General features: G+C 53.1%; 5 protein-coding genes across 16 annotated transcripts; 4 read left to right on the top strand and 1 right to left on the bottom strand.

Moving 5' to 3' along the window:
• The first annotated feature begins 5080 nt into the window (after positions 1–5080).
• On the top strand, positions 5081–13820 carry FXYD3 (FXYD domain containing ion transport regulator 3). 4 transcript variants are annotated; one of them, XM_030820193.1, is made up of 9 exons: positions 5081–5413; positions 5718–5813; positions 8873–8926; positions 10557–10589; positions 10704–10727; positions 12269–12343; positions 12422–12458; positions 12772–12809; positions 12938–13820. In XM_030820193.1, exons 3-9 carry the CDS (start codon positions 8887–8889, stop codon positions 12952–12954), a joined length of 264 nt encoding a protein of 87 aa, XP_030676053.1. In that variant the 5' UTR covers positions 5081–5413; positions 5718–5813; positions 8873–8886; the 3' UTR covers positions 12955–13820. The 4 variants fall into 4 exon arrangements, with proteins under 4 accessions (XP_030676053.1, XP_030676051.1, XP_030676052.1 ...); XM_030820190.1 differs by lacking the exons at positions 5081–5413; positions 5718–5813 and adding exons at positions 6762–6834; positions 8678–8761; XM_030820191.1 differs by having other exon boundaries at positions 12269–12458.
• A 184-nt stretch (positions 13821–14004) lies between these two features.
• LGI4 (leucine rich repeat LGI family member 4) lies at positions 14005–24769 on the bottom strand. 2 transcript variants are annotated; one of them, XM_030820189.1, is made up of 9 exons: positions 24008–24769; positions 23530–23601; positions 23189–23260; positions 21458–21529; positions 21276–21347; positions 20875–21044; positions 16350–16514; positions 15767–16272; positions 14005–15684 (listed from the first exon to the last, which is right to left on the bottom strand). In XM_030820189.1, exons 1-9 carry the CDS (start codon positions 24175–24177, stop codon positions 15628–15630), a joined length of 1356 nt encoding a protein of 451 aa, XP_030676049.1. In that variant the 5' UTR covers positions 24178–24769; the 3' UTR covers positions 14005–15627. The 2 variants fall into 2 exon arrangements, with proteins under 2 accessions (XP_030676049.1, XP_030676048.1); XM_030820188.1 differs by having other exon boundaries at positions 14005–15005; positions 24008–24763.
• A 3613-nt stretch (positions 24770–28382) lies between these two features.
• On the top strand, positions 28383–32578 carry FXYD1 (FXYD domain containing ion transport regulator 1). Of its 3 annotated transcripts, none has more exons than XM_030820186.1 (8): positions 28383–28465; positions 29660–29724; positions 30181–30213; positions 30717–30791; positions 31063–31099; positions 31997–32046; positions 32249–32296; positions 32442–32577. In XM_030820186.1, the coding sequence occupies exons 2-7, from the start codon at positions 29664–29666 to the stop codon at positions 32269–32271; spliced, it is 279 nt and encodes a 92-aa protein (XP_030676046.1). In that variant the 5' UTR covers positions 28383–28465; positions 29660–29663; the 3' UTR covers positions 32272–32296; positions 32442–32577. The 3 variants fall into 3 exon arrangements, with proteins under 3 accessions (XP_030676046.1, XP_030676047.1, XP_030676045.1); XM_030820187.1 differs by lacking the exon at positions 28383–28465 and adding an exon at positions 28564–28804 and having other exon boundaries at positions 32442–32578; XM_030820185.1 differs by lacking the exon at positions 28383–28465 and adding an exon at positions 29198–29352.
• A 7-nt stretch (positions 32579–32585) lies between these two features.
• On the top strand, positions 32586–43758 carry FXYD7 (FXYD domain containing ion transport regulator 7). 2 transcript variants are annotated; one of them, XM_030820183.1, is made up of 6 exons: positions 32586–32890; positions 38172–38201; positions 40719–40793; positions 40905–40947; positions 41099–41139; positions 43351–43758. In XM_030820183.1, the coding sequence occupies exons 1-6, from the start codon at positions 32860–32862 to the stop codon at positions 43371–43373; spliced, it is 243 nt and encodes an 80-aa protein (XP_030676043.1). In that variant the 5' UTR covers positions 32586–32859; the 3' UTR covers positions 43374–43758. The 2 variants fall into 2 exon arrangements, with proteins under 2 accessions (XP_030676043.1, XP_030676042.1); XM_030820182.1 differs by having other exon boundaries at positions 32667–32890; positions 40719–40947.
• A 241-nt stretch (positions 43759–43999) lies between these two features.
• Positions 44000–59336, top strand: FXYD5 (FXYD domain containing ion transport regulator 5). Of its 5 annotated transcripts, none has more exons than XM_030820178.1 (9): positions 44034–44265; positions 45004–45064; positions 46888–46968; positions 47812–47865; positions 50159–50251; positions 53601–53690; positions 55594–55623; positions 55703–55777; positions 59019–59336. In XM_030820178.1, the coding sequence occupies exons 1-9, from the start codon at positions 44140–44142 to the stop codon at positions 59066–59068; spliced, it is 660 nt and encodes a 219-aa protein (XP_030676038.1). In that variant the 5' UTR covers positions 44034–44139; the 3' UTR covers positions 59069–59336. The 5 variants fall into 5 exon arrangements, with proteins under 5 accessions (XP_030676037.1, XP_030676041.1, XP_030676038.1 ...); XM_030820180.1 differs by lacking the exon at positions 59019–59336 and adding an exon at positions 44802–44815 and having other exon boundaries at positions 44194–44265; positions 55703–55891; XM_030820179.1 differs by lacking the exon at positions 59019–59336 and adding an exon at positions 44727–44815 and having other exon boundaries at positions 44199–44265; positions 55703–55891.
• The last annotated feature ends 1612 nt before the right edge of the window (positions 59337–60948 follow it).

The following is a 60948-nucleotide window of genomic DNA, read 5'->3' as shown; positions in this document are numbered from 1 at the left end:
ACTAAAAAATTACAAAAAATTAGCCGGGTGTGGTGGCGGGCACCTGTAATCCCAGCTACTCAGATGCTGAGACAGGAGAATTGCTTGAACCCGGGAGACGGAGGTTGCACAGTGAGCCAAGATCTCACCACTGCACTCCAGCCTGGGTGACAGAGCAAGACACAGTCTTGAAAAAATATATTGTTTAATTGATTTTTTCCCCAACTTTTGAGATTTTCGACTATAGAAAAGTCATGTAACCCGTACACTCCACTCAAATACTCTTCACATAGCTTCCTCAATTCTTAATATTTTGCCTGATTCGTTTTATCTCTATATATCTGTGTAATTTTCTTCTGAGTTTCTGTGTCTCAGAAATCTTTTCCTGTCCCTGTTTACCTATCCAGGCGTTTTCCAAAGACTCAGGCTTCTCTGTTGTTGGTTGACCAATAAATAAATAGCCTTTTTCTGGAGGGAGATCACAAAACAGGACAGAGCTCTTCCTGAATCCTTTAGGCGGATGTGCCCTCTCTTCCTGGTCTGGGGAGGACAGTTCTGGGTAAACCACGCCCCGAGACACCCTAGAAGCTGCATCTGTAGAGTCTGTGCTGTAATCATGGCCTTGAAGGTGGAAGGCAGATCTGACATGGGAGGTGACCGGAGCAGGTCTGGGCCGGAGCAACCGCAAGCCCCCCTCTCCTTCTCTCCCTCCCTCCCTCCGTCAAACCAGGCAGAGCTAGGGCCTGGGTCACCCCAGGGAGACAGACCTGCCACCTCAGCAATGGCTTCCAGGTGGGAATGGGGGTCCTTTTAGTCCAGACCTTTCCAGAGATGCTGGAAACACAGCTTGTTATGTTGAAATGTCCTGCTGTTGAAATGTTCGCAATTATGAATTTTTGCAGTGCTTTGTAAACTAAAGGAAAGGTACAATAGTTGGGTTCCGCCCTGGGACCGTCAGTTTGCATTCCTTCTCTTAGGGACTGAGTCAGGCTGGGAGGGGGCTGCAGGGCTCCCACTTGAACCAGAAGTCCCTGTCCCAGATGTCTAGCGCCAAATGTGTTCCCTGCCCTCTCCTGCTTCCCTGTAGTTCCTGCCCACACCCAGGACCCCCAGCCATCCGCCCAAGCCCTCCCTACCCCCATCACACCGCCCCCACTCCCCACATGATGGGGAAGCTGGCCAATAAATTCATTCCTCCACACCCCCTGCCCCCATCAGCAGCTCCACCCTCAGCACCCCCACCTCAGCTCTTGCAAGGCCTCCGTGGATGGAGTGTGGTGGCGGAGAAAGCATTTCTTTTATAATTGTTTTAAACGTACTTTTATTTTTATTTTTTTAGAGACAAGATCTCTCTATTTTGCCCAGGCTGGTCTTGAACTCCTGGACTCAAAGGATCCTCCAGCCTCAGCCCCCCAAAGTACTGGGATTACAGGCATGAGCCACAGTGCCCAGCCTGGTAATTAACAGATACTTCGTGACCACCCACTATGCACCAGGCCCTGTTCTATAATTCAGATGAAAATCCCTGAGAGGAGCTGACATGCTAGCAGGGGAGTCAGATAGCACCACAAAAAAAAAAAAAGCAAACAGAAGTTTCCTAGAATATGCTTTGAAGAGAGCTAAGTCACAAGGTCATAGAGAGATCAGGGGGTAGGTGCGATGGTGGGTGGGGAAGGCCACTTGAGCCTCATGGCTTTGAGCTGTCCAGATGTGGGAGAAAAGAGAGCCAGGCAAGGGAATAGGCATTGCAACGGCTCTTGGCCAGAAACATGCCTGGAGTGATCCAGGAACGGCAAGGAGGCCCAGGTGGCCGGAGCAGAGTGAGTGACAACAGGCGTTGGGGGGGACCCTGAACCTCCTCTGAGTTTGCCTAGTCTGTAAGATGGGGGGCTCCAACTGGTGGCCCCAGGGCCTTATCCAACCACTGGATATTTTTCATTCTGTCTACAAAGTGTTAAGAAAATGAAGTTACCAACATTTAAAAATCAGGGCCAGGTGCAATGGCTTGCACCTGTAATCCCTGCACTTTGGGAAGCCAAGGTGGGAGTGTCTCTTGAGACCAGGAGTTCAAGACCAGGTTGGGCAACATAGCGAGACCCCTGTCTCTAAAAAAATTTAAAAATTAGCCAGGTATGGTGGTGTGCATTTGTAGTCCCATCTACAGGAGAGGCTGAGGTGGGAGGATCATTTAAGCCCAGGAGTTGGAGGCTGCAGTGAGCCATGACTGGACCACTATACTCCAGCTTGGGCAACAGAGCAAGAACTCACCTCTTAAAAAAAAAAAAAATCAGGAAGGCCGGGCTCGGTGGCTCGTGCCTGTAATCCCAGCATTTTGGGAGGATGAGGCAGGTGGATCACTTGAGGTCAGGAGTTGGAGACCAGCCTGGCCAACGTGGTGAAACCCCGTCTGTATTAAATGTACAAAAATTAGCCGGGTGTGGTGGCACACACCTGTAATCCCACCTACTCGGGAGGCTGAGGCACGAGAATTGCTTGAACCTGGAAGGCGGAGGTTGCAGTGAGCTGAGATCATGCCACTGCTCTCTAGCCTGGGCGACAAGAGCAAAATTCCATCTCAAAAAAAAAAAAAAAAAAAAAATCAGGAGATTTCATCATAAAAATCTCCATTTCTAGCTTCTGTGGGTAAGTGATGACATCAGAGCAGCACAGAGGCAGGTGTCAGGGAGCCTGTGGACTCTTGGCCACCGTGTCACCTCACGTGGCTCCTGGAAGCCAGGCGGACAGCGATACATCCACAGCCACACCATCCCCATGGTGGCAGGACAGGGCTGCCTGCCAGTGCCCACTCTTCTCCCACAGGTACTGAGACCACAACACTGTTCCACAAAGCCCCAGGAAGCCACATCACCCTGCCCACTGGCCTCTCTAGCCCCATCTTGCCCAAGATGTGGGACCTTGGCGTATCGCTGTGACCATACCTCCCAGCCGGTCAGCCTGGCTGCTCAGGCTCTACCTGCAAAGGCACAGCCCCACCCAACCAGCACCCCTGTCATGGCTGGGGGTGCCTCCAGGCTGTCCTCTCTAGGGCCAGGAGCCTGCAGAAACACTCCCAGCCTTAAATAAAGAGCAATGAAATTATTGAAACAAAATCAATAAAAGTTTGAATCAGGGATGGTATAACATGCTCTGGCTTTGATTCTGTGCTTTAATTCAGCATTCCTGAAAACCTTGTGATGTCAGAAACTATCGGTAGGTTTGGTTTTTTTAATTTTGCAAGAATTCCCAGGATACGGAAAAATCACAGCCACTCACAGCCTTAACAGGTTCTTTAGGCCCAAATGATTCCAAAAGCAAAACGAGAGAAACTTTTTCAAATATGTTTGTTATGCATATTATATACAATATATTAATAAAACATATTACCTATGTGCATTTAAAATATAACTGAAGTCAAATCGGCCTGGAAGACTCACTCCAAAGGAGACCTAATCCCCGATAGGGTGCAAGTGACTGCACAAACTCTGCTCCTCACAGCCCTTCCTAAGGGTCTCAGTGTGCTCATCACACTGGGGTCTCAGAGTCCTCCTGACCATAAACCCAAGCCCCAGCCCCAGCCCCAGCCCAGCACACACTTGGATGCAGCACGTTCACGTCCAGCCTAGGAAGAATTTGTGGTTGACCTGGGTTGGGTAAAAACCGTAAGCATCTGTACATCAGAATGTAAGATCATAGTGTTTAAAACTACAGAACATTCAGAGGCTGTCAGAAGCCTCTAATTGCTGGTCCCCCAGATTGAAATCAGCCCTTAGATGTGTTTTGTTTGACCTGCACATTTTTTTTTTAATCTGAATCAAATTTTTAAAATTAAACCTCTTTAAGGTAGTACATTTTCAGGATGCAAAATTCAAAAATATAAGAGGGCACGTGATGATGGGTGAGTCTCACTTACACCCCATCCTCCAGCCTCCCAGTTTTCCTCCCCAGCAGCACCCATGGATGCCAGTCTCCAAAAATATTTTATTCATTACAAGTATATGCATATGCATTATTTTACCGCTCACAAATGGTAGCACGCTCCACGGTTTCCCTACACCTTGTTTTTTTTCCCCTTAGCAAGCTGTCTGGGAAATACTTCTGTATCTATCCACGGGCAGGGGTGTTCCTGCAGGATTTTTAGACAACAGTTCTCCAGTTCACCCTGTTCCGGTGAAGGGCAGAGCGCCCCCCGCCCTTCCCAGCCTCCCCGCACACACCCCGACTAGCTCTCGGATGCCTGCAGTTCCCTGCCTCTCCAGCAGAGGGAGACACCATGCCACTCCCAAGACCACCAAGGGGTCGTCCCAGACACAAGCTTCAAGGGTCTGGGGAAGAGACGCAATCCGCCCAGACACAAAGACCCCCTTAGCTAGACTGAGTTGGCCTCCGGGCCTCCCCTTTCTGTTTCTATCTCCTCCTGGACGTCTTGCTTAGAGCCCTACCCCGAGGTCCCCCCGCCTTCCTTATGGGAACTGGCACCGCCTTAACGGTGGTAGGAGGGAGCCTTGTCCTTGTCTAGGGCCTGGGATTGACAGCTTGCCCCAGGGAACCACATAGAGAAAGGGTGTAGCGCTGGGTGAGCATTCCCCGCCCCCATCCCTCAGCGATGACAAATGGGGGGGTCCTTCTCTCTGCCCCCAGCATGCCAGTTTCCCGAACAGCCTTGACCCAAACCTCCTTTTCCTGTCTTGTGCTCCACACTCCCAGCAGCTGCTTCTCCCTGGCCTGGCCCTGCAGCCCTCCTCCCCGCCCCCACGATGGTGTTGGGGTCGCCTGGAGTCCAGCTGGTGTCCAGGGCAGAGCTACCCCTTTCCTGGCCCTACCCCTCCCCGTGACCCCAATCCTCCGCCAACCGCTCAAAGGATCCTTGTTCTCCATCCAGCCCCCAGACAAAAGTCCCTCTGTCTAAGAAGGCGGAATTGAGGGGAGGGGGCACCCCCAACTGGGACCATGGGGGAGCCTGCACAGACCCCATCCGGAAGGAATGCCTGGAGGAGGAGGAGCAGGAGACAGGGAGGAAAGGGGGAGGGAGCCTTGTACAGTGCAGGGGGCCTTATCTGGACTGGGAGGCAGCCGCCCCCACCAGTGCCCACTCTGTAGACCCAGGCATCTGGCTCCCAGCACCCACGGAAAGAGCCTGGCTAGGAAACTCCAGCTTGGTGCCTGGGAGCCAGTTCTCATTCTCCCCAGGGCAGGGAGCAGGTTATGACCAGGACTAAGGTCCCAGAGTCCCCACCCTTACCCCTCCCTGCTGTTCCAGCCGCTCCCTCATATCCACCCCTGCCCCATCTCCTGACTTTGGTCATGCTAGCATCTTCTGCTGGTCCTGAGATTGTAGCAGCAGCAAGATGTGGCCTGGAAGGGGACTTTAAGTTCCCCAAAACTACCAGCAATCCTTCCACCAGGAAAAACACATCGTCTAAGGAAAAGAAGTGAGGTCGGAACACCAACGCATCATCTCACTGCATGGCCCTGGAGGCTCTGCTGTTTAAAGACCCCAGAACCTTCCCCATTCAAGGTCCTCTCCTGCGCACAGGAGATTGGAGAAAGCTCCTCCCTTAATTCCAGGGACCTCGTTCCAGCCCATCCAATTATCCATCTCACCTGAGGCTGCTGTGGCCCTGGTGACCCCAGGGAGCAACCTGCTGCCCATGGCTGGGGAGGGGGTGAAGCTGTCTCTTTAAGAGCAGGAATGGAGCCCCTGGGCCTTAGGGCATCTGACTTGTTTTCTACCTGCCCAGGTTTGCTTAAGGCGTGGCAGCTTCGGATAAAGGCAGGACTCCGCCTGGCAGCCCGATTTCTCCCGGAACCTCTGCTCAGCCTGGTGAACCACACAGGTGAGCAGCTGGGGCCCCCTTCCTCCAAGCCCTCCTTGGCTCTGCCCCTAAATTAGGGAGTATCTACCTGCCCACTGACCCCGCCACATAGAAGCTCTGCTGTTAAAGAGCCTAAAATCTTATGAAATGCTTTTCTGGAGCCAGGAGATAGGAGAAAGTCCTTTCCCCTAATGTCCCTTTCCCCACCATTCTCCTCTCAGGGACTGGTTGAACCAGCTGGGGTGAGGGCAGGACCGATAAGTGTGGCTGGGGTGTCTGGGAAGACTGATGTCTGCATAGATTAGGGATATCTGGGTTGGGGATATCTGGGTGGAGGAGAGGGCGTGCCTGGGTAGGTGGGGGTATCTAAGTGGACCAGGGGTGCGTAGATGGACTGGGGACATCTGGGTGGATGAGGAGTGCTGGGTGGACTCAGGGTGTCCAGACATTGAGGGATCTGGGTGGATAAGGAGTGCTTGGTGGACTCGGGGTGTCCAGACATTGAGGGATCTGGATTCTGGAGACCTCTAGGAAAAACGGATGGAGCTGCTGGGGGAAGCTGTAAATGGGGAGTTGCTTGGGAGATTTCAGGAGCACAGAGCGGGCAGGATCTTTCTACCCACCCCTGAACATGAGACCATTCTCCCCTGGTATGGAGGAATAGAGGGGATAGCAGAGGGCTGGTGGGGGAAACAGTCCTCAGGCCGGCCTTGGGACCTCATGGCCAGGAAGGATCAGAGCAGGTAGATAGAGCATCAGCTGCAGGGCTGCCTTCCTCTCTAACCTGCCCACCAACCACATCAGTTCGGAAGCAGCCCATAGCCTCTTCAGACAACAGCCTGAATGGGGAATGTGAGGGCAGACCCAGCTCCCGGCTCCCTGCAGCCTCCGGAAGCGTGGGACTGGACATTGTTTTGCAGAGGCTGGGGCGAGGAGGATACCATCTGTCAGTCTGGGCTGGATGACATCATGGGAAGGGGGTGTAGTGGGGCCTTGCAGGCCAGAGGTGGCTTGGAGGAGCCCCTGGAAAGAGGCTTAAGAGGTGAGACTCAACAGCCACGGCGACAGAGCATAGGGCTTGAAGATGAATTTGCAGGGGTTACAGGATTACAACTGCAATGTGGGCTAATAATAGTGCCCCCCTGCATTAAGCTGCAGAGATTGAGTGAGTAAGTGGGAAGCTGAGAAAATGCCCCCGTGGGGTAGACACTCAATAAGCATGTGCTGTTATTACCAGGACTCGTATGGTCGTGGGTGACAGCTTCAGACCACAGGCAGTCCACCTACAACCTGTGCCCCTATCCACCATGCCATCCTGCCCACCCACCCACGCCAGCTCCCCCCAACCCCCAACACTTTTGGGGATCCTAAACACTTCCTGGGCCTCAGTAATGCTCCCCAAAGCCTCAGGCTTTCTTCCCACAAAAAAAAAAAAAAAAAAAAAAAGGAAAAGAAATGGATGCTCCAACTAAAATTGTGAGTTCAGCATGTGGAATTAACTGGGAAGCTGAGAGGATTCCCAGGCCCTGGGGTATGCAGGCAGAGGGAGGAGTCTGTGCCAACCTGCAGGGACCACCCACACCATTGGTTGCGGGCACCACCCTCTCTCAGCATTTTTGCTGTTCGTGAAATGAGGACATAGTGGACGACCTCGGGGATTGCTGGGGGGTTAAGTGAGTGAGAACACGGCAAGGTCAATGTGCACTCCAGGGCAAGGTGGAGGAAGTGCCAGCTCTTGCTATCAAAATTATAACTAGGCCAGGCGTGGTGGCTCACACCTGTAATCCCAGCACTTGGGGAGGCCAGGGTGGGTGGATCACCTGAGGTCAGGAGTTGGAGACCAGCCTGGCCAACACGGTGAAACCCTGTCTCTACCAAAAATACAAAAATTAGCCGAGCATGGTGGCACACGCCTGTAGTCTCAGCTACTCAGGAGGCTGAGGCAGGAGAATCGCTTGAACCCAGGAGGCAGAGGTTGCAGTGAGCTGAGGTTACACCATTGCACTCCAGCCTGGACGACAGAGGGAAACTCCGCCTCAAAAAAACAAAACAAAACAAAACAAAAAAACCAATTATGATAACTATGCACTCAGCATTTGGGCAGGGACAGGGCAGGGGAGGGCATGCTCGGAGGCTAGGGCTTGGCTGGTGAGAGGGCAGGACTGATGCTAGGTCAGGAAGGAGGGAGAAACGAGTTCCTTATGCTGAGCAGGTCTACCTGAGAAAGAGAAAGTGTTTGCTGTCACCAGGAGCTCTGCGGGGCCTAGGGTAGGGTCAGGGGCTGGGCTGGGGACCCAGGTTAGGCAGGGCCAGGGCTGGGACCGGGAAGGGCATGGGTGTGGGATGAGGGGCAGGAGGTTCGGGGGAACAGAGATGGAGCTGGGGCTGCAGCCAGGAGGTAGAGTCCCCCTCTATCCCCTGTCCCAGCCTCAAGTCAATTCCTCCACACACGGCCCCACCCCAAGCAGCTTGAAGAACCTGCTCAGTCCGCAGCCTGAAGTCTGCAATGTCCTGGCAGGGCCAGGCACCTGCTCAGTCCGCAGCCTGAAGTCTGCAATGTCCTGGCAGGGCCAGGCAGGCTCTGAGCTGTCTACGGAGAAACTCCCGGGAAGCGGGCCTCCTGCCACCTGGCCCCCAATGCCCTGCTTCCCCAAACACCCCAAGGCCCTGACAGTCCCTAGTTAGGAGCAGCAGCTGGGGAGCCAGGCCTGGCTTAAATCCTACTTCCTGGCTAGAGCACCTAGTTTCGCCTCTCAGAGCCTCAGTTTCCCCATCTGTCCAGTGAGGACAACAGCGGGCAGTGGCGCCCTCGTTTGGTTGCGGGGCGATTCACAGAAAGCCTGAAGTCCATGTCCAGTGAGTTATTATGGCTCCTCCCGCCTCAGGCCCGAGTTTCACCCAGTCCCCACTCCACGGTGCGGCTGTGGCTTATCTCTCAGCCCAGCGAGATGCCAGCCTTCCTGCCCCGGGTGAGCTGCGCACCCTGCCTGGGGAGCAGGGGAGTAGGGTTGCGCAGCCATAGGCACAGGGCCAGCCTCCTGGTGGCTCTGCTAAGGCCGGACCTCCCGCCACCCCTCTAGGCCAGCGCTCTGACATGCAGAAGGTGACCCTGGGCCTGCTTGTGTTCCTGGCAGGTGAGTACCCATCCCCCGACTGCCTTTTCCTCTGGATCCCCTGGATGCGGGGATCCAGCCTCTGTCGCTCTCCTGTGCTTTTCTACCTCCCTGGGAAGGTGGTAAATGTTAGAACAGCATCTCCCTGAGGGTAAGAAAAGTCAAACTAGTGATTGCCAGGGATACACAAGACGAGCTGGCTCACACAGCTGCAAAGTCACCGTCTTCCCCATTCTCTCACTCTCTTCTTTTTTTTGTTTTTGTTTTCGTTTTTGAAAGGGAGTCTCTGTTGCTCAGGCTGGAGTGCAATGGCGCAATCACAGTTCACTATAGCCTTGAACTCCTGGGGTCAAGCGATCCTACTCTCTTAGCCTCCTACACAGCTAGAACTCCAGGTACAGCCACCATGCCCAGCGCATTTTTAAGTTTTTTGCAGAGACGAGGTCTCACTGTGTTGCCCAAGCTGGTCTCAAACTCCTGGCTGAGTTTGATCCTCCCACCTCAGCCTTCCAAAGTGCTGGGATTACAGGCATGAGCCACACTGCACTGGCCTTGATTGACTATTAAACAGAAATAAGGGAAGCTAGAAGATGATGAAATGACACCTTCAAAGCACTGAAAGAAGTTAACTGCCCGCCAGTTCTCTAAAAACTTCGAGTAGAAGGCTCGGCTCAGTGCGACTGCATCTTTAACTTCCAAACACTTTTCCCTTTTCTTTTCTTTTCTTTCTTTCTTTTTTTTTTTTTTCTTTTTGAGACACAGTCTTGCTCTGCTGCCCAGGCTGGAGTGCAGTGGCATGATCTCGGCTCACTGCAACCTCCACCTCCCGGGTCAAGCGATTCTCCTGCCTCAGCCTCCCAAGTAGCTGGGATTACAGGCATGTGCTGCCATGCCTGGCTAACTTTTGTATTTTTAGAAGAGACAAGATTTCACCATATTGGCCAGGCTGGTCTCGAACTCCTGACCTCAAGTGATCCTCCTGCCTCGGCCTTCCAAAGTGTTGGGATTACAGGCCTAAGCTACTGTGCCCAGCCCCTTTTTTACTTTTTCACTGCAGCCTTGACCTCCCAGGCTCAAGGGATCCTTCCACGTCAGCCTCCCAAAGCTTTGGGATTACAGGCACATTTTTTATCCATTACATAGGGCAAGATTAGTATTCCCTGCAGGGTAGTGATCTAAAATTACATTTTCTATAAAGTCTATTTAAGTGTATAATAGTGAGTCATTTTCAATGATGTGCAAACACCAGACCAGGTGGGTGAGGACATGGTGGAAGCGGAAGGATGGGCTTTGAGCATGATCAGACTTGGGGAAACAGGAATCTGGGAACTGAAACCATCTGTCATCTTGACCAGAAAAGTCCCCCGCTGCTGCAGGAGGCATGGATTAACCATGTGTCTGGAAACACGAGACCAAACAGTGGCCAAAAACCTAGATTAGAACCAATTTCAGGTGGCAGAATGCTGGCGTGACTCGGAGGTGTGGGGCTGAGTGGGCGAGTCCACATTTCCACGCTGGGATATGAGGGGATGAGGTGGCTGCTCAGTGACAGGACCCCTGTCCCTCAGGGGACCCTTTCCCAAGGCCCCTGAAACTCCCCGGGCCAGGGCCGGAATCACCATCTCCGCTCCTTCCCCTCTTCTCCCACCAGGCTTGCCTGTCTTGGACGCCAATGACCCAGAAGGTGAGTCAGACTGGACTCTTTCACCCATCCCACCCCCAAATTCTCCCCTGGGTGTGGGGGGGCCTGCATCCTGGCTATAATCCTGGATTCATGATCTTTTTTCTTTCCTTGCAGATAAAAACAGTCCTTTCTACTATGGTGAGAGCCTGTGCCCCATTCCCCTCCCCCCAACCCCACATATTGCTTGGTGCCAAGGGTTCCCGTACAGGGTTGGGTGAGGGTCTGATGTGAGCGTCACAGGACAAAGATAGAAAGGGACTAGGATGGGGGCACTGAACAGGCCACACAGTGGATTAAAGGAACTAGAGGCAGCAACCTGGCCTTTGGGAAGGTTCTATTCCAGCAAGATAGACACACGCAAGAGGTGAAGACAGTTTGCAAGAAGCCATTGTTTGGTTCAGATCAACTGCTGGGAGAAGCGTTGACTTGAGAAAACTTCCTGGAGGTGGTGAGCTATTTGGTCAAAACCCTCATCTGGCCTCCAGGTTCCAATGACCTGCTCCCTACTCCCCGCTCTGCCCTCACCTCCTCCACGCTCCTCACTCCTTCTGCTCCAAGCCTCTCAGACACAGCAGACATAATGCCAGCCTCAGACCTCTGCACTAGCTGGTTCCTCTGCCTGGAACACTTCCTTCCATAGAACCACATGGCTCCTTCCCTTCCCTCTGCCCAAATGCAGCCCCCTGAGAGGCCTTCCCTGATAACTCCCTCTAAAAGAGCTGCCCTCTGACTTTTTTTTTGTTTTAGAGACAGGGTCTCACACTGTTGCCCAAGCTGGAGTGCTGTGGTGTAATCATAGCTCACTGCAGCCTCAAATTCCTGGGCTCAAGCGATCCTCCTGCCTCAGCCTCCTGAATAGCTGGGACTGCAGGCATACACCACCATGCCTGGCTAATTTTTGTATACTTTGTAGTGATGGGGTCTCACTATGTTGCTCAGGCTGGTCTAAAACTCCTGAACTCCTGAAGTCCCAAAGCACTGGGATTATATTAGGTTGGTTCAAAAGTAATTGTGGTTTTTGCAACTGCTTTTAATGGCAAAAATGCAATTTTTTTTTTTTTTTTTTTTTTTTTTTTTTTTTTTTTGAGGCAGAATTTTGCTCTTTCACCCAGAGTGTGACTGGCTGGAATGCAATCTTGGCTCACTGCAACCTCCACCTCCCAGGTTCAAATTATTCTCCAGTCTCAGCCTGCTGAGTAGCTGGGATTACAGGCGCCTGCCACCAGGCCTGGCTAATTTTTGTATTTTTAGTAAAGACAAGGTTTCACCATGTTGGCCAGGCTGGTCTGGAACTCCTGACCTCAGGTGATCCGCCCGCCTCAGCCTCCCAAAGTGCTGGGATATCAGGCGTGAGCCACCGTGTCTAGCCAAAAACGCAATTACTTTTGCTCCAACCTAATAGGTGTCAGCCACTATGCCCAGCTTGCCCTCTGACTTTCCATCTCCCACCTCGCTTATTTTTCTTCAGATCACTTATCTCTGCCTGACCCTGCATGACAGATCTTGTTTGCTGGTGTGTGAACCAGAATGTGAGCACCTGGGATTTTGTCTGTTTTCTTACGGCGGTGTCCCCAGCACCCTGTGCATCCTAGGTGCTCCATATGTATTTGTCAAGAGGATGGGGGGACAGATGGAGAGGACACAGCCTGGCACTGAGGTCCCCTCCACTTTCCTCCTAGACTGGCACAGCCTCCAGGTTGGCGGGCTCATCTGCGCCGGGGTTCTGTGCGCCTTGGGCATCATCATCGTCCTGAGTGAGTGGAGGAGCTGGGGGAAGCAGGTGGGCCGGGGCTGGGGCTCTCCTCCCCTGACCACTCAGCTCCCTCCAACAGGTGCAAAATGCAAATGCAAGTTCGGCCAGAAGTCCAGGTAAGATACTGTTCCGACATGCCCGCCTCAGGCTGGCTGGACGCTTTTCAGGGTGAAAGGGCTAACTCTCCCAGCAGGAGAGGCCTCCGGGCTCTGCCCTGCAGAGTTCCTGCCACTAAGATTTCCAGGTTCATTGTTTCTAGCTGGTAACCCCCAGGGGGCCCCAAATCCTGAAATGCCTTGGCCCCTGGGATTGCACAACCCCCCAAATGGAAAAGCAGCCAGGAAGACATGTCTGGGCAGGCTAAGAACCCTCTACCAGGAGGGAGAGGGCAAATGGGGGCGGACACAGATCTTACTTTTGTCTCCTTAGTCACCGTCCAGGGGAGACTCCACCTCTCATCACCCCAGGTAAGATGGGGCAGCATGGGGCTCAGGGGAACACGGAAGTGGTGTGTGTGTGTGTGTCCATGCACATGCACACCAGAAAGAAAAGAACTCAATCCACCCTCACAAATGGACCCCATCACCTCCCCCAGGCTCAGCCCAAAACTGATGAGGACAGACCAGCCGAAATTGGGTGGAGGACCGTTCACTGTCCCCAGGTCCTGTCTCTGCACAGAAACTTGAACTCCAGGACGGAATTCTTCCTCCTCTGCTGGGACTCCTTTGCAAGGCAGGGCCTCATCTCACCTCTCGCAGGAGGGTCTCTTTGTTCAATTTTTTATCTAAAATGATTGTGCCTCTGCCCAAGCAGCCTGGAGACTTCCTATGTGTGCATTGGGGTGGGGCTTGGGGCGCCATGAGAAGGTCGGCGTGCCCTGGAGGCTGACACAGAGGCTGGCGCTGAGCCTGCTTGTTGGGAAAAGCCCACAGGCCTGTTCCCTTGTGGCTTGGGACATGGCACAGGCCTGCCCTCTGCCTCCTCAGCCATGGGAACCTCATATGCAATTTGGGATTTACTAGTAGCCAAAAGGAATGAAAGAGAGCTCTAACCAGATGGAACAGTGGAACATTCCAGTAGACCCTGGACCATCCCAGGAAAACTGGGACATAGGATCGTCCTACTATGATGGAAGTGTTCAGACAGTTTATAACAGTAAGACCCCTGTGACCCTTTCACTCACCCCCGAGACCTCACTTTATTCCAAGATCTTTCCAAATACCCAAATGTCCCTGCAAGCCAGTTAAATAATTCCCTATGCTACCCTTAATAACATACAATGAGCACATAGTGTGAGAACTTCCAACAAGCCTCAAACTCCCTTGAGACTCCCCAGTACCTAATCAGGCATCCAAAATGTTCCCATGAACTACCCCACAAAATGCCTAAAACTCAAAACACCCAAAAATATCTCCTCCAATGTCCTGAGACATGAACCCAAAAAGAGACCCACAATAAACTCGTGACTTGTCCCCTCATCATGCCGTTTTATCCCTCAAACATCCCGAGTCCCTCCATAACCACGAACCCACACTCAGAGACCATGAGCTGCGGAAACGCTTCCCTGGGACCTCCGCCGCTCCGAGCACTGCTCCAGGGACACCATCCCCGCCCTGTGCCGTTCACAGGACATCCTCTCCCAAGGATTCACAACACTGGGCGGGGAGGGTGCACAGCGCATTTATTGAGCTCGGACTCTTCTTGTCCTTGCCTCCGTCGCCCATCCAGGAGGGCACCGGGCTCCCCGCGACACCTCCCGCTGTTCCTCCCTGTGCCCCGCGCACGCGCAAGAGGCGCAAGAGGTACAGCTTGCTGGGCGGCCGCACGCATGCGCACAAGCAGCAGAGGGGACCCCGCCCAGCGCTGAGTTGTCTTCGAGGTTGGCGCTTCTCTAGGAAAGCGACTGGCTGCGTGGAGTTTAGAATGGGAAAGGAATGCCATCAACCCCTCAGTGCTTTCAGAGGGACCAGCGGGGGTGGGAGCGGGTTGAGAGGGGGGCTTCCGGACCTCATGGAGCTCTGCACGTGACCTCCACCTCGACTCCATGCAGTGCACCAGCCTGCACCCCCCAGGTTGCCTTTGATGGGGAATCTGCCCCAGCCGAGATGTCCAGATGTTGCTTTAGACCTGAAGGGCAGCTCGGGAGATCCAGTAGGCTGGGACCCTCTGTGTCCCCCCGCGGGTGCAGATCCTTTAAGAAGTGAGCTTAAGGCCTAGACGTGCGGCTGATGAACGTGGCCCATGGTCAGCAGCTCACAAGCGGGCCATCACCCCAAGTGGGGCCAGGGGCTAGCCAAGGGGCCGTCCAGGGGCCCCAGCCATGCCCAGCCAGAGTCTGGTTGGTGGTCTCAGGCACTGAGGTCGATCTCGTGATGCTGGTAGATCTGTGTGGGGCCCTTAAAGCAAGCAGCAAAGAGGAAGCGTCTGCCGGCCATAGTGATGTGGGCGAAGGCACGCGGGGCCACCAGGGCCGGGGGCCCCAGCTCCTGCAGTGGCTCCAGGAGCCCCTTGTCAGGCTCAAGGCGGAGGACCTGGCTGAAGGCGAAGTCGCTGCCTAGGATGGCCAGCTGGTCCCTGGCGATGAGCAGTGGCTGGAAGACGTGGGCACCGCGCGAGGGAAGTTGCTGCAGCAGACGAAACATGGAGCCGTCCCAGCGCATGACCTGTGGGGGTGTGGCCAGTGAGGGCCTGGGGTCCCGGGAGTCTCTGGGGGCCCTGGAACAGCTTGGAAGCAGAAGCCTGTCGGTCCCCAAACTCCCATAGCTTTCTTATCTTCATAAAGGTCACCACCCACCTGTTCGTCCACACACAAGCAGTTCTGAGCCCTTCCCTTGCCCTCACGCCCCACACAGAAGCACTCAGCCATGGACTCTGTCAGTTTCACCTTCTATAGTTGTACATTTCTCCCACCACCTCTGGCTGAACTCCTTCCCCTCCCGACTGGACCATTCTGGCAGCCTCTTCCCTGGTCTCTAGGCTCCTCTCCCTGCTCCCCCAGTCTGTTCCCCACCCAGAGACCTTGTGAACACCTGAGTCAGATCAGGGCCCTTCCAGACTCAGAACCCTCCCCTGTCTGCACCTCACTCCAGAAAGAGAGTGGGCAGGGCTTAACCCCAGCATCAGCCTTGGGGGCTCAGTGTCAGGGTGGGGACAGTTGTGGCTGTGGTGAAGTCTGGAATGCATCCGAGTCACAGAGCCAGCATCTGGGGGTAGAATCAGGGTGTTGGGGCCAGCGTCAGTGTCGGGGACTGGGGAGTGGTTCAGAGTCAGCCAGCCTTGAGGGGGTCAGAGTCTTGGCATCAGTGTGGGGTGGGGTCCTGGTTCAAAGGTCGGCATGTGAGGCTAGGTCAGAGTTTAGAGGCTTAGTGTGCAAGATTGGGTCGGTGCTGAAAAGCCAGCCCCCCGCCCCCAGGCCCAGCCTCACCATGGAGTCCCCAATGTAGCGTGTGAGGCACAGGAACACGTCCCCACCAGCCTGGAAGTGGCGTGTGGCATAGACATCCTCGGCCTCAGGGATGTCTGTGCGTCTCTCGAAGCGGCCACCAGTCCAGTGGAAGAGCACTGGCCGCTGGGAAGCCGAGGCCAGCAGCAGATGGGGCCGGCCGTCCAGCTCCAGGGCCTCAGCGTCCGTGTCCCGGTGCCAGGCGTGCAGGCTCTGGTGCGGGTAAAAGCCGGGCCCGTCGCGGCACAGCAGCGTGGTGCTGCCAGCCTTGGAGGCATCGGCCACCACGAAGCAGGGTTGCCCTTCCAGCCACAGGAGCTCGGCGTCATTAGGCCGCAGCAGCCGCCGTGGGGCCAGGGTCTGCGTTGGGGCCAGGCGCAGGCCGGGACTGGGCCGGGCCCACAGCTGTGAGCCCCCCCACAGGCGGGCAGCCAGCACGAAGAGGCTCGAGCCCAGCACCAGTGGCTTGCAGGACACTACGGAGGCCGCTGTGGGGAGGTGGGGAGGCAGGTCAGGCCGGCCGGGCAGGCTGCTGGACAGGCAGAAGGACGGGGAGGGGGCTCACCGGGCAGCTCTTCCTCGGGCCGGAAGCGCTGCAGGCTGTAGTCCCAGGAGAGAATCAGGCAGCGGCCGGCGAAGGGCTGTGCCAGCACAATGTGAGGCTCCCCTTGGTAGGAGAAGGGCTCTACGCTCAGTGCCGACTCCCCCACCGTCTGGAACCAGGACAGCTCTGCGGGTGGAGAAGAGAGTCAGGCAGGCCCCAGGACCCCCAGGTCCTCATTGCAGAGCCTCAGTTTGCCTACATCTCTGAAATGGGGGCCATTCATGGTACTCCCCTCATAGGGACATATAACTGGAATCTTGATCTGTAGATGTTTGTTTGGTTTGGGTCGAGGGGTATTTTGTTTTGTTTTGAGACAGTGTCCCACTGTGTCTCCCAGGCTGAAGTGCAGTGGCACAATCATAGCTCAATGCAGCCTCCACCTTCTAGGCTCAAGCAATCCTCCTGCCTCGGCCTCTTGAGCTGCTGAGACTACAGGTGTGTGCTACCATGCCTGGCTAATTTTTTATTTTTTGCAGAGATGGAGTCTTGCTATGTTGCCCAGGTTGGTCTGGAATTCCTAGGCTCAAGAGATCCTCCTGCCTTGACCTCCCAAAGTGCTGGGTTTACAGGCATGAGCCACCTCCACCTCCTGGGTTCAAATGATTCTACTTCCTCAGCCTCCCAAGTAGCTGGAATTACAGATGCCTGCCACCATGCCCAGCTAATTTTTGTATTTTTAGTAGAGATGAGGTTTCACCATGTTGGCCAGGCTTGTCTCGATCTCCTGACCTCATGATCTGCCCGCCTTGGCCTCCCAAAGTGCTGGGATTACAGGCGTGAGCCACCGTGCCCGGCCCATAAACCTTATTTTCTAAGCTGTGTGGCATCACCAAATAATCCCTTAGAAACAGCATCTGGATTAATTCATTTAACTTCACAACATCCCTATGAGGTACATTCTGTTATGATTTCCCCTTTGCAGATGAGAAAACAAAGGCTAAATGGCACAGGCAGCCTGTTATCCAACAAAATCCATCCTTCCTACCTTCCAGGAGAGAGGACTGGAGCTGGTCACCAGGCCACCCAGCTAGAGGCTGCATTATCCCGGGGCCCCCATTCACCGCCCTCCCTGAAAGTTAGATGTGGCTGTTTTGAGACTGAGTGACCAATGGAACAAAGGCAGATGTGATGAGTGTAATGAGCCACCACACCTGGAAACAGCTTGTCCCAACTTGGTCTCCTTTCCCACCATGTGGGTGTGCCACAACCTGGTTTCAAGCATGAAAGCAAGGATGATGCCCAGGGATTGCCCCACCCACCTGGACAGCTCACTCCAGATCCCTCTGTCCTTAATTCATGGTATTTTGAGAGTTTGTGAGAGCGGGTTGGCTTTCATGGTCACTGGGGCACCAAGGCTCCTCCGCTTGTTAGTGGGGGAGCTGGGCGGTTGACTCCAGGCTGTAATATTTCACTCTGCGTGCCAGGCCCTGTTTCCAGGTCCCAGTGTTGAAGCAATGAGCCAAACTACATATAATGCCCACCTAAAGGGCGAATCTTTTTTAAATGGCTATCAAATCCCCTCTTGCTCAAAACTCTCAGCGGAGAGTGGTGGCTCACACCTGTAATCCCCACACTTTGGGAAGCCAAGGCGGATGGATCAGTAGAGTCCAAGAGTTCGACAGCAGCCTGGACAACATGGTGAAAACCCCATCTCTACAAAAAATACAAAAAATCAGCAGGGCATGGTGGTGGTGCACCTGTAGCCCCAGCTGCCAGGGAGGCTGGGGCGGGAGGATCGCCTGAGCCTGGGGAGGTCAAGGCTTCAGTGAGCTGTGATTGTACCACTGCACTCCAGCCTGGGCAACAGAGTGAGACCTTGTTTCAAATAAACAAACACACAAAAAAACTTTCCATTCTTGCCATGGCCCAGAATAAAATCTCCTCTCCTCTCTGTGGCTTCCAAAATCCATACCTGTCCCTCCACTCACTACCCCTGAGCCACACCTGCCTTCTTTTGATCTTCAAACAGGGCACACTCTATGCTGCCTCAGGGCCACCGGCCAAGCTGTTCCCTCTCTCTGAAGAGCCCTTCCCTCTGTTCCTCACTTAGCCACATCCAGACCTAACATCCCCACTTGAGAGAAGCCTTCTCTGACTCCCATAGGAACCCTCAGTCTCTCATCACTCCTTGTAGTTATCACAATGTATAGCACACGTTGATCTGTGCAGTGTTTGTTAAATGTCCGTCTCCCCCAAATTCCCAGGACTGTAAGTCCTGTAAGGCCAGGGCTCAGGCCCCAACCACAGTGACCATCACCTCTCATAGGGCTGGGCACTGAGTGGACTTCAGTGAACATTTGTTGGATAACTTGAATGAAGAGGGACTCCCTAAGTTAAATCCCTTCTTCTATGTGTCCCACGGACCAAAAACATGTCTTTCTTACACTTAGAATAATAATAATTATACACTGATAATAATTATGTATGTATATATAATTATATATATATTATATATACATGTTGTGGGGGAAAGGAAGAGAGATCAGACTGTTACTGTGTCTATGCAGAAAAAGGAAGACATAAGAAACTCCATTTTGATTTGTACTAAGAAAAATTGTTCTGCTTTGAGATGCTGTTAATTTATAAACTTAGCCCCAACCCTGTGCTCACAGAAACATGTGCTGTATTGACTCAAGGTTTGATGAATTTAGGGCTATGCAAGATGTGCTTTGTTAAAAACGTGTTTGCAGGCAGTATGCTTGGTAAAAGTCATCGCCATTCTCCATTCTCGATTACCCAGGGACACAATGCACTGTGGAAGGCCGCAGGGACCTCTGCCCAAGAAAGCTGGGGTATTGTCCAAGGTTTCCCCGCACTGAGACAGCCTAAGATGTGGCCTCGTGGGAAGGGAAAGACCTTACCGCCCCCCAGCCCGACACCTGTAAAGGGTCTGTGCCGAGGAGGATTGGTGAAAGAGGAAGGCCTCTTTGCAGTTGAGATAAGAGGAAGGCATCTGTCTCCTGCTCGTCCCTGGGAATGGAATGTCTCGGTGTAAAACCCAATCGTACATTCCGTTTACTGAGATAGGAGAAAACCGCCTTATGGCTGGAGGTGAGACATGCTGGCGGCAATACTGCTCAGCTACTCTTTACTGCACTGAGATGTTTGTGTAAAGTTAAACATAAATCTGGCCTACGTGCACATCCAAGCACAGCACCTTTCCTTAAACTTATTTATGACACAGAGTCCTTTGCTCACATGTTTTCCTGCTGACCCTCTCCCCACCATTACCCTACAGTCCTGCCACATCCCCCTCGCTGAGATAGTACAGATAGTGATCAATAAATACTGAGAGAACTCAGGGACCAGTGCCGGCGCGGGTCCTCACTTGCTGAGCGCCAGTCCCCTGGGCCCACTTTTCTTCCTCTATACTTTGTCTGTGTCTTATTTCTTTTCTCAGTCTCTCGTCTCCACCTTGCGAGAAATACCCACAGGTGTGGAGGGGCAGGCCCCCTTCATATTGTTATAGATAATAATAATTATTGCTGTTGTTATTGCATTCATAGCATCTGTGGCCGGGTGCATTGGCACATGCTTGTAATCCCAGCACTTTGGGAGGCTGATGTAGGAAGATCAATTGAAGCCAGAAGTTCAAGACCAGCCTAGGCAACGTAGCATGACCCTATCTCTACAAAAAAGTTTAAACAAAATTAGCCAGGCACAGTAGCATATGCCTGTAGTCCCAGCTATTTGTCAGGCTGAGGCAGGAGGGTCTCTTGAGCACAGGAGTTTGAGGCTACAGTGAGCTATGATGGCGCCATTGCACTCCAGCCTGGGCGAGAGAATGAGACCCCAACTCTTAGAAAAGAAAAGCATCTGTGTAAAGACCCTTCAGGCTTAAACTCCTTCAGGAAGCCCTTCCTGTCCCCCCAGCTCTGTGTGGCCCTGGCCCTGACTCTGGGCTCCCTCAGCTCCCACGGCTTCCCCTATCCCTGCCCTGACCCCTCTGGCTGGGCCTCCCCATCCTGCCCAGATCGTCCTGGGCTGTCCTGTCTGGGCCTCCATTCCTCTGGACGTTGAACTCTTTGAGGGCGAGACCCAGGGCTGGCCTCATCATTCTGTGCTCTCTGCACTGCCCAGTATCCTAAAAGGCAACAAAATCTATTTATGGAAAAGGCGAGTCAATGTAAACGAGGTGACATTGCACCTGCAGTTCTTAGCACAATACTTGGCACTTAACGAAGAATTTTTAAAGTGGTTGCTTTTATGTTAACAAGGGTGAACGTTTATAAGGACCTCCTGTCCCAGGCCCGGCGCCAAATGCCGAACACGTGAAGATGTATCATTGAATTCCCACGGCACTCCTATATCACTGTTTATTATCCCCACTTTACAGATGAGAAAACTGGGGCTCAGGAAGGCAATGCTGCTTGCTCAGGGTCTTCCCACTCCCAAATGGCAGGGCAGGGAGTGAGGCGAGCCCCTTGGCCCTGGCAGCTATTCCCCCGGATCTCCCGCCTCCCACCCCATCGGGAAAGCCCCCCACCTATGGCTCTGCACTTGAAGGTCTTGGGGTCGAGGTGGCGGAGCTGCATGTGGCTCAGGGCAGCGGGGCCCGTACAGGCGCCGGTCCCCACGCTGGCATTCACGGTGGGCATCCACTGCAGGAGCCAGAGGACGCGGCAGTCACACTGGAACGGGTTCCCGCGGAGGTCCCTGGGGCAAGAGGCCGGGGAGGGGCTGTGACCCGGCTTCCACGCCCTGGGGGCCATGCTCCTGCCCCCACCTCAGGCAAGTGTCCCCAGAGATGAGGCCCCATAGTGGTAAGAAAAATACGTAAGAATCACTGCAGCCAAATGCACGCACGCCAACCAGAAGTGGGCACGGATGCCCCCCCAACACAAACATTCCCCAACCCCCCACATTCCCAGCCCCCATGAGCCTCACACATGAGTAAGGGTGTCCAGGCCTCGGAACAGGAATCTGGGGAGGGCCTCCAGATGGTTATTGGCCAGGCTTCTGGTGCAGGAAGAGAAAGCACTGTCAGCAGCCACGAGGATGCCCTGTGTACCCCGGGGGGTGGAGCGTGGGTGCCTCTCATGGAGGGCTGGGGCGGTGGAGGCACGCACAGGTGTGTAAGGGAGCGGAGTCCTCTGAGGGCATTCTTAGAGATGGAGCCAATCTCATTGTCCTCGATGAAGCTGTGGAGGGAAGCTGGGGTCAGGGGTAGGCCCACTAAGCTTCAGGGAACACACCCCATGAAAGCCATAGGCCCACTGGAAGGTGCCGAATTCTCTTCCAATACCATGGACGATCCCAGGAAAAGCCTCTCAAAAACCTCTCCTCACCAAAGTCCCAGCCATCAATTCTAGGAGCCATGAAACTGGCCCCATAGTCATTGCCAGTTTCACTGTGAACATTGCCCTGCTGCCACCATCACAATCACCATCACAAGTGCTAACACCCAAATCACCACCAATGCCTCCAGCATCATTAGTAATGACCAACACCAATGCCAGCATCCTCAACACCCGTGTCTTTATCACCGTCATCAACCCCAGGACCAATAACTGCCATTATCCCCAACACCATACCCTGCTACCACCATCACCACCACCGGTGCTAGCACCCACACCACCACATTACCTCCAGCATCATCTGTAATGACCGACCCAATGCCAGCATCCCCAACACCCATGTCTGTGTTACCATCATCAACCCCAGGACCAATAACTGCTGTTATCCCCAACATACACCTTGCCACTGTCATCACCAACACTAGCATCATTGTCACCAATAACATCACCACCCACACCCATCAACACCAACACCAATATCATCATTACCAAACTCCACACCAACAACACTGATAATCATCACCAACAACACAACCTTCATGATCAACACCAAAAAGATTGTCACCCTCATCTCCAATGCTGCACTATCACACACATCAGCATGAGTGCCACCAACACTGCCAACACCAACAACATCTCCATTATGCCCAAAATGCACATATTCGCCCACCGCCAGTACTACCACTGCCAGAGTTTCCATAAATACCAACACCTTCACCATCATCACCAACCCAGTACCAACAACATTGCCATTCATACCAACCCCAACATCCTACCCACAGCCATCACCAACATCAACATCAATACTGTAATGACCCACCCCCACAACATTGATAATTATCACAGACACAAGCCCCAAGAACTTCATCATTGACTTCATCCATAGCATCATCACCACTGGAGCTACCATTTTTACCAACATCATCCCCACTCCATCATCATCAATAATGCCACGAACCCCATGTCAGCAGCAGCAACAGGGTAATCACCACTGCCATTATCATCAACGCCATGACCAACGCCAATGCCAGCATTGTCATGCTGTGACTGCCACTGCCCCCACCATCACCACCACTACCCAATCATCAGCACCACCCTCAACACTACCACAGTATCACCACCACTACCTAATTCAGAGTTGTTTCCTGGTCATTTGGAACGTTTCTTGTCTCTGACTTCTTTACACCCTTCCTGGGTTTCCATGAGTCAGGTAGAGCCAGAATCAGGCTCTGGTTATCTGGGCCCTTTGTAGATCTTGAAGCAGAGAAGTGAGGTGATAATCAACACTGATAAGCATCATTGACACCAGCCCGGAGAACTTTGTTAATATCACCCAAAGCATCATCACCATTGGGTTCACCATTTTTATCAACATCATCCCACCACGATATCCAAACACCTGCTCCTCAGGGCCACAGCTCCCATCTCCCCCTACTCTGGGAGCCACAGAAGGGTCCCTCCTTCTCCCAGGCCCACCTGCCTCCATCCCCTGGCCTCACTCACAGGTACTGCAGGTGGGACAGGCCCGCAAACGCATCGTCCTCAATCACGGAGAAGGAGTTGGAGGTGAAGAGGCTGGCAAGGGGGCAAGAAAGAAATTTTTCCAGAATTGCAGCCCCCATCTGACATTTTAACCCTGGCTTCCACCCTCAGCCTACACAGGCACGGGCACGCAGGTGTGAGTATGTGCATGGACACAAATCCTTTTGCACACACGCGTGCACACACCCCCCCCCCACATGCATGAACGCCCACCTGACATCTGTGTGAGCATACCCTCCCACACATGTGCATAAACGCCCACTCCCTTGAGCTGGTTGTCGGCCTAGCCAGGCCCCACTCACAGCAGGTGCAGAGACGGAATTCTCAGGAAGCTGCCAGCCTTCAGCTGGGTGACTCCAGTCCTGACGAGTGAGCTGGGGATGTGGGCAGTGGTAGGTGAGAGGGACACCACAGCAATGCTCCAGTTGCAAACCAGAGCCTTCTGCCATCTGGGAGACCCCAGCGTGCCACCCTGACCCTGGATGTGTCTCTCCTGCATGCCAGAGGAGGCAGGCATTTGCCCTCCTGGCTTGACAAGGACCCTGACAGCACTCAACCCTCCTCCTGGGCCCCAAATGCTGTCCCTTCCTTCTGGGGTTTCCCTCTGCTCCTTCCCAGATGCCAGCACCCCTCTTCAAGGCATCCCGACAGCCTTTGCTGTCCATCTCCTGAGATCCTGATGGGCCCCTGTTTCCCTGGAGACTTGGCACCACATCCCAACCTCTGGGGTCCCAGGACTTCCGTCCCCACCTTCGGGCATGCAGAAGGCTGGACACTCACAGTGACAGCAGGGTCGGAGAGAAGCTGACGGGCAGGTCCGGGGAGCCCTCACACAGGGCGCTGTCTTTGGAGCAGGAGCAGCGCAGGGGACACTTTCCCTTTGGGGGTCTCCAGGCAACCATCACCCCCGCCCCAGCCAGCAGCAGCAGCAGAATGCCTGCCCCTGCCATGCCCCCACCCCCGCGCTGAGGCACCCGCTTCTCCCGGCCCACCCAGCTCAGCCCAGGCCACTACGTCTCCTCCTCCACCAGGCCGCCCTCCATCCGCCTGCTGGCACGCTCGGCCCTGGCTTCTCTCTCCTCTTCTCCGTCTTTCTTTGAGTCGGCCTTCCTCCCTGTTCGTATGCCTTTGGTGTCTAATTTTCTGTTTCTCTTTCTCCGTGTCTTTCTGTCTGTATTTCTGACTCTGCGTGTTAGTCTGTTTCTATTTCTGTCTTTGTCTCTCTTTCTGTCTGTTTCTTTTTCTGTGTTGCTGTCAGTCTTTCAGGCTTTAGGTAGCTGTCTCTCTGTTGGCCTCTATGTGTGTGACTGTATGTGAGTGTGTGTGTGTCCCGCTGCCTGGTGTCTTGATTTCTTGTCTCCTGCCCCCCCACCCCCCCACCCCCCTTTCCAGCTCCCTGCCTGTAGTTTCTTTGCCTCCTCCCACCTCCCTTCTCCCTGAAGGTTTGGGAAAGGGGTTCGCTGGACACCCGGTGCACCCGGCAAAGTAGGATGGGAAGGAGGAGGGGGTCAGAGGCCATGAGAAGGTCGGCCTTGGGGGAAGGGACTGGACAGCCCCACGGGAGGGGGAGGGGCCACTAAGGGCTGGAGCCGCCCCACCACTCCCGCCAGCCCCCTCCCCAGATTCCCCACTCAACCCTATTGAGGGAGCAGGAGGACGATGTCACCAGGGTGGGGACCGGATGGCTCTGCAGACTGGAGCAGGGTGGGAGGAGAGGCCCCTGGGGGCTGGGGACATCCCGTCCTGGCCACTCTCTGCCAGCCCCCTCCCCTGGCTCCAGGAGGGTGTGTTGGGCGCTGTCGGTAGGGCCAGATCAGGTCCAGCTGCTCCCTCTGGTGGTCATGCTCGGCAGGACCTCTGCCTGGCCTCAAGCCCTTAGCCTCCCTCCCCTACCCTGAAATTAACCCTCGAGTGCCCAACACCCACTGGGGGGCAGCACCAACCCGAGGACATGATGATGATGACAATGATGATGATGGTGAAGAAGATGATGATAATGATGCCACCCCTTCTTCAGCGTCTACTCTGAGCCTGGCTTTGTCCTAAAAGCTCATCTATTAACTCATTCTGATCTTGCCAAAGCCCTCTGAAGTTGGTGCTGTCATCATCACCACTTTACAGCTGAAGGAAGAGGAGACAGAGGTCAGGTTCCCTGACCTCTAGGTTGCCCAGCTGAGGGCACAGCCAGGATTCAAACTCAGGCATCCGGCTCCAGGGCTGCTCCAGGTTACTTTGCATTCTTTCTTTGGAGATCAGAGTTCATGGACAGATGGATAATTGGTTGTTTTAATCTGGACTAAATTTTAGTCATTTGGATAGATTCTGTCCACTAAATAAGAAACATAAGTAAATGACACTTGTTAGCTAACATGAAATAGTGGTAACGTTTATACTCAGCCTTCATAGCCACCCTGTGAGATGGGCAGTACTGCTATCCCTGCTTTACAGATGGGGAAACTGAGGCACAGGGCAGTTATGTGATTAGTTTCCTGGCTCTAGTCAGCTCTAAACCTAACTCCTAGGCTGTACCACCTCATCGCCTGAGGACGAGACTCGCCCTGTGATTGAGGAATGCATGCAGTCTCTCTCGACACCGACGCCCACGCCCAGAAGCCTCGTTGTAGGATAAGGGGGCTTAACAGCTTGGAGGTCACACAGATCTGGGTTCCAGGCCCAGTCCTGTGTGGCCTCAGTTTTCCCATCTGTCAAATGGGGACAATCGTGGCACCCACTTCCCAGTTGTGGAGAGAACTCAGGTGATGGAGGCAACTCATCCTTTTGGGGTTCAGCACAAGGTGGGCATCCCACAGTGGTCGGCAGGCTTGGGGATGGGCTCCGGATCCAGGTCCTAGAAGAGCAGACCCCAGCAGCTTGTGGTTTGAGCCATGCCCTTCAGCTCTCAGTTTCCTCTGCTGACTATCGGTTATGATAAACAGGGTCCCTGAAAGTGAAGTTGGAGAGCTGAGTGCCAGGGACACAGAGGGATCTGAACCCACTCTCAAAGGGTGCCCAGCCCAGCAGTCCAGTTCACAAGGAGAAGGATGACAAGGACAATAATAATGGGCCAGGCATGGTGGCTCATGTCTGTAATCCCACACTTTGGCAGGCTGAAATGGGAGGATTGCTTGAGGCCAGGAGTTCAAGACCAGCCTGGGCAACATAGTGAAACCGCGACTGTACAAAAAATTAAAAAATTAGCCAGGCGTGGTATCACACGCCCATAGTCCCAGCTACTCAGGAAGCTGAGGTGGGAGAATCACTTGAGCCCATGAGGTTGAGGCTACAGTGAGCTATGATTGTGCCATTGCACTTCAGCCTGGGTGACAGAGCAAGACCAGGTCTCAAACAAACAAACAAAGAATGAAGTTAATCATAAGACAATGTCAAGTTCAGAGACCTCTGAGCACTGTCCAGGATTATACACGTGATCTTAGTGATTTTTCCATTTTGGAGCATGTGAAAATGAGGCACAGAGCTGCTCAAGTTTACACAACCAGGAGTGCAGTGCCTGGGCCTGATTCCAGGTTTCCCTGTCACCAGGACCTGTAAACCTGGCCTGCCCATGGGGACACCAGGTGTGTTGTCCCCGACAAGAGCTCAGTGGAAGGAAAGCGTGGAGTTAAATACATATCTGTGGTTTTGGAATGTGTGAACATGCAAGTGTGTCAGCCTGTGCGTCTGTCACCATGGCCAACCATGTGCCTGTTTGCCCAAGCATAGGGTTTGAACCAGTGTATGTGTTTCTGCTTTTGTGGGTATGTGTGAGAGCGGCAGGTTGTCCTTGATGGTGTTTCTGCTTGTGTATCTGTGCCCATGGAAATCTGTCTGTGTGTACACAAGCTTGTTGGCCTTCCTATCTCTGGGACTGTGTAGGAGTGCTGACTGCATGTCTGTACCTTTGGTTTTTTTTGTTTTGTTTTTGTTTTTGAGACAGAGTCTCGCTCTGTTGCCCAGGCTAGAGTGCAGTGGCATGATCTCAGCTCACTGCAACCTCTGCCTCCCGGGCTCAAGTGACTCTCCTGCCTCAGCCTCAAGAGTAGCCGTGATTACAGGCACACGCCTCCACACCCAGCTAATTTTTGTATATTTTTTAGTAGAGACGAGGTTTCGTCAGGTTGGCCAGGCTGGTGTTGAACTCCTGGCCTCAAGTGATCCTCCCGCCTTGGCCTCCCAAAGTGCTGGGAGTACAGGTGTGAGCCACCGTACCTGGCCATGTTTGGCCATGCATCTTTGAATGCATTTATGTGTGGTGTGCACATACTTGTGTGCTTCCGTATGGCCATTTGTGGGTGGGTCTTCACAGAAACATGCATTTTTGTGGCCAGTTTGTGAGTGTAGATGGTGGTGTGGCTATGTCTTTGACTGTATCTCTGTGTGGCCATCCATCTACATGAGCGTGCGTGGGTCTGTGTAGACAGAAACGTGCTTGTTTGGGTATTTTGCGACTGGCATAAGAGGTGCTGGTTTTGTGTCCGGGTCTTTGCGTTTCTCTATCAGTGTGTCATTCTGTGTGTGTCTGCTTCTATGGATGTACACACATAGGTGGTTTTGTCTGGTTTTGTACCTGTATATCTGGGTCTTTGGGATTCTGTGTGTGTGTGTGTGTGTGTGTGTGGTGCATTTCTGGGGATCTCACCGCAGCAGATAGTGCACGCACGCGCACACGCACACGCACACACACAGACCTCTCTCCCGTCCTCTAAAACAGCCATGTTAAGGACCTCACAGAGCACTGGGATCGGGGCTCAGTGGGCTCCTGAGAAGTCAGGCTGGGTGATCTTAGGCCCTGGCTGGACCCAATTCCCAGGGGGCAGCCGCCTCAGCCCAGAAGCTCTTGGAGGCGTGCGTGTGTGTGTGGGTATGTGTGTGTGTGGGTATGTGTGTGTGTGGGTATGTGTGTGTGTGGGTATGTGTGTGTGTGTTCACAACCCTGTCCTCCACAATCCTCCTGGCCTCTCCAGTCTGCCTGCTGGCTGCCTGCTGCTCCTCTCTCTGAACTGAGAGAGTTAACCTAGCGGGCCAGGGCAGTCTGGGCTGGGGGCCGCCCCCTGGCCCCCCTCCAGCCCCAGCTCCAGTTACAGCTGCTGGTTGGGGAGGGCATGGGTGGGGTGGGGCTGGGAGGGGAGCCTGCTGGGGGCGGCGCGTCCAGCTCTGGGCCAGGGGGTCCAAAGTGTTCAGCCCCCGGGGCACAGCAGGACGTTTGGGGGCCTTCTTTCAGCAGGGGACAGCCCGATTGGGGTGAGCGTCTCCCACTCCTTCCCTCCAGGCCTCACCCCTGGTCTGGCTGGGCCGCCTATTTTGGGAGCAGGAGTGGCCAGCCCGAGGCTTCCCAGGCAGGCCAACCCAAGAGGGAGGGAGTGTGGTTGAGGCAGTGGGTTCTGCAGGGTGGGATGTGGGCGACTCCTCCCTGCCCTGCTGGTGCGTGTGCACCCTGGCAGGGTGTGGAGTTCGGACATACACGTGTGTAGGGCTGGTTGCGTCACTGCGTGGGGGGCACTGGAGGCCCAGAGGAGGAGTACTGGATGCCTGACGGTGTTTACACCCCACGTCCTGCTCCAACCAGAAGTTTGGGGAGAGGTTGTTGTTCATGTCCATTCCAGCCCCACTGTGTGTGTGTGTGTGTGTGTGTGTGTGTGTGTGTGGTGTGTGTGTGTGTGTGTATCCCTGCCCCAGCATGTGTTTTCTATCTCTCAGGCCCACTGGGCTGGGCCTCATGTCACTTGCCTGACATCCGATTGTGAAAGATGTCACCCAGAGGCGGGCAGAGGGGCTGTCTTTTCCTTTTCTCGTTGCTGCCCAGGGAGGAGACGGGGTGGCCTTTCCCACAGGGGCAGCCTGTGGCTATGTGGCAGCTGGGCCTCACCCCGGCAGGGCTGTGCGTGACCCCCTGAGTGGGGGAAGGCAGGCTGTTGCCATGGTGGCCTGAGCGAGCAGAATTCCTCCAGGGTGAAGTGGGAGATATTTATACCCGGGGTCAGGCCGGGAGCGGGCGGGCGGAGAGGGCAGGGAGCTGGGATTTCGCGGGGCACAGTGAGGCCGGGCATGTAGGCAGGTGGGACTTGAGCGTGCCCTGCTGTCTCCTGCTCCGTGTTTGTGTGAGGCAGCGCCTCCTCTGCCCTGCCAGGGTAGGTCTGGGAATCGGGGGCCTGGTGTGGGAGGTGGAGGTCCAAGGGAGGCCCCCGGGGACTGTGTGTCTCACCCCTGTCCCTGCTACGTTGTGTTGTTGTGTGACCCCATTGTGGAGGTTGTTTTGGTGACACTGTGTCCCCACGAAGCTGGGGATACCCGTTTCTCTAGCTTGGAGCCACCAAGCTACAGGACGAACACTTCTGTGATTCAGTCCCCAAACTGTCTCTGACTTAATCCCTTGGGTTCAAGCCCTATGTGGGAGAGCAAGGGCACACACTGCCTAATCCGTGGTGTCCCCCCCAGGACAATGGCGTCTCTTGGCCACATCTTGGTTTTCTGTGTGGGTCTCCTCACCATGGCCAAGGCAGGTGAGTGCAGGGGAGGCTGCCTGCTACCCACCTCAGCCCCAGTGGTGGTGGCGGGGACCGAAGAACCAAGTTGGAGACCCCAACCTAGACTGAGTCGACTGGGGTACCAAGAAGTTTGGGGGTCTCCATGTGGGGTCCAGTCACAGGCTGATATTTGTGGGAGGGGAAAGGAAGCCCCAGATCAGGCAAAGATGGTGTGGGATGGGGCTGAATCCGTGTGGGATAACTGGGTCACAGACAACCTGCCGTGAGTCAGGGAGCTGGGGCAGTTAGGTGCCGCCTGCCCCGTCTGGGACAGTGCAGAGGGGGCAGCTGGGACCCAGAGAGGGTGGGCAGCCTGCCTAGATACCCTCAGACTCTCAGCCCAGCAAGGCAGAGCCCCCAGTGGTCTCCTTATGCCCCTTCCTGTCCAGGACCCCAGGAAGCATTCAACCCCTGATTTCTCTCTCTTTCCAGAAAGTCCAAAGGAACACGACCCGTTCACTTATGGTGAGCGGGGGTCTAATTTTGAGAGTCCTGGTGGAGAGCCTGGCTTTTCTGGTCCTTTGATTCCCCCTCGCCCTCCCCCAGAGTCCCAGTATTGATATCTCTGTCATTCTCCTTCCCTCTATTTTGTCCTTCCTCTCTGATTCCACCTGTCTGCATCTTTCCCTGTCTGTGTCTATCTGTGTCACTGTCTATGTGATACCTCTCTGGTTCTCTTTCTCTTGCCTGGGTCTGTCTCAGCATCTCGTGGCCCATCCTCTGCTTCTTCCCATCTTCTCTCCCCTCTGTCCTCCTCCTCCCTGCCTCCTCCCTCTCTTTCCTATACACCCCTCTCTTCTCCCTGGTCCCCCACTTTCCTCCTCTCATATCTGCTCCCCCCTAATTATCTTATTTCCCCCCTTCTCCCTGCTGGTCCTTTCTCCCTGTTCCCTCCTCCCCAATTTACCCCTGTCTTATTCTCTCTCCTCTCCTCCCTGCCCTCACCTTCCCTGCTCTGCTGCTCACAGACTACCAGTCCCTGCAGATCGGAGGCCTCGTCATCGCCGGGATCCTCTTCATCCTGGGCATCCTCATCGTGCTGAGTGAGTGCACCTAGCCCCCGCCCTCTATCCCACTTCTCCCTGGCCCCGCCTCTCCCTGGCCCGCCCTCTCCCTGGCCCCGCCTCGCCCCGCCCCAATCCCTCCCAGGCCTTGCCCCGCCTACCCTGCGTTGGCTCCCGGGCCCCGGGTCTGGCCTCTAGCCCCGCCTCGTCCCCCAAGCCCTGCCCCTCGCGAGGGCGAGCTGGAGCTACAGCGCCGCTTGGCGCCCGCTGGGAGGGAGCCTCAGCCCCTCCTGCTTCTCCACGCCCACAGGCAGAAGATGCCGGTGCAAGTTCAACCAGCAGCAGAGGTAAGACACCCCTACCCGCCTTCTTCGTCCGCTCCTGCTCTGGAGGGCGCCGCGGGTGAGGCGGGGAGTACCCCTGACCCGCAGCCCGATCCCCATCAGCGACTATGTTTAAGCACCTACTACGTGCCATGGCCCAAGCCTGGCCCTGGGACCAAGCGAGGAAAAAACCTCCCGCCCTTCCTGGCCGAGCTCCCAGCCTAGTGGAGGCGGTGGCCGTGGGTTCCAACAGCCCCACAGATAGAAAAATCACAAAGCGTGATAACACGAAGTGCAGGAAAGAAGAAACGGCGGTGAAATGAGATCATCTCGCACGCGGCCCAGTTTAGCTTAGAGTCCTGTTCCTAGCTCTTTGATTCCTCTTCGAATAAAATGTTAAAGCATGGACAATGTATGAATATGTTAGAACAATTATAGATATTATCATAAGTAGTAGCTAGCATTTATTGGGTGTGTACCACGTGTCAGATACGGTTTCACTTCCTCTGGGAGGGAGGTGCTGTTATTAACCCCATTTGACAGATGAGGAAACTGAGGCACAGGGAGGTAAAGTCACTTTGTTCAAGATCACTCAAGTGGAAGATGGGGGGTTCTGGGTTTCCAACCCAGGCCATCTCATGGCAGTCTGCCAAGTCCCCATGACTATCCCTCCCCTACCAACTTCACATCCCTGCCCCCAAATCCGCGGAGGTACTCACTGTTAACCAGTTTAGAAGCCCCCTGCTAGCACTTAAGCTGCTTCTGGGTGCTTCTCATTTCTAGCGGACCCCGAGCCTGCTCTTCGTCCATATCTGGGCCTAGTTACACCAATCTGGGAAAGGAGGCTTGTACTGGGGGGTTCCTAGAAGGGCAGCCTCTCCCTCTTTCCATCCCGAAATCCCTCTGCCTCTGTCTTCCCAGGACTGGGGAACCCGATGAAGAGGAGGGAACTTTCCGCAGCTCCATCCGCCGTAAGTCTGGGGAGACTGCGGGTATTTTGGGGAGAGGGCTGGTTCCAAGGACCACTTTTCCCGGCCCTCCCTGGCTGCATAGAGGGAGGGGCTGGATCTCCCTCCCCGCGGAGGGCGGGGAGTTGCCCCGCCGCGGGCCCCACCTGCCCAGGAGCTGGGGATGCCCCTCCTGAATGACCCCCGATCTCCGTGTTCCCCCCAGGTCTGTCCACCCGCAGGCGGTAGAAATTGCGCGATGGAATCCGGCCAGGTGCTGCAGCTCTGACACAGCGGTGGGAGGGAAGGAGGGAGGAAGGAAAGGCGGGAGAGGGAGGGGGCCAAGTGCCAGGGTTGGAGGGCGGCGAGGGGTGGGGCTGGACGTCCCCCCTCGCCTCTCACCCTTTTCACCCTCACAGGACTCCCCGGGCAACTGACGTCTCCCACGCTCCACCTGCGCGCCCACTGCCCCCTCCGCCGCCCCTTCCCCAGCCCTGCCCCCGCAGACTCCCCCTGCCGCCCAGACTTCCAATAAAACGCGCTTTCCTCTCGACAGCACTTTGTCGGTCTCGGTCCCTCAGCGCGAAAGCCCAGCGCCCCTGGGCCCCAGCAGGGGGCGCCCCACCCTAGAGGAAGGGGCGGGGACGACGGTGGTGGGCGGGGGCGGGGGCGGGGGTGGACTGCACGGGGGCGGGCTCCCCGGGCCCCCATTGGCTGCAGGCCCCCCCACGCCAGGGCTCTCCCCCAGCTCCCCCCCACATCGGTCCGTCCTGCTTCCAGCTGCTGCAGCGCGCCTTCGCCGCCAAAGCATCCAGCAGCCCCCTGCTCCGGCCCAGCATGGCGACCCCGACCCAGACCCCCACAAAGGGTGAGCGTCGTCTGGGGAAGGGGTTGCAGGGGGGCTCCGGGATCTGAGAGCCTAGGAGAGAGGGTGTCGGGAGATTCCAGCAATGGTAAGGCAGGGGAGTTGGGGGAGGGAGGTCCGCTTCTCCTGTGGGCGGAGGCCACTGTAATGCACCCCCCCGATGGCCCCTCCGGGTCTCTGGGACACCTCCTCCCCGGCCGTCGTCCTGTGCCAGACCTGCGGTCGGAGAGTGGCAGTCCCGGGAGAAGGGATGCTCGGACAGGTCGCTATGGCAACCGGGTGCCTGGTCCCGCACCGTGGTGGTAGCAGACGGGGAAGAGATGAGCTTGCAGGGTGGGAGCGGGTGGATCTGCGACCAGAGACGTTCTGGAAGATTTCAGGGTCCCTGGGGTGGGCAAGGGAAGGGGAGGAAGTTCATGTCCCTCTTCTTTCCAGTGCTGTCTCCTAGGGTGTCTGTTTCCTGAAACCGTTGACAGCCAGGTTCAGAGGAAAGGAGTGAGAGCTGAAGGAAGAGACAGAGAGAAGGGATATAGCAAGAGACAGACAGGGAGAACCTGGAAGAGACAGAGACCAAGAGAGGCAGGAGATCCAGAGTCACAGATACAAAGACGCAGGAAGACAAATAGATGGACGCAGAGAGATTCCCAGTGGAGGGGAGAGGCCGAGAGCAGTAGACAGAGATGCAGAGAGACAGAGAAAAAATGAGAGCCTGGGAGATAGCGGGATTGAGACCGCTATGGAGAGAGAAGCAGAGAGACGAGGGAGAGAGACGGACCCATGGGGAGAGAGGGGAGTAGAAAGAGAAGAGAGCCATGTGGGGTGGGGTCCAAACCACTGCAGTGAGCCCCCATGGGTGGGAATGGGGTGATGGGACCCTCCTTCCAGCCCACAGCAGGGGTGTTTTCCAATCCCAGAGGTGCACTTTGGTATACACCTAGCTGCCCCTACTGCCCCCATCAAGCCGCACACTGATTTCCATTCCACACCCATTAATCCAGTTATGCACCCACTTAAACACCCGCTTCCACCGTCGCCCCCAATAGACCCCACTGCTAAGCCTGCTTCTGCAGAGGAGCAAGGCACAGACTGCTTCACGAGGGAGCGGGTGCCCAGCAAGGGTCTCCAGCACTGAGGGCAGGGGATGGACCAGGGGTGCTGAGAAGCCCCTGACAGTGAAGGGAACCCGAATTCCACTTGGATGGCTCCCTCTCTTCAGCGCTTCCCAGCAGGCGGGGGCTGCTGCACTGAGCCATATCTGCAGAATTCCAAGCAGGGCGGGGGGTTGGGGGGGCTGCAGAGGCTGGAAGCTACCCTAGGGAGGGGGGCAGGGCTGAGGCAGCAGGCCTGGCGGGAGCCCAGGGCTTTTTTTGCAGAGGTGGTGGTTAGCAGGATCGATGGCAGCAGACGGGCAGAGGTGGGAGGACAGACTCCTCAACCCAACCTTCTCTGCCTCCCCCTTTCCCAGTCACAGCATGACAGGGGACCGCAGGTCTCGGGAAACCCCGGGGGAGGAAAAGCATGTTGTGCATTGCAAGCCGCTTAAGGAAACTAATTAATGAATTGTTGGGGAGCGAGGGGAGAAGAGGGGAGATTGTATCCCTCCACCCTTCCAGAGAACAGGAGGGAGAATTAGGGGTGAACAGAAGAGGGATGCAGGAGCACAGCTGGGTCCGGGTCCCTATCCCTGAAATGGACCCTTAGCTTGGCCAGAAGCCAGTCCTGCAGGGGCAACAGCAGGAGGTGCAAAAGGAGGGGAGAGGGTCAAGATTGAAACCTGCATCTCACACAGGACCTCACAGGGGACCCCACCCAGCCTGGAGTGCCGGGACCTATCACCTTTCTTCACTTCGCAAGATGCCCCAGTTGCCATAGCAACCACCTCCTTCCTGATATCTCCTTGGCAGCTGGCCAGGAGTAGTGCACATTCCTTTGCCTGACTCCTGGCCCCACCCTTAGCCCAGCCACACCTGAGGGCCCAGGTTGCTGGGGCAGCAGGGACCAGAGGTGGATCTTCTGCATGGAGGAGGATCTTCCACATGGAACACCAGATTCTGGGACAGGTGCTCACCCAGTGGGCTCCCGATAACTTTGGGGAAGGGCGGGTGTGTGGAAAACAGACAAGTGAGACAATCCACCTTTTACAGCCTCCTGCAGCCTAGGACTGCCTCATAATCATTCCTTCATTCATTCATCCCAGAAAACTTGAAGAGCCTTTCATAAATGTCAGGATGAACAGCAGCGATGAGTCAAACAAATTTACTCTCTGGTGGGGAAACTTACACAGAGCACAAGGGACCCTGAAGCAGTGTTTCACCATCTTGGCGCTTTTGAGTACTACCGTCACAATTTTTGCTTTATTCAAATATTCCTCACACTGCTGTTTATTTAATTTTTTTCCTTCAAAGGATTAGCTTTTTTATTTTTATTTTTTGAGACAAGGTCTCACTCTGTTGCCCAGGCTGGAGTACAATGGCATGATCACAGCTCACTGCAGCCTCAACGTCCTGGGCTCAATCTATCCTCCCGCCTCAGCCTCCCGAGTAGCTGGGACTACAAGGCACTCCTGCTACACCCAGCTAATTTTTGTATTTTTTGTAGAGACAGGTTTTGCTATGTTTCCCAGGCTGGTCTCAAACTCCTGGGCTGAAGCAAATCACCCGCCTTGGCCTCCCAAAGTGTTTAGGATTACAGGCATGGGCCACCATGCCCAAACCAGGAATAGCTTTTTAAAAACAATGAGCTTTATTTTATAGCACCGTCACAACTGGAAAATTAATCTTCTTCTTTTTTTTCTTTTTTTTTGAGACAGAGTCTCGCTCTGTCATGCAAGCTGGAGTGCAGTGGCACGATCTTGGCTCACTGCAACCTCTGCCTCCCGGGTTCAAGAGATTCTTCTGCCTCAGCCTCCCAAGTAGCTGGGACTAGCAGGGGCACACCACCACACCCAGCTAGTTTTTGTATTGTTAGTACAGACGGGGGTTTCACCATATTGGCCAGGCTGGTCTCAAACTCCTGACCTCGTGATCCGCCCACCTTGTGTTCCCAAAGTGCTGGGATTACAGGCATGAATCACTGCGCCCAGCTGGAAAATTCATCTTCTTTTTGCCTTAAATTGAAGGCAGCATAAGAGCAATCTGAAGCAGGTGATTTCGCTTTTCTGGGTCTGGTGTCCCCCTTCCAGGAAATGGGGATGAAGATAGCCCCCATATGAAAGAGTTGCTATGAAGATTAAGAGTAAATGCACTGATACCCCTCAGATGCTTAGCAGGGAGGCTGGAATGGAGTCAGGGCTACCCATTGCTGGTAACATCAATAAATAAAGGAGAAAACCAAATAATGCCACAAAATTCTGCCTAGATTTTATTGTCTGCTGAAGACCTGGAGCCCAAGGCCTGTTTTCTCTCAGGTAAAGAGGGAGATTAACAAGGGTTGGAAGATGTTACAGATACCTCAGCACCAACCTAAGACATCCTCTTTAAAGACTGGACAGAGACCTGGGAAGGGTAAACTTACACATTGTGTGAATCATGGTCTTGCTTTGGGGCCACCTCTATCAGTCAGTTTCAGCTAGAGTATGCTGTGGTAACAAATAGTACCAAAAGTCTCAGGGGCTTATGACAACCAGGTTCACGTATACGTCCATCACAAGTTGACTAGTCACCAAAGAAAACTAGAGCAGTCACCATCGTGAACATTCAGGCCACCAGGCTAGAAGTGAAACAGAGCTTTGGCCTGGAGGCCTGAATGTTCCTGAATGTTTAAATGCCCCAGCCTGGAAGTGACAATGCACTTCTACTCACAGTTCCTTGGCCAGAATTAGTCACATGGCCCTACCCAATCTCCAGGGAGCCATCCATCTCTGAGCCTGGAAGGGGGAAGGAGAACACCAATGACATCAGGCATCACCCTGGCACCCTTCACCCTCTCCCCATGTGGCAGACAGTCTGCTGCCAAATTCTGCTCTAGGGAAGGCCAAATATAACAAGAACTGTCAGAGGCATTCGAGAGCCATCAGGATGAACTTGTTGAATGGGAAGGATGTTCTGAGCTCTCCTGCAGGGGAACGTGATTAGGGCCAGGAAGGTGGGAAGTGGAGAAAAGTGAACCCAGAGATACACACACATTTTATCCACATGTGAACATTTCTGAAATCATTATGCGTCTTCTAATGGATGGGGACATTTCACGCGGTAGAGTTCCAAACATATTTACACATACACACCCACACAGGGAAAACTATTACAAACTCAATTTTGAATCTTAAACTTGATGGTGTCTTAGAAATAAGTAATAATGGGCCAGGCACGGTGGCTCACATCTGTAATCCCAGCACTATGGGAGGCTGAGGCGGGCAGATCATCGGAAGTCAGGAGTCTGAGACCAGCCCAGCCAACATGGTGAAATCCCGTCTCTACTAAAAATACAAAAATTAGCCAGCACTGGTAGTGCACACCTGTAGTCCCAGTCCTTGGGAGGCTGAGGCAGGAGAATTGCCTGAACCTGGGAGGTGAAGGTTGCAGTGAGCTGAGATGGCACCACTGCACTCCAGCCTGGGCGACAGAGCAAGACCCCGTCTCAAAAAAAGAAAGAAAGAAGGAAAGAAGGAAAGAAAAGAAAGAAAGAAAGAAAGAAGAAAGAAAGAAAGAAAGGAGAAAGAAAGAAAAAGAAAGAAAGAAAAAAGAAAGAGAAAGAAAGAAAAAGAAAGAAAGAAAGGAGGGAGGGAGGGAGGGAGGGAGGAAAGAAAAAGAAATAAGTAATGTGGGGTATGAATCAGCACAGCTTCCCTGTACTGGATGGAGTGTCAGGAGTGAGTGGATGTCAGCAGTAGCAGCAGGTGCCTGTGGGAGCCCTCAGGTGTTTAGGGAGTGTTTAGGGGAAGCTGAGACATTCATTGGTCCACCAGTGGAAATGGGGTCTGTTTTAACCTCATGACATCATGTGCAAGTGGGAGTGCATCTGTGTATCTCAGGGAATGAGTCCATAGCTTGCATCAGACCTCCATAGGGGTCCAGAACCAGGACTGCCATGTAGTTTGGGTGGATTGTACACTGCATAGAGGATGGTGCTGACTGATGGAGTGAGTAGGGGCTGGAATCCAGCTTGAGCTATGCTCTTCCAGCCTTGCGGCCTGCCATGAGGCCACATCATCCAAACCAAGGGGTCTCTATCTGACTTCCACAAAGAAATGATTGGGCGAGTGGCTCCATCTGGATCCTAAAAAATATTAAGAAATACACTGTTAAGTTTTTTTTTCTTTCTCTTTTTCTCTGCTTCTTTCCCTCAGCTCCTGAGGAACCTGATCCATTTTACTACGGTGAGTGTTGGATCTGGGGATAGGGCTGGACTGGGGAGTAGCTGCAGGTGCTCACAGATCACTCCGGACATGGCTTCAGCTATGGCCACACGATACCTGCTGGGCCACTGGCCATGGGACCATATATATGGGTGTGATTCACATCAGCTGGGTTCATGGGGGGCAGAACCAGATGGGGGAGTGGGGGTGCCTCACACTGTCTCTGAGCCCCCTTCAGGTCTCACCGGGATTAGGCTGGTGCCTTGATGTCGTCAGAGAAGCAGATGAAGGAAACCTTAGAAGCAATGACTCTGAGCCCAGGCTGCCTGGATTTGAATCCTGCCTTATCCACTCACTAGCTGTATGGCCTCGGGCAAGCGATTTTGCCTCTCTGGGCCCTTCTGTAAACAAGGGATAGTAATAGTTCCCACCTACAAGGAACGATACCTGGCGAAAAGATACCTGGCTGGTGCCATTAAATCTCCATGGCACTGAAGCTCAAATAAGTTACCCCAGGCCTGGTAGATCTGGCTCCAGTTTCCCCTCTGAACACCCTCCTGTTGCCCCCCACCCCACCCCTTTGCTCATTCACACTTTTTGCCTAGGTATCAATTTCTCTCCCATCTCAGGACCTTTGCATGTGCCATGATTCTGCAGGAATGCTTCTCCTCTAGCTTTGTACACGGCTGGCTAAGGCTCTCCCTTATTCAGGCCTCAGATCAAACATAGACTACTCTGCTGGGATAGGCCCTCCTGACTCCCTGGCAAAGAAGAGCCACACCATACCCAGCTGGGGTCGCATGACTTGGTTTTTGGGGGGGTTGTTTCTTTAATGCTTTATCACAATACGAAAGTCAACTCCTTGAGGGTAGAGGCCTGGACCACTACTGGTACAGAGTGAGTGCTCCCTAAATTCATATCTCAACAAATACTTAGTGGGCACAGGCTCTATGTCTGGCAATGCTCCAAGCAGCTGGAGACACTGCAATGAACCACCCAGAAAAGAATTCAAGAATCCAAGAATTCCTGCCCTCCTCCTGGACCTTCCACTCAATGGGAAAGAGACAGATATTCAAGAAAGCAAAATATGAAAATTATATATTAGACAAGAATATTATTGGCCAGGTACGGTGGCTTATAACTGTAATCCTAGTGCCTTGGGAGGCCGAGGCAGGAGGATCGCTCAAGTCCAGGAGTTTGAAGCTGCAATGAACTATGATTGTGATTTTTTTTTTTCTTTTTTTAGACAAAGTCTGACTCTGTGGCTCAGGCTGGAGTGCAGTAGCACAATCTCGGCTCACTGCAACCCCCGCCTCCCAGGTTCAAGTGATTCTCCTGCCTCAGCCTCCCGAGTAGCTGGGACTACAGGCCCACGCCACCACACCTGGCTAATTTTCATATTTTTAGAAAAGACAGGATTTCACCATGTTGGCCAGGCTGGTCTTGGACTCCTGACCTCAAGTGATCTGCCTGCCTTGGCCTCCCAAAGTGCTGGGATTACAGGCATGAGCCACTGTGCCCAGCTCTACATAAAAAATTTAAAAATTAGCTGGCCATGGTGATGTGTGCCTGTAGTCTCAGCTACTTGGGAGGCTGAACAGGGACAATCTCTTGGAGCCCAAGAGGTGGAGGCTGCAGTGAGCCATGACTGCACCACTGCACCCCAGCCTAGGTGACAGAATGACACTACGTCTCTTAAAAAAAAAGACAAGAATATTGTTAGGCAAGAATAATTCCTATGAAGTAAAATAAAGAAGGGAATGAGATTGGAAAGTGTGGAGGAGAGGATGGAAAATTCTGAATAGGACAGCCAGAGGTTTTGCTCACAATCAAATAAAGCCCAGACACTGGTGAGGGAAGGAGCCATGTGGATATTTGGGGGAAGAGCTTTCAGGCTGCAGGAACAGCCAGTGCAAAGGCCTTGGGATAGGATCATGCTGGATATGCCCCAGGAACAGTGGGGAGGCCACTGTGGCTGGAGTAGGATTGATGGGGAGAGTGAGGTGGGGTGAGGTCCAAGAAGGAAAGGAACTGGATCATATGGAACTTTGAGGGCCGTAGTGAGGACTGTGGTTTCTACCTTGAGGGCAATGGGCATGAGGAGGGCTCTGAGTAGAGGAGAACCCAGATCTCACTCAAATGTTGATGGGTCCTTGTGGCTATCAGAGGTGGGAGTGCAGGCAGGTCAGCAAGACCCTAGAGAAGGCTGCCGCAGAGGCCAGATGGGCGACAATGATGGACAGAACCAGGGCCAGGGAGGAGGTGGTAGAGGGAGAGTATTATGTATATATCCAGGGTGGAAAGCCCAGTGGGAGAGGGCAGGGGAGGAAAGTAGAGGGTACAGAGGGCAAGGGGAGCTAACGGTGCCCAAGCCCACACCCTACGTCCTCACATCAACCCCCTGAAGGAGTGTCCAGCACGGCCCACAGCCTCCCTGGGTGATTCTGGGCCCCTGGCTGGGCCACCCAGAGCCAGGCTGGGCTCTAGGTGGAGCCGAGGTGCTGTCCCCGCCTCGATGTCCCCCGTTATCTTCCCCAGACTACAACACGGTGCAGACTGTGGGCATGACTCTGGCAACCATCTTGTTCCTGCTGGGTATCCTCATCGTCCTCAGTAAGTGTGACCCATTCCTGGGCTGCCTCGGCCTCCGCTTCCTCTGCTGGCTTTCATCCATATCCTACACCCTATGTCCTGTCTTCTTGTTCTGTCTCTCTCTCCCAACAGGCAAGAAGGTGAAGTGCAGGAAGGCGGACTCCAGGTCTGAGAGGTGTGGCAGCAGTGGGCAAAGAATGGGAGGGGGGCCTCGGGGTGCCTCCCTAGCAGATGGGCAGGATCCGCTGGGCCTGCCATGTGTTTTCCCCAAAGCCTATGGTTATTTAACCTCTTTCTACTTTTCTCTCTCATCTCTGCCTCCACAGCCCAACCTGCAAATCCTGTAAGTCCGAGCTTCCCTCTTCAGGTGAGGGTGAGAAACTGTGTGATTCTGGGAGAGTTTTAGGTGGGGAAGGGAAGGGAACCCTCAGAAGGGAAGTTGCGTGGATGGACTGGACGGAGGGGGTGGGGGTGGGGGTGGGGTGGGGCACCGGCAGACATCACAGGACAATTCCCTAGGAAGCTGAGGAAATTCTGCAGGTGAAAGATGCTAAACCTGCCCAGGTGCGGTGGTTCATGCCTGTAATTCCAGCACTTTGGAAGGCTGAGGCTGGCGGATCACCTGAGGTCAGGAGATCGAGACCAGCCTGGCCAACATGGTGAAACACTGTCTCTGCTAAAAATGCAAAAATTAGCCGGGCAAGGTGGTGTGCACCTGTAATCCCAGCTACTCTGGAGGCTGAGGCAAGAGAATCACCTGAACCTGGGAGGCAGAGGTTGCAGTGAGCTGAGATTGTGCCACTCCACTCCAGCCTGGGTGACAAAGTGAGACTGTCCAAAAAAAAAAAAGAGAGAGAGGAAGGAAGAAAGGAAGGAAGGAAGGGAGGGAGGGAGGGAGAGAGGGAGGGAAAAGAAAGATGATGCTAAACCGTGGGGAGGCTGTGGGATGTGACATGTCCTAGAGTCCACAGAGATTCCCAGAAACAAATGCTCAAGCCTATAAAAGCCAGGACAAGCTGATTTGCCAGGAGAGGAAGCCACAGGCCTGTGAAGAGAAGGGCCCCATGTGGGAGGAGCTCTGTAAATCAGGAGGGAGAGAGAGGGAGCACTGAGGAAGACGACGGGGAGAGGCTTTCCAGACTTGATCATTCAGCCGGGCAGATCCAGGATGAAATAGCCGAGGAAGCGGGACAGAGGGAGGGAGGGAAGGTTTCTGAATAGTTGCATCAAAATAACAAAAAGAGAGATGAATAGAATGCAGATTTTAGAATTCACATTGGAAAAGAACATATGGGATGCAGGGAATGTGAAGATGGAGAAGAAAGCTGGGAAGCACAGGAGGGGATAGAGTGGAGAGGACGGAGGTGTTGGGGAGAATGTGGGAAGGAAGAGCCCAGGAAGGAAGGGGAGGATGGGAGGAGGAGGGCGTGGAGGGTGGAGGAGGGAGAATGGGTGTAAGCATCGGAAGTGTAAAGGGATAGCGAGAGGGATGCAGGACAAGCATGTCGATGAAAGATTCTGACTCCTTTGGGGCTGTTAATTTTAATTATGTAAAAATATCTTGACCTGTTTTTAGTGGAAATGCAGCCTTTCTGGAGACTTGTAAAAAACCAGAAATGGGAATTTCTGTGTCTCTTATAAATTTTTTATAACTAAAAAAAGCATGAGGGGGACACGGGTTATTCCATGGTTGAGGAGTATTTGGTGTGGAATTTGTTTCATGTTCCTTTTTTTTTTTTTTTTTTCTGAGACAGAGTCTTGCTCTGTCCTCTGTTGCCCAGGCTGGAGTGCAGTGACACGATCTCAGTTTACTACAACACTGCAATCTGTGCATCCCGGGTTCAAGCGCTTCTTCTGCCTCGGCCTCCCAAGTAGCTGGGACTACAGGCACACACCACCACACCTGGCTAATTTTTATATTTTTAGCAGAGATGACGGTTCACCATTTTGGCCAGGCTGGTCTCAAATTCCTGACCTCAAGCGATCCGCCCTTCTCGGCCTCCCAAAGTGTTTGGATTACAGGCGTGAGCCAACGCGCTCGGCCTGTTTCATGTTTATTTAATGAGTTTTAAAACATGAACAGGGCACTTATGGATGCGTGGAGCAGCATGGGGGTTGGCCTTGTCACCTGGGGCACAGCTAAAGACTTTGCACAGGTTTCTGGTCTATCCTAGGTGAATGATGGTCTGCAGCGGGTGGGGAATGGGGGAATTCCCGTTGTATCCAAATGTTCAGGACAGGGAGTGTAGGAAAGGAGTGAGGGTGTAGGAGGAGATTGCAGATGGGAAGGGAGATGGGGACTCCCTTTCTGGCAGGGGGACAGCCCCAAAAGCCCAGGCTGGGTCTGGGGTCGCCAGCCCCGTGGCAGGTGTTTCTCTCCATGACAGCAGCCACGAGGTGTCCCCAAGGGAACCAGACATTAGAGTCTGGGAGGCAAGACAGCTCCTCAGTGTTAGCTCTGGGGTGACAGTCCCTGGGATCTGGCTTCCATGGTGCCGGGGAATGGAGAGCCAACGAGCTGTGGGGAGGGAGGCAGTTTCCACCTCTCTGGTGGCTCACGCACCCCCTCTCTCACCAGCCCCTGGTGGCGGCGGCGTGTAACACCTGCCCGAGGAAACTCCGCTGCCGACCCTGCCTGAGCGCGGGAGCCTGAGGACCGGGTGGAGGCGGTGGGGACCCAGCCGCGCGCCGGGAGCGCTCCCCGGAATGAGCCGCCCCACCCACCCCAAGGCTGGAGCCGCTGCACCCTGCTGTCCCTCCCCAGGCCTTGGCAATGACGATCCCCCAAAAAGCCCGTCTGCACCCCAGACCCGGGGCCTCAGGCCTCCAGCTCCTGGGATCTGGGAGTCCATCCCGACCCAGCACCCCCAGCATCCCCGTGTACGGCCCCCCTGCACCTCCTTGTCTCATCCTCGAAGATCCGTCCCCTGGCCCCTCAGTGTCCATGTCTTCAGCTTAATAAATGTGCATTTGGTTTTTTCCCCTGTTCTGTCTGTGTGTTCTCATCTGTGGGGCACGGTGTGGGTAGGGGTGCAGAACTGAACCTGGGGTAGCTCTCCCCTGCGTGCCCGGGGTTTCCCCCTCTTCCTTCTCCTCCCCCAGTGCCCCGAGTTGCCCCCCTTCAATCCCTTCTCCTTCCTCAACACCTCCGGATTTGTCCTTTCCCTTCCTCCAGCGACCCCAGAATAGACCCCTCCCCTTTCTCCCCCTGCTCTCTCTGAGGCGCCCACTCACCCTAGACCTGCCTGCCCCATCCCCGTCCCCACCCTCCCCCACCACTATGCCCTCACCCCTGCCCCCCGTCGCCCTCAGCGTTTCCCCCTCCTGCTCCCACCCCGGGCTCTGAAGCCAGGAAACCCAAGAGGAAATGACTGAGCCCGTCTGGGTCCCCGCCCGCTCGCGCTCCCCTGGCCACCCCCTCCGCCTGGACGCAGCAGCCACCGCCGCGTCCCTCTCCCCACGAGGCTGCCGGCTTAGGACCCCCAGCTCCGACGTAAGTCCCTTTCGCGCGCCACCTCCATCCGCTGCCCCTCTGCCCACGGGCCGGGCTCAGGTGGGTAGGGGTTTGACCCCTTCCGCTCCTCTCCGCCCCCCATTCGCCCACATCTCTCTGCCTCCTCTCCTGGGCTACAGTGGGCCGCTCTGCCTCGCTCCCGCACCCCTGCCTCAGTCTCCCCAGATCTCTGCCACCACCCTCGGACCAGTGCCTCTCAGATCTCCCCAGCGCGCCATCCCTATAAGGCGGCCCCTGACACCAACTCACTTTTTCCTCTGAGCGCAGGAGGCGTTACTCACTCTTCCTCCTTCCCCTCCTCGCCGACTCCTGGGCTCTGGGCCCCTGGGGGAGGGAAGAGGCCTCCTATCTACTCCTCTGCCCCAGTCCCCTCCTTGCGTCAGTCCCAGTGAGGGATAAGCGCCTGGCGGAAGGCGCAGGGAGGTGTTTCTCTGCTTCAGGAGTGCCCGCCGGCCCTTGCAGCTGCTGGGAGACCCATTTATCTCATGCTTCTTGTTTTCTTTGGGGACCTGCAGGGGAAGGAAGCAGGGTAACGTTTTGGTATCCCCACCTAAGACCCTCCTCTTTCCCCTGAGGCCAGCCGTCAGCCCTGGCAGGGGGTCCTGGAAGCCAGAGGTGTTTGCTCAGGGCAGGGAAGGGGCTGCAGGATCCCCGGGGGCTGCCGGAGGTCGGCCTCACTGACGTCATGGCTGACCCCAGCATCGCCTGGTCCCACAGATGTCGCCCTCTTGTCGCCTGTGTCTTCTCACCATCTTTGGCCTGATTCTCCCCACCAGAGGTAAGACCCATCTCTGGCCTCCACCCTGCCCCAGAGCCCCCAGCCAGGTCAGCCCCACGTGTGCTGCGGGGTGGGTGGCTGGCCCGTGTGAACGTTGTCCCGCCCTGTCACCCTCCCACTGAACCGGCACCAGGAAGTGGGGATCCCTATGGCGGGGCGACGTTACACCCTCTTTGGCCACCTCAGACCCGGGTGGCTGCTTCCAGTGAGTCTGGCCAGGGCCTGTCCTGCTGAGCATCCTCCAATTTCACCTCCAAGAAGAACTCACTGAGTTTGATTTGGCAGGGAGATTGGTGTCGGTTTTCTACTCAGCAGCCAGGAAACCTAGGCTCCCAGAAAAGAGGATCACTGGGTCCCCGGGCATTACACAGTTAGGCAAAGCTGTTGAGCTGGGGTTAGTCCAAAGAGTTGGCGACATCTCAGCCTTGCCTCGAAAGTGTCTCCTGAAAGACAGGAACCGCGGGGGGGCATTGAGCATCCTTTCTGCTGGCAGGTGTGATGTGTGTTAGCTCAGTTAGGCTTTGCCTCTGACAGTCAGTCACACCTGTTGTCATGCCCATTTTACTGATGAGGAAACTGAGGCTCAGTGAAGGGAAGTGCCCTGTGTCAGAGAAGAGTGGGTGGAGGAGCTGGGAAAACAACTGTCCTGCCTGCCCCCAGAACGCAGAGTGCATGTCCCACTGAAGGCGCCCTCATTTCTCCTTCATAAAATGATTTTCATATACTCATTCAGTCATTTGACAAATATTTATTGAGCACCTACTATGTGCTAGATATTCTGTGCACTGGGGAAACAGCAGTGAATAAAACAAGAGGTCACACTCTAGTGGAGAGAGACAAGTTAGTAAATTACATCGTGTGCTAGGAGGTGATACGTGCTTGCAGAAAAGTAGAGGTAATGAGGATTGTTTAAACTGGGTGGTCAGGGAGGGCCTCACTGAGGAGGTGACATTTAGACCAACAAACACTTGGAGGAAATGAGGGAATGAGCTTTGCAGGTATCTGGGGGCTGAGTGTTGTCTGGTGTGTTTTAAGAATAGCAGGCAGGTGGGGTGGCTGGGTTGGGATGAGAAGGGGCAGAGTGGGATGACGAGAGAACAGAGAAGTGATGGGACCAGATGGAGAAGGACTTATGGGCCACATGAGGGCTTTGCCTTTATGTGGAGTGAAGTGCAGCCAGGGCAGGGCTCTGAACCAGGCGGGCCCCGACCTGACTCAGGTGGTCCCAGGCTCCCTCTGGCTGCAGTTTGGAACAGACTGTGGGGGCAGGGACAGGAGCAGGGAGCCCAAGGAGGAGGTTGCTGGGACGTCCAGGCTGGAGGGTACGGAGGCAGGACCAGGGTGGGGGCAGTGGAGTTTTCCAGCACTGACCACATGGTAAGCCGTGTGGGAGACCCTTTCCCTGCTCTGTGTCATTTCACCCTAGCTACAGCCCTGTGAAGTAGATTCAATTATTTTCCCTGCTTTGCAGATGAAGCAACTGAGGCTCAGAGAAAGGACTTCACTTGTTCCAGGTCACACAGCAAGAAAGTTGTTGGGGGCAAGATATGAAACCAGGGCCCAGGCTGACCCTAGCACCTGGGCTCACTAGACTAAACTGACTTTCCCATCCCACAGGGATGAGCGGGGAGGGGGCCTAGAAGAAGGGTTCCCAGGCATTGGCATAGCTGAAAACACTTTCAGAATTATGGATTGATACAGCCAAAGCTGAGTGATTCCACCAGCAGACAGGACCCCTAAGGTTTCACCAGGGAGGGGAGGGCGGGGGTGGTGAGAGCAGGGGGACCAGGCTCCCTCCTGACTTCTCATCCTTGATTCCCCAGGACAGATGTTGAAGGATACCACGTCCAGTTCTTCAGCAGACTCAACTATCATGGACATTCAGGTCCCAACGCCAGCCCCAGGTGAGGAAAGGGACACATCTATCAAGATCCTGTCATTGCAAATAACAACAGCAACAAAAATCCCAAACTTGGACCAAACAAGGGGATTTATGGATTTATGTAATGAAAAAGTCCAGGTACAGACCTTCAGGCATGGCTTGATCTAGGTACTCAAATGATGCTATCAGGAACCTCTCTCCACCTCTTGGTTCTGTTTTCTCTGTGTTGGCTTCATTTTCAGGAAGAGTCTCCTCTCATGGGGCCAAGATGATCCCTTGAAGCCTGGGGTTCTCATCCTGTCTGCTAAGAATCCCAGCAAGAGAATTTCCTTTCCCCAGTCCAGCAAATGTCCCAGAACTGAGTTATCTTTGGCCAGGCTCAGGTCGTATCCCTGAGCTGTCCACTGTGGCCACAGGCATAGAAAGCTGATCGGCCAGGCCTGGGTTCCATGTCCAACCTCCACCACGGCTGGTGTCAGCCCCACTGAATAAAGTGGACCAAGAGTCAGGGAAGGATGGTCCCTAAAGGAAGTTCTGGTGGCTTTTATCAGAGCAGGTGAATTTGGGAAGCTGCGTTAAACATGTTTTTTTAGGCAGCACTTCTCAGAGTCTTGAGAAAGCTAATTTGCAGCCAGCGTCTCGAAGAAGGAGCTGTAGTGTGGCAACTGTGGGATGTAAGGTCCCAAAGAAGGGGACATATTGGTAGCACATTTCAGCAGTTAGCAAATGGCTGGATTAATTAAGCCATTTCTATTACATTAAAGTTGAGTTGCTATGGGGATCTCTGGCATCTCCATCCAAAGACCTTGTCCACTTCTTTTTCTCTCTCCTTTTCTCTCCCTGACCCCTTGTTTCTGGACTCCAGATGTCTACACAGAACTCCAGCCCACCCCTCCGACCCCAACCTGGCCTGCTGATGGTGAGTAGCACAGGGGCAGGGGGTGGGGACAGGACCAGGACAAACAAAGTTTCCCCTCTTCCTCTGACACTCTAGGTCTTTGGTTGCCCATTTCAGTCCCTACTCTCAGCTCTGAATGTCCTTGTTTACTTTGGGTGGGGCAGCCAGCCAACTCCATTCAATTCTTTAGAAAAAGAAAACCAAAACACTTTTGAAATTGTGAAATTAACATGCATATAGAAAAATACAAAACCCATAAATTTACAATGTAATGACTTACTCTAAATTGAATCCCAATATAACTACCAACCAGGTCAAGGAGCAGAACTTTGCAAACACCCCCAGAAAGTCTCTGTGTGCCAGTCCCATTTATTTCTTCCTTTCATCTCTTTTTTCTCTGATCCCTTTTTTGAATTTTTTGAACAATTTTTGGACATTCTCTTGGAGTATAATTCAAAAAGTGCTCCCGGCCAGGCACAGTGGCTCACGCCTATAATCCCAGCACTTTGAGAGGCCAAGGTGGATGGATCACTTGAGCTCAGGAGTTCTAGACCAGCCTGGGCAACACAGTGAGACTCCATCTCTACAGGAAAATACAAAAATTAGCCGAGTGAGTTGGCGTGCTCCTGTGGTCCCAGCTACTCAAAAGGCTGAGGTGGGAGAATCACTTGAGCCCAGAGGCAGAGGTTGCAGTGAGCCAAGATCTCGCCACTGCACTCCAGCCTGGGCAACAGAGTGAGACGCTGTCTCAAAAAAAAAAGTGCTCCCCGATTTTTTCAGTCGATGTTTAAAGACACAGTAGTACATAAACACATTCTACCTGGAAAGAATAAAACGATTGTAGGCAAAACTAAACCCCTTTGTCACCTCCTCTCCCCAATCCTCGTTCTCTCCCTCTGTCTCTGAGAGGTCCCCAGTGATAACATATCCCATGTACATTATCTGGAGAAAATGCACTGACTGTGTGCTGTGTTTGTGTGAGCTTAAGATCATATGATTGTTCTGCAGCTTGCTTTGTTTCTTCGTGCAGTCGTATGTTTGGAAGTTCTTCTCACATCACTGCATAAAGACTTGTTTTGTTTTTTCTGCTGCTTGGTATTCCACAAGGCGCCTATGTCACAGCTCATGGAGTCCCACACTTCTTGGTGAACATGTTGGCCATTTCCAGCTTTTTCTGTCTACACACAGCGCCACAATGAGCAACCTTGTCCTTTCTTCCTTGAGCAAATGCACTTGGAATATGTACTGATTGTGTGCTGGTTATGGTTCTAAATATTTTGCATATGTTAACTCATTCAACCTTCACGCAAACCCTAAGAGGCAGAAATTACCATTGTCCCCATTTTACAGACAAGGAAACAGAGGCTCTGAGTAACTGGTTCGAGGTCTCACAGCAAGTGAGGGACGCAGCTGGAATCGAAGTCCAGGAATCTGGCACCAGAGCCTGTGCTTTTATCCAAAACAGTACAGGGCAAAGGACATGAATGCTTAATGTTTTAAAATTTGCCCTCCTGCCACCCAGGCACGGTGGCTCATGCCTGTCATCCCAGCACTTTTGGAGGCTGAGGCGGGTGGATCGCTTGAGCCCAGGAATTTGACACCAGCCTGGGCAACACAGCAAAACCTATTCTCTACGAAAAGTACAAAATGATTAGCTGGGCATGGTGGCATGTGCCTGTAGTCCCAGCTACCTGGGAGGCTAAGGCGGGAGAATCACTTGAGCCCAGGAGTTCAAGGCTGCAGTGAGCTATGATTGCACCACTGCACTCCAGCTCAGGTGATAAGAGTGAGACCCTGTCTCAAAAATAAATAAAAATAAATAAAAGTAAAAATAAAAATTGCCCTCCCAAGTGGCTGTACCCATTTCCTAACCCACCAGCAGTGTGCAGGAGTGTCCCCCTTCCCAACCCTACAGTGACACTTGGTATATTGACATTTTCAGGTTTTGCCAGCCTCTTAGGTTTTTTCTGCGATGGAGTTTTGCTCTTGTTGCCCAGGCTGCTGTGCAATGGCGCAATCTTGGCTCACCACAACCTCCGCCTCCCGGGTTCAAGCGATTCTCCTCCCTCCGCCTCCCAAGTAGCTGCGATTAGAGGCATGAGCCACCACGCCCAGCTAATTTTGTATTTGTAGTAGAGACAGGGTTTCTCCATGTTCGTCAGGCTGGTCTCGAACTCCTGACCTAAGGTAATCTGCCCGCCTCAGCCTCCCAAAGTGCTGGGAATACAGACATGAGCCACTGCGCCTGGCCCCAATTCTCTTTCCCCAATGACTCTTTCTTATCCTTCCCTCCTTGCTCTCCTGACCTGAATAGAAACACCACAACCCCAGACCCAGACCCAGCGACCGGCAGGAACAGACGGGCCTCTAGTGACAGATCCAGAGACACACAAGAGCACCAAAGCAGGTATAGCATGGGACTGAGAGCAGCAGCCTACGATTTTTGTTTAATTCTCTATCTAGGTCAACATTTCCCTCAGTACGTTTCTCAGTGCCCGTTTGGGGATTGTTAATACATTAAAAAAAATGTTTTTGGTTTGTGGTCAAAGTTATTTGGGGAACCCTCAGTTAAAGTTAACCATGTTTCTTTATGGCAGGACTTCTGAGAGTCTTGATTAAGCTAATTTTCAGCAAAGGATCCCCAAGGGGCAGCGTGCAGTATGCAGTGTTTCCCTAACTGATAGACTTCGGAACTTTCTTTCTGTCAGTTCCCCTCGGAGGGCTGTGGCTATAAAATGTGCCTGTGGATATTTCTTTTTTGTACATCTTCTTAATGTTAGAGCAGGAGCTTTTCAGTTGCAAAATATAGAAAATTCACCTTAAACACACACACACACACACAAGAATGATTGGCTATATAAGTTCTGGAAAGTCCAGATGTAGCCAACTTCAGGCATAGCTGGATCAAGGCGAGTAAGCACTGTCATGAGTGCTTTGTTCCCTCTCTTAGTTCTGTTGTCTTCATTCTCGACTAACTTCTCCCCTCTTGATGGCAGAGATGGTCCCATAGTTCCAACTTTAGGTCTAACGTGGTGGCTAGAGAACAAAATCTTTCCCATTATTTCTAGCCTGAGGCCTACAATTGACTCTCATTGGTCCAGCTGGAGTCACATGCTCATGTCTGAACCAATGAGAGCCTGAGAAATGAGCTGCTCTCATTGGTCAGGACTGAGTCTTGTGCCCCACCCTGGGGCTAGAGAAGAGGCTCAGCCAGCCATGCGTGAACCACATAGACCAAGAGTCAGGGAAGGGGGGTTTTCCTCTGGACAAGTGAGTTAGTATTACCAGAAGATGTGGGAAAGGAGACTGAGCTGAGATAAGGCAACAGATCGCCTCTAATGCCTGTGTGATGATTCTTATTTGAGGGGCAGCCCCACACTGGACAGTGTTGTAGCATAGGCCACTCCCAGAGAGACATGTACAGTTGTGCAGACTGGGCACTGAACAAAAGCACCACCTCTCAGGCCATGCCATTCCCTTTGTTGGTCTTTATAATTGTTCCAGTTTTCTAGTGATAGCAGTAAGGCATCTCATTCTTACAGAATCTGTCTATTAAGACAATCCTACAACAGATGGAAATAAAGTGCCTTACAGAAGGGAACTTTTCTAGTTTGTAAAAAAGTGCACCTATAGGGGGTGGGGGATAGCAGCTGTGTCCACACTTATCAACTGATACAGCATTCACACATCTCTGCATTAATTTACTGAATCTTTGCTGACCTGAGTTGCTCTATGTATTGGTCCATGTTCCTGGATATATGTGACAGAAATTCATCAAGGACAAATGGCTGTCACTGCTGAGCCTCTGGCTTGCCTAGAGGCTGGGCACGAAAGCCCCCAGGCCTCTCTTCCTCCTCTATCTTTGCTTCTCTTCCACCTAGGAAGGAAACGGCTCAGTTATTTAGGCCTCCTAGCTCAAAGCTTCCAGGCTTCACCTAGGGTTTTAATCTGCTCAGGTTACCATAACAAAATACCACAGACTGGATGGCTTAAACAATAGGAATTCATTTCTCCCGGTTCTGGAGATGGGAAGTCCAAGATCAAGGTGCCAGCAGGGTTGGTGTCTGATGAGGGCTCCCCTTGGGTCACAGACAGCCATTCTCTTGCTCTGTCTTCACCATGTCCTCTCCATGTGTGGATGGGCTTGTGAGCTTGAAAGCAAGCTCTCTGGTGTCTTCTTATAAGGGCACTAATCCCATCATGAGGGCCCCACCCTCATGATCCTATCCTACCCTAATTACCTCCCAAAGGCCCTCGCTCCAAATACCATCACATATGGAATTTGGTGGGGTGGATAGAATTCAGTCTATAGTACCTAGCTGTCACTCAATATCCCTACTTGGGATTTCAAAGGTGTCAGGGAAGATCCAGACTGGGGTCACATGCTTCCTTTTGTAGCCTGGGTTATAACTGGGGAAGGGAGGGCAATGTCCTCCCACAAAGAAAGGGGGAGCTGTTCCAGAAGGAAGAAGGAGAGCTGAGCAGACAATAACAGCAAGGGCTGACTTTTGCTGAGAGCTTATTCATGCTGGGCACTGTGCTAAGCTTTTGTGTATTCAGTCATTCGATGCTTGTAATCATCCTGTGTGGTGGGAACTGTCATTACTCCCATTTTACAGGAAAGGGAACTGAGGCCCAGAGAGGTTACTCAGCTTGCCTTAGGCAATACAGCCAAGAGTGGCAGAACCAGAATTTGAGTCCAGACTGTCTCGCCCCAGGGTGCATGAGCACCACACACCAGTATGCCTGTCCTTTGCATTCCTGTGGTCTCTGCCGTTGATATGGCTTATACCTTCCTCTGGGCAATGCATTCCCTGAATATGTTGTAGTCCTTGGCTGCCAGTTCCTATTTAGGGTGTGGGGCACTGAGATAGTTCCAGGGAACTTGGGTTTCATGAGGGAGCTTCTATGCCTGCTGGCTTCTTGTTGAGGCCTCAGATGTGGTGTGGGGGCACTTCTCAGTGCTTGGGGGAGGCCTTTTCTTTGGAGGTACTGATTTTCTTTTTTTTTCAAGAGAAGAACCCTTTGGCATTTTCGGTCTTGGGGCAGAGATGATATTCAGAATAGTTTTGTTGTTGTTGTTGTTGCTGTTGTTGTTGTTGAGATGGAGTCTTGCTCTGTTGCCCAGACTGGAGTGCAGTGGCGAAATCTTGGCTCACTGCAATCTGCACCTCCCGAGTTCAGGCAATTCTCCTGCCTCAGCCTCTTGAGTACCTGGGATTACAGGTGTGTGCCACCAGGCCCAGCTAATTTTTGTATTTTTAGTAGAGGTGGGGTTTCACCATGTTGGCCAGGCTGGTCTTGAACTCTTGGCTTCAGGTGATCTGCCCGCCTCAGTCTCCCAAAGTGCTGGGGTTACAGACATGAGCCACTGCACTCGGCCAATATTCAGAATGTTTTACAAGTATCTCCAGACTATGTAGCTGGGTCAGAGTCCTTGGCAGGTGTTGTCCTTTAGTTCCTTTATCTCCTGGATTATAGTGTGGGCCAGAAGGTCCTAGGAGAGGGGTCTGGAATCCCTCGGGGATTGAGGCAGATCAGATAGTCATAACCGGGGGTACACGCTTATTTCAGCATTTCAATGCCTGCCATTACTTATTGCCTCTAGGTGTGGAGTAGAGGGGATGCCTGACCCTGCACACCAGCTGTGTAGATGTGGGAGAGGGCTTTCTTCCAGATGCAGACTCTCAGTAATATCCCTTGTTTCTGCCTCCATGGCTCACTCCTGCCCTCCACTGATCTGGCCACTCTCTCAGCTCATCCCACTGATGACACCACGACGCTCTCTGAGAGACCATCCGCAAGCACAGACGTCCAGACAGACCCCCAGACCCTCAAGCCATCTGGTCAGTAACTGCCTCCCCAGACTGGAAGCAGGCTATTTTCTGTTCATTGTGTATTTCCAGCACCTGGAATACAGCCCAGCACAGAATAGTTCTCAGTAAAGACGTGATGGGAAAGTAAATGACTTCAAGCCTGGCAGAGGGTGGGCACATGATAAATGTCTGAATAGATAAATGAATGCATAAATTATTGCTGCATACAAACCACCTAAAAACTCAGTGGCTTACAAGGATAACCATTTATTTAGCTCTCATTTCTGCAATTTGGAAATCTAGGGTGTGCTCAGCTGGCTGGTTCTTCTGGTTTCAGCTGGACTTACTCATGCATCTGAGGTCAGTTGTGGGTCAGCAGGGAGCTCTGTTTCTAGGGGCAATTTGATTCTTTCTCTGGTGATCTTATCCTCCACTTCCTGCCCAGTCAGCCCCCCAGTGAATGAATGGAAATGATATGCCCATGGGTCACATAGAGAGCCCACTCATCCATTCATTCAACAAATATTCACTGAGTACCTCTGTGTGCTAGGCTAGGTTCTAGGGGACAGAGATAGAGTGGTGAACAAGCCAGAAAAAATCTCTGCCTTCATGGAACTACTATTCTAGTGGTAAGAGAAACACAATAAGAAATAATCATAATAATTATGTATCAGTTGATTTCAACTTGCTATCAAGAAAAATAAAGTAGGGTTAGAGAGTGACTGGGGAGTACAGGTTGAGTATTCCTTATCCAAAATGCTTTGGACTAGGAGTCTTTCAGATTTCAGATTTTAGAATATTTGCATTTTACTTACCAGTTCAACATTCCTGACCCAAAAATCTGAAGTCCAAAATGTTCCAATGGGCATTTCCTTTTGGTGTCATGTCAGACTGTTACCAGAAAGGGGTCCCAATCCAGACCCCAAGAGAAGGCTCTTGGATCTTGCACAAAGAAAGAATTCAGAGTAGTCCATAGAGTTTATTAAGAAAGTAAAGGAATAAAGAATGGCTACTCCATAGGCAGAGCAGCCCCAAAGGCTGCTGGTTGCCTATTTTTATGGTTGTTTCTTGATTATATGCTAAACAAAAGGTGGATTATTCATGAGTTTTCTGGGAAAAGGGTGGGCAATTCCTGGAACTGAAGGTTCCTCCCCTTTTTATACTGTATAGGATAACTTCCTGACATTGCCATGGCATTTGTAAACTGTCATGGTGCTGGTAGGAGTGCCTTTTAGCATGCTAATGTATTATAACTAACGTATAATGAGCTGTGAGGATGACCAGAGGTCACTGTCATTGCCATCTTGGTTTTGGTGGGTTTTAACTGGCTTCTTTACTGCAACCTGTTTTATCAGCAAGGCCTTTATGACCTGTATCTCATGCCGACCTCCTATCTCATCCTGTGACTAACAATGTCTAACCTCTGGGGAATGCAGCCCAGTAGGTCTCAGCCTTATTTTACCCTATTTGAGATGGAGTTGCTGTGGTTCAAACACCTCTGACATGACATCAAAAAGTGTCAGATTTGGGAACATTTTGGATCTTGGATTTGGGGATTAGGGATAGTCAACCTGTATTTCATATACAAAACGAGGGAGGGCCCAACTGGGAAGGGAGTGAAGGAGGGAGCCATGCAGATGTCTAGGGAAAGTGTGTTCCAGGCAGAGGAAACAGCCAGTGCAAAGGCCCTGAGGTGAGAAGTTGTCTGCATGTTCAACAGCAGGGAGGCCGGTAGGGCTGGAATGCAGGGAGTGAGGGGGATGGGAAGGAAATGAAATTAGAGGAATAATGGGAGCCAGATTGTGTGCCATGGTGAGGATTTTGGGTTTTGTTCTAAGGGTACCCAGGTGTCCCCCTTCCTGACTTTGCCATTCACGTATTCACTTCACAAACCTTTGCTGAACCCTGACTTGCTCTTTGTCTGCCTCTCCAGGTTTTCATGAGGATGACCCCTTCTTCTATGGTAAGTTATCCACAGGAAGATGTGGGGGAAGGAAAGGTGAGGTCCCTCTGACTCTACCCCTTCATTTTTCTCTCTGCAGATGAACAGACCCTCCGGAAACGGGGGCTGTTGGTCGCAGCTGTGCTGTTCATCACAGGCATCATCATCCTCACCAGTGAGAACTGGGGTTGGGTGGGAAGGGCACCAAGACCGGGAGGGGGACTTATGACTGAGGGCTGGGTTCTCAAAGGTCCCTGGGCAATATTGTTTTAAATGTATCTATTAGCTGCATATCCATACAAACCACCACAGAATTCAGTGGTTTAAAATAATGACCATTTATTGAGCTCTCAAGACCACAGTTTGGAAACATAGGCTGGGCTCAGCTGGGTGATTCTTCTGGTCTCAACTGGATTTACTCTTGCATCTGAGTTCAGTTGTGGGTCAGCAGGAAACTGTGTTTCTGGGGTGCCTTGGCTCTTTGCCTCATCATCTTATCCTTCACTAAGCTAGCCTGGGCCTGTTCGCATGGTGGTGACAGGGATCTAAGATAGAGTGAATACATGCAGGCTCAGAACTGGCCATTATCACTTCTGCCTCATTCCATAGGTCAAAGCAAGTCACAAAGCTGGGCTTCATTCAAGGAAATAGACTCCACCTCTTGATGGGAAGACAGGCAAAGTCACATGGCAAAGGACATGGATACTGACAGGGAAGGTAGAGACTAAGGGCCATTTGGCAGTCAGCATACCACCCCAGCAGTCACAAGCCCACTGCACCCAGGCCTGGCAGGGAACAAGGGCTGAAAAAGACTGTGTCAGGAGGAGATAACTGAGGATTAAATGCCTCATGGAACAACCCCACCCACTCAATCCAGCAAGAATAGAGGCTTGGAGCAGCCAGAGTAACTACTCTTTTAAGAGCTTAATGTTTCTGTAAAATCTTTTGCTACTCAAATATTGACAGCTGTGTTGATCAGGGTCATGGCAGGTGGCAGAAGGACCTGCAAAGGGTTAACTGGAAAACATTTAATAGAGTGATATCTCCGGAGGTACAGGCAGGGTAATGAGATGGTGCAGTGCCCTAGGACTAGCAAGGATGGGGACCTGTTATCACCCAGCCTGAGGGACGAGAGGAGGCACTGGCTTTGCAGGAGGCCTGGTGAGAGATGGAACTGGAGGTGGGGCTGCTGGCAGAAGCTGTGGCCTCAGAAAGAGGGTTCCAGCCACTGCTTCACTTGTGACCAAACCAGGAGGGAGCAGGGGTGGTGGGGATCAGATACCTAAACCTCCCTCTCCTCCCACCCTCCTGTCTCCTGCCAATGCTTAACCAGAGGGCAAGGGGCCCAGGGCCCAACTCAGGGAGAGGAAGTTGTGGGGAAAGGCAGAATAACAAGCAGAGAAACTAATTTTTAAAAAAGGTTTTTAAAATGTTGTGGATGAAATAAAACACGAGCTATCAGTTAATCTGTATAACCAATGCCAAGTTTCATTACCTCTCTCGTCCAACTTCCTCATCAAGAAAATGAGCATAGCCACATCTTTTTTTGCCTTAAGGGGAGAGGCAGAATTCTAACAATCATAAGACATGATTCCTGATGTATGCATGATCCCCACTGAATCTGAGAGTCAAGCACTGTTGCCTCGGTCATACAACATGTATGTGTTGATCCTGACTTTGCACCAGGCCCTATTCTCACCCCAGTGGCAAAGTTAAGGCTCAGAGAGTTAAGGAGTTTGCCTAAGGTCACACAGCACATAAGAGTCAGTAAATTCATTTGCTGGCGGGACACGGTGGCTCACTCCTGTAATCCCAGTACTTTGGGAGGCCAAGGTGGGTGGATGGCTTGAGCCCAGGGGTTCAAGACCAGCATGGGCAAAATAGCAAGATCCTGTCTCTACACAAATACTTTTTTTTAATTAAAAAAAAAAAAGGATCAGTGAAGGATTGGACCCAGGTTTGTGTGAGAGCAAAGCCTGAACGTTAGGTCTGGGGCCATGTATTTTTCCAATAGCAAATATTTGTGGGCACCTAGTCTGTGCCAAACCTATGCTGGGTGATGCTGGGGGCATGGTGGTGACAAGCAGCCCTGGTCCCTGTCCTCAGGAGCTCACATCTGGTCGAAGATAATAAGCAAATAAATGCATGAATGAGTGGATACAGAGAAAGATATCTGCCAAATAAAGCAGAGTGACAGGGAAGAGAGGGGTGGGGAGAGAAGCCCTCCCTGGAGTGGTGAAATTGGAACTGATTCCTGATGATGAGCTGAATCACCAGATAGAGAGAGCAGCAAGTGCCAAGCCCTGGAAGCAGGAATGAGCTGTGCCCATTGCTATAGCAGCAGAGGAGGCAAAGTAGCCAGGACAGGGTAGGCTGGGGGAGAGGAGAAGAAGACGAGGCCAGAGAGCTGAGGGGCTGGAGGAGGCAAGGGTGGCAGGTGTTTTCTAAAGTACCCTTGGCTTCTAAGTTCCCCCCTCCCTCACCCTGGAGCAGCCACAGATGAGTCTCTGGAACTCATCTGTGTCCTCCTACTTCAAGGCCTTTGCACTGCTGTTCCCTCTGCCTGTAACACCCTTCCTCCAGGTGTCTCCCTTACCTCCTTCAGACCTTTGCTCAAATGTCACCTCCTTGGCGGGCTGCAGTGGTTCATGCATGTAATCCCAGGACTTTGGGAGGCGGAGGCAGGTGGATCCCTTGAGGCCAGGAGTTCAGGACCAGCTTGGCCAACATGGTGAAACCCCGTCTCTAGTAAAAATACAAAAATTAGCTGGCCTTGGTGGCACGTGCCTGTCATCCCAGCTACTCAGGAGGCTGAGGCGGGAGAATCGCTTGAATCCAGGAGGTGGAGGTTGCGGTGAGCTGAGATTGTGCCACTGCATTCCAGCCTGGGCGACACAGCAAGACTCTGTCTCAAAAAAAAAAAAAAAAAAGTAACTTCCTCATTGAAGCCCCAGTAGCCATCCCTGTGAGGATGAGCCCAGCTCCTGGGCCTCCATGCCTCCTTCCTGGCCTTATTTCCCTTCGTAGGACTTAACACCCTCCCACTTAGCACCTCGATACATTTGACTTTGTTATTTTTCTCCTTGTTGGTCTTTCCCCACAGAAAGACAACTCTGCCAGGGCAGGGATTTTTTTCTTTGTCCTCAACTGTGTTCTTAGTGCCTGAATGAATGAATAAGTGGCATACAAAATAATGGGAGTTTCCAAATGGCTCATCTGTGAGCGTGTGTGGGGAGGGCCTCTCGCAGGGCCCCAGCACTGGCTGTTCTTGGTGTGTTTCTCCATCATTTGTTTGTGGAGTTGCCTTTGAGCTTCCCCAGGGGCAGGGTTGATCAACCTGGTTCCCCAGCCCCAGAACACACGATAAGAATCAATATCGCTCTAGCTCATGACTGAACCATTTCCTTCACCCACAGGTGGCAAGTGCAGGCAGCTGTCCCGGTTATGCCGGAATCATTGCAGGTGAGTCCATCAGAAACAGGAGCTGACCACCCACTGGGCACCCGAAGACCAAGCCCCCTGCCAGCTCACCGTGCCCAGCCTCCTGCATCCCCTCGAAGAGCCTGGCCAGAGAGGGAAGACACAGACGATGAAGCTGGAGCCAGGGCTGCCGGTCCGAGTCTCCTACCTCCCCCCAACCCTGCCCGCCCCTGAAGGCTGCCTGGCCCCTTGGGGGCTGTCCCTCAAGTTATCTCCTCTGTTAAGACAAAAAGTAAAGCATTGTGGTCCTTGCCCCAGGATCTCTGATCATTTGGGACAGGGGAGTGGAAAGAGGAGGCAGGGGCTGCCTAAGGGCCCTCAAGGAATAAAGGAAAGGCCGGACGTGGTGGCCCACACCTATAACCCCAGCGCTTTGGAAGGCTGAGGCGGGAGGATCACTTGAGGCCGGTAGTTCAAGACTAGTCTGGGCAACATAGTGAGACCTTGACTCTACAAAAAATAAAAATATTAGCTGGGCATGGTGTTGCGTGCCTAGAGTCCCAGCTACTCAGGAGGCTGAGGCAGGAGAACTGCTTGAGCCCAGGAGATCGAGACTGCAGTGAGCTGTGATTGCGCCACTATATTCCAGCCTGGGTGACAGAGTGAGATCCTGTTTCTAAAAAAGAACAATAAAAAAAGCCAAGGCAGGGAATAAAGTGAGGGAAGCCACTCTAGTGTGTGGCAGACAGGATGGCGGTGGGTGGGTGCAGGTGACTGTGTGCTGGGTGACTCTGGCCAGAGAGAGACCCAGGGCTGGCTTCTGCCTACAGGCAGTTTGAGAACACTGGCATGGTCCCCACAGGGGAGCAGGTACCCAGTGTCAGCTCACCCCTAACATTTTTAAGGGTTTGGAGGTCCCAGATCACAGGGATCCCCTCTCCTTCCTACTTCTAGTCCCTTCCCACACTGGGAGGGGCCTTGCACACGTGAGTGTGGACGCCACAGCCTGCACCTCCAAGCTCCATCCACAGCCCCCAATACACAAATGGCCACCCTCTGGGCCACTTCTTGGCTTAGGAATGTGTCCACCAAGAAGACCCTGCAGGCCCCAGCATGGGCCCAGAGCAATTTGAGAGAGGAATTCAGGGGTCCTAGGGATCTAGAACGTGGTCAAGAAGAGCATAGGTGCCGGTGGGCACTTCCTGAAGGCCCTTTTATTTTATTTTATTTTTTTTTTGAGACGGAGTCTCGCCCTGTCGCCCAGGCTGGAGTGCAGTGGCGCAGTCTCGGCTCACTGCAAGCTCCGCCTCCCGGGTTCACGCCATTCTCCTGCCTCAGCCTCTCCGAGTAGCTGGGACTACAGGCGCCCGCCACCACGCCTGGCTAATTTTTTTGTATTTTTAGTAGAGACAGGGTTTCACCGTGGTCTCGATCTCCTGACCTTGTGATCCACCCGCCTCAGCCTCCCAAAGTGCTGGGATTACAAGTGTGAGCCACCGCGCCCGACTCCTGAAGGCCCTTGGGCTCGACCAGATTAGGCCAGAGCAGGTCCCCTGAAGTGCAGGACTTAGACCAGAGCTCAACCCAGGCTTAAGGGTCGTGCCAAAGTCAAGAGACAAGGTCTTGGTCACAGGGCTTACACAACAATGTTTCACAACTTCAGGTCACAGCCCATTCATGGGTTACTAAATCAGTTTAGTGGGCTCTGAGTAGCATAAGAAAAAAGAGAGAAAGAAAGAATAATTTTTAAAAGACATTAGTACATCACTAATAAATGTAAGATTGTATGTATATAATATACATAGCATGTCATATATATCATATGCAACATAATTATATATAATGTATAGAATATGACAACTATAATAACATATAATTGTTATTAGTGCATCACTATAAATGTTATTACTGCATCACTAATCTCAA

The sequence above is a fragment of the Nomascus leucogenys genome, chromosome 10, assembly GCF_006542625.1.
Source record: "Nomascus leucogenys isolate Asia chromosome 10, Asia_NLE_v1, whole genome shotgun sequence".
Lineage (NCBI taxonomy): Eukaryota > Metazoa > Chordata > Mammalia > Primates > Hylobatidae > Nomascus > Nomascus leucogenys.
The sequence above is the reverse complement of the archived record's forward strand: the minus strand, read 5'-3'. Positions and strand labels throughout refer to the sequence as shown.

Coding starts and splice junctions, on each gene's coding strand:
- FXYD1 (XM_030820187.1), top strand. CDS start 29,664: ATGGCGTCTCTTGGCCACATCTTGGTTTTCTGTGTGGGTCTCCTCACC. Junction 29,725..30,180: donor CCTCACCATGGCCAAGGCAG/GTGAGTGCAGGG, acceptor CTCTCTTTCCAG/AAAGTCCAAAGGAACACGAC. Junction 32,047..32,248: donor TTTCCGCAGCTCCATCCGCC/GTAAGTCTGGGG, acceptor TGTTCCCCCCAG/GTCTGTCCACCCGCAGGCGG.
- LGI4 (XM_030820188.1), bottom strand. CDS start 24,177: ATGGCAGGGGCAGGCATTCTGCTGCTGCTGCTGGCTGGGGCGGGGGTG. Junction 23,261..23,529: donor ATTCCGTCTCTGCACCTGCT/GTGAGTGGGGCC, acceptor CCCCCTTGCCAG/CCTCTTCACCTCCAACTCCT. Junction 21,530..23,188: donor CTGTCCCACCTGCAGTACCT/GTGAGTGAGGCC, acceptor TTCCCTCCACAG/CTTCATCGAGGACAATGAGA.
- FXYD3 (XM_030820190.1), top strand. CDS start 6,762: ATGGGAAGGGGGTGTAGTGGGGCCTTGCAGGCCAGAGGTGGCTTGGAG. Junction 6,835..8,677: donor CCTGGAAAGAGGCTTAAGAG/GTGAGACTCAAC, acceptor CTCCCGCCTCAG/GCCCGAGTTTCACCCAGTCC. Junction 8,762..8,872: donor TGCCAGCCTTCCTGCCCCGG/GTGAGCTGCGCA, acceptor CCACCCCTCTAG/GCCAGCGCTCTGACATGCAG.
- FXYD7 (XM_030820182.1), top strand. CDS start 32,860: ATGGCGACCCCGACCCAGACCCCCACAAAGG. Junction 32,891..38,171: donor GACCCAGACCCCCACAAAGG/GTGAGCGTCGTC, acceptor TCTTTCCCTCAG/CTCCTGAGGAACCTGATCCA. Junction 41,140..43,350: donor GTCCGAGCTTCCCTCTTCAG/GTGAGGGTGAGA, acceptor CTCTCTCACCAG/CCCCTGGTGGCGGCGGCGTG.
- FXYD5 (XM_030820177.1), top strand. CDS start 44,140: ATGACTGAGCCCGTCTGGGTCCCCGCCCGCTCGCGCTCCCCTGGCCAC. Junction 47,866..50,158: donor CCCAACCTGGCCTGCTGATG/GTGAGTAGCACA, acceptor TGACCTGAATAG/AAACACCACAACCCCAGACC. Junction 50,252..53,600: donor ACACAAGAGCACCAAAGCAG/GTATAGCATGGG, acceptor CCACTCTCTCAG/CTCATCCCACTGATGACACC.